Source organism: Cupressus sempervirens, chromosome 8, assembly GCF_028749045.1.
Source record: "Cupressus sempervirens isolate cs-2001-9-10 chromosome 8, ASM2874904v1, whole genome shotgun sequence".
NCBI lineage: Eukaryota > Viridiplantae > Streptophyta > Pinopsida > Cupressales > Cupressaceae > Cupressus > Cupressus sempervirens.
In genome coordinates this window covers 627,882,288-627,954,376 of record NC_143125.1, presented here as the reverse complement: position 1 = coordinate 627,954,376, position 72,089 = coordinate 627,882,288, and positions in this window count along the sequence as shown.

Genomic DNA, 72,089 nt, shown 5'->3' with positions numbered 1-72,089 from the left:
TCTATATTAGACTCCACAAACTTATTAGAAAAACCAACCTCTTCCACCTTGACCTTGCTAAGCCATCTTCTCTCACAAACAAGTCTCTTAATCAGCCAAATAACTCTCTTCTGGATTGGTAGACTCTAGCTCCACAAACATCTACCAAATACCTTCCTCATACTATCCTTCACTTGATCATCCAAACTAGTTTCAAACTATGCAAAAACCTTCTTAGTTTGATCAACCAAGCTAGCTTCAACCTTAGTAGACATCTCAGAAAACTTCCTTTCCAGGACATCATAGAGATTTACAATCATCTTAGGGTCCAATCCTCTCAAAGCCATCTCCCAAGATCTTCACAAAACCTCTACAACAAATCCTTCCCATGCTCCTTGTCACAAAACTAAAAATTTTTGCAAGTTAGATTGCAACCTACCACCTTGGATGACCAATCAAGAACCACATCACAAGTCTATGACCATGGATCTACAATCCAAAAACTCTCTATGATCATCCCTCAAAAAGATTAATCTTCCATCTTCACATCCATCAATCCATAAACAAGCCCTCTATAATTACAAGTTAGAACCACGATCTACCACCTCACAACCAAGAGATTAAGGACTCCAAAAAGAAAATCCACCAATAGATCAAGATCAACTCAAATCTATTTCTCCAACCCAAGTCTTGGTGCAAACTACCTTAGCTTTGGCAATGTGTCTACATGCTCAAGAACAACTAGGCTCTAATACCATCTGATGAAGTGCAAGGCAAGAGTATCCCCAAAGGAGATGTCCTAACCCACAGAAAATAACCACATAGTGGAAACACAATAACAATGCAATATTTGATACCAAATTACAATAATTTATGCATAAAATAATTGTTACATGCAATGTGTTGGACTGTAAGGCCTTCTTGATTATGGCCAAATACAAAGCAAATAATAGTTCTATAAGATCCCTCAAGTTTTGATCCTTACCCTAGTCTAGATCCACACTCTGGTAGAGACATCCAAGGAAGATCTAAACTTGTGCTCACAAGCCCACCAAGAAATCTCCTTTTTTTCTAAGCCCTAGCCCTAGCTATACTCCAAATTTATCAATGATCAAAGTGTAAACTACCTCAAATTTGTTTCTCTATCCACAAACTCACAATTTCATCATAATCCTACTTTAAACTACCTCACATTTGGCACTCTATCCACAAACTCATGAAAACTCTCCCTTTACCTACTCCCACACTCACTCCTCCTCTTCTAATTGAATCCCTCCATCATAAATAATGACTAAAATACTTCACCATGACCCCTAATTATACCAATATATAAGCCACAATCAGCCAAGAATGCCAAAAACTAACATTAAATACTTGAAGAGCCACAAGTTAGCCTCCACCAATAATTAAATGACCAAAATTCATACCCGAGAAAAAATATGATATATCCTAGCCATAATTAAATTAGAACTTGTGTTTCAAAGTAAAGGTATTAATTTAGGTTCTCTACAACCCCTAAAATTCATAAAGGTTGATTCATTAAGGATATTTTCACATCCATCCCCAAGTCATGCATAGAAACCTATCATGCAAACTGCCAAAAATTGATACTCTAGGAGAATCGCCATATCTCCTAACTTCTAATTAATTAGGACTTGTTCCTTTGAAAAAATTAATTAATCTAGGATCCCTTAAATACTTGAAATTCACATCCTCTCATTCATTTCAAAAAGTTAGTTACATAGCCTACACCAAGCACCTAGAAACCAAAAAGCATAGTTCCAACAGCAAGTTACAAACATTTCAAACTTCAACTCAATCCATCCAATCTCTATGATCATGAGGAAAGGTGCTCCAATGTGTCTCCAACACATCCCTAATCATGAAAATCATAACTCTACCAAAATCAAAGCTTGATGCTCCCACATCAGCAATATGCTTTTATAATTCTTGAGATGAATCTTTGATAAAAGGTTAATGTTTCTGTTAAATGTTCCTCACATTTTGGTAATAAGAGTAGTGAGGAAGACTATGGGCTAGGAGTTTTTAGTACTTCAAGATAGACTAAAGTCCAATTCTGAAATAATATTCATCTTCAAATCCACAATCCTACATGCTGATGGAGATAAAAGATCTATCCTAGAATTATGTTGTAGTCTCTTTAAAGCCCTACTAGTGGTTTAACTTGGGGAAATTCTGATAATATAGATGAAAATCTATGTATCCCAAAAATAAGTGATTTTGGGGTCACTAATAGACAAGTGGAAGTGCACCCCATTCTCATTATCAAAAATATTGTATCATTCAATAAGTGGATTCCTTCTATTTGGCTCAATTGGTTGTTCTTACTCCGTCATGCATATTTTTCAACCTACGAAGTGGCATAGCCTAGAATGGTTACTCTCTGAACACCATCTAGGAGAAAGTGGCTATTTTTTCAACTCATTCTTTGAGGAGGACTATTTTTTTAATTTATATAACTCTTAAGACTTTTAGACTCCCCAAAATTTTTGGTTTCTTTGTAGACATTTGGCTAAAGGGTGCTTATATTTTAAACTTTGATCGATAAACTTGGAGATTTATTGTAAGAATTTGGTATAGCTCTAATACCATGTATGAATTTGCCTTAGGGAAAAATAACACCAAGATCAAGAAGCTCAAACACTAGCACAATATGGACCAATAATGGATGATCAAAGTAACAATAATGAGAATATCATATGTGTAATACACACTAGAAGTGCCTATGTATAAAGGCATCTAGAATGACTAGGAGTGAGCAAAGTGATAAGCCTCACAACTAAGTACATCTCCACCAAGAGTGGACTATCCTCCATTCAGTATAGAAGTTAGCGTGATGAAGAGAGGATAACAATACCAAGGTGTATCTCATAAACAGATTTTGTAGACACCATGTGCTTAATTAGAGTGTGAACAACTATGTTGTCTACATGACAACTTAGATGATTATTCAAACTCCTGTGTTGTCAACAAGACAACTCATCTAAATATGTATACTTCTAGGTTTCTATATTATAATTAATAAAATAATTCATTTAACCTAAGTAAAATTAAGTAAAGTGTAATAATAATTAATTATTCACACTAACACCACCCTTAAGTGCAACTTAGGGGAATGCACTTAAGCTAACAAAAGCTATGATCAAATGCATGATGGGTCTTGCCTACTAGGCCATGTTAGGTACCCATGTACAAGTGCAATGCTCTATAATGTGATGCAATGCAATCTACTTGAAAATGGACAAAGAAGGAAAACTACATGGGAAAAACCATCTACCAAAAAAAGAGATAAGTAAAATAAAGAAGATGAGAGAGAAGAAGGCCTTATGTAAGGAAAAAATCCCTCTCATAAGAAAGAAGAGAGAAGTCAAGGGACTCCCCTTTTTGAAATGTCCCACACCCCAAAGAGATCTCATAAATGAAGATACTTGACCTCAGTGAATGGTCTGGTGAAGATATCTGTAACTTGCTCTGCTATAGGACAATACTGCAATGCAATGACTTGCTCACGAATTAGCTCTATGATGTAGTGCATATGAACCTCAATATTTTTGGTCTATTGTTGCTGAAATATATGTTTTGAGATCTCAATAGCACCTTGATTATCACAATAAATGACCATGTGTTTAGGTATGTCAAATCCAAACTCCTTCAAAATAAATTGTAACCAAATAGCTTCTATAGTTTCAATAATAGCTCTTTAATACTCACCCTCAATTGAAGAAAGAGCAATAGTGTTTTTCTTCTTACTCTACCAAAAAATGGGGTCAAAACCAAGATAAAATATTTAACATGAAGTAGACTTGTGAGAATCAAGATCTCCTGCATAGTCTAATTCTATATAACCAACCAACTAAAGTCTAGTACCTACTACACAGTGTATCCCATATGTATGTGTACCCTGTATGTAGTGCAAGATGCGTTTGGTGGCCTTCCAATAAAGCTCATGTGGATCTTGCATGAAGTGGGAAACCATGTCAACTACAAAAGATATTTCAAGGTGTGTATATGTCAAGTAGAAGAGACTCCCAACTAATTATCTATATAATATAGCATCAACAAGTGGAGTGGAACACTTGGCCTCTAACTTAACACCTAAAAAAAGGGAGTAGGAGTAGGCTTACAATCAATCATGCAAAATCAATATCATACTTGGGTTTTGAAAGTGTGATGCCAATTGAAGACTGTGTGATCTCAATACCAAGAAAATAATGAAGTAAACCCAAATCTAGCATAGCAAATTTTTCCTGCAAAGAAGTCTTGAGACTGGCAATGATGGATGAACTACTTCCTGTAATAATCAAGTCATCTACATAAAGCACAAGTATCAACTGTGAGTCATCCCTTTGAATAATGTAGACATTTGAATCTAAATGACACCTGTTGAATCTTGCTAAGAGAAGAAAGGAATCCATCTTGTAATACCAAGCTCGAGGAGCTTGAATAAGGCCATAGATAGACTTTTTCAATTTGCAAACCAAAGTAGAATCCTGTATGAACCACTATGGTTTCTCTATATAAATCTCTTCAAGAAGATCACCATTCAAGAATGCACTCTTGACATCCATGTAATGAACAACCCAACCATAAACTACAGCAATAGCTAGTGTCAAATGAATGGAGTTCATCTTAGCTACTGGTGCAAAGGTCTCAGTATAATAAATACCAAGAACCTATGAGAAACCTTTAGCAACAAGTCTAGCCTTATACTTATCCACACTTCCATCCACTACAAACTTGGTCCAATAGATCCACTTACATCAAACCAACTTTCTTCCCTTAGGAAGAGGAACTAAGTCCCAAGTGTTGTTTTTGATTAAAGATTTATATTCTTCCTCAATGGCCTTCTCCCATGCAGGAACCCCTGATGCTTCCTTAAATGACTATGGATAAAAAACAATGGCAATATATGCATGTAGAAATGATTTGTGTTGTGACATTGTCCTCCTAGTATCTGAAGGATTCCCCACCAATGAACCTATTGAATCAAGTGTTTGTTGTACCCAATGAGGTCTAGTGGAAGAAAAAGAATAAGGAATATCTTCAACTATTTGTGAACCCTATGAAGGTGGTGTCCTACAAGTCAAAGTTGAAGGAATATCATCTTCCAAGTCACTATCATCACTTTCCATGAAGGAGGAAAGAGGAGTTGAAGGAGCCAAACTTGGACAAGTCTCTTCAAACTGAACACTTCTCTCAAAGAAGATTTCATGTGTCTCTAGATCCATGAGTTTGTATGCCTTAATGTGGTCAAGATATCCAACAAATATACAAGGTTTACTTTGAGGTTCCAATGCCTTCCATTTTTGCAGTGGTATCCTTGCCCATGCTAGACAACCAAAAAATTTGAAGTGTTTTATACTTGATTTTCTTCCACACTAAGCCTCAAAAGGTGCAATTCCATCTAAGGCCTTATGGGGACTTCTATTTGGATGTAATTGGCACAACACATGGCTTCTACACAAAAAAATTGATCTAGAGACTTATATTGTAGCATACTAGTGGTAATCTCCTTAAGGGTTCTATTCTTCCATTTAACAACACCATTTTGTTGTGGATTGTATGCAACTGAATGTTGAAGATCAATACCCTCATGAGTAAAAAATTCTATAAGCCTTGAGTTCACATATTCCCTCCCATTGTGTATTCATATAATATTGATGTCTTTCCCTGATTGCTTCTCAACTTGAGCTTTGAAGGTGATAAAATTATCAAAAAATTCACTCTTATGAGAAAGAAAGAAGATCCAAGTGTAGTGTGAAAAGTCATCAATGAAGGTGAGAACATAGCGAACCTTTCCAAATGATGGTACTAGAAATGGGATAGCTACATCACTATGAACCAATTCAAGAACAACTATAGCTCTCCAAGACTTCCTCTTGTCAAACTTCTCTTTGAGATGCTTTCCTACTTTAAAACCTATACATAAAACTTCTGAATACTTGACTTGACTGTCATGTCCCCTTTTCAAATAATTAAAATAAAATAATCTTTGCTAAGGCAGGCAGGCCCAAGAAAGTGAAATTTCGGAAAAAGAGGGTTAATCTTTGGAAACCGTTGGACTAATAAATGAAAATTATTATTAAAATATGTTTCATTAACCTCTCTTGGACGTGAGTTACAGTTATGCCCTCTTTTAAGGGGTTTTGGAGGCATTTTGGGCTCATTCCAGAACTTGATTTTTGCTCATTCTTTGTTATTCTTCAGAGGCTGCCAAACCTGTGGAGAAGGAGACCCAAGAACGGGAGTTTGCAGGTTTCTAGGGAGACCCAAGAATGGGAGTTTGTAGGTTTCTAGGAAGGCTAAGGATGGGATTTTGAAGCCATTCCATGTGCATGCTCATACAGAGTTTGCCTTTGTGCTGAACAGTGCAGATTTGTGAGTTTCCGGGTGTATTTTTGTAAGAGTTTGGTGTTTCCGGTTGAGTATTTCATATCAGTTTTGGTTGCTGCTATATTTTATAATTTAAGCTGTTAAAATAGAGCTGAATATATATATTGGGATGTGATTAAACTTCTGAGATATATTATTAGTGTTCTTGTGGTGTTTTCGGGCATATTTTGTGCTATTTTGGGAGCCCGATGAGCATAGTTTTGGTCCTACATTTTCGAGCTGTTGTGTAAAGGCTATATGGATCTGGAAATGTCAATTTGTAGGCTGTTATGCTGCTGAAAGTTCTGTAAAAATTTCCATTTTCAGATTCATTAATAATTTGTGAAGTTGTGAAGCTTTTAGCACTATTTTCAACATACCCGATTTGGGGTTTCTTGAGGAATTTGGTGGATCTTTGGGATATTAGCTGTTTGATTTTAACGATCTGATTAGAGGTTGGAAATATCATGAAAAATCAGAAAAGGGACATTTCAGTGGTATCAAAGCCATGATCTTGCTAGCTTGAGGGTTTGTAGAAGTTGCAGGTCAGTTTTGACAACTACCCAGATCTTGCATGTTAGTTTTGATAACTACCCAAATCTTGCATGTCAAAATTTATGGTTGCATTCTACTTCTAATCATATGCATGTTAGTTCTTGGTGAATTTTGTGGTTGCATGTTGCTTCTAATCAGTTGCATGTCAAAATTTATGGTTGCATGCAACTAAGTGAAAGAGAAAAAAGATATTTGCAGCGAGAAAAGAATAAAGAAATTTTGATCAAACCTCTAGTTGAAAGTAAAAGTACAAAATCCAAGGAAGGGAAAAGTATGGTTGATCCAGATAAGATGGCAAAGAAATTCTTCCAAGACATCCAAAATACTCAGAAGCAAACAGTGGATAGTTTGGCAAAAACTAGAGAGGCTTTGCGAATATTGACAGAAAAACTACAAGGAGTTGCATCTATTAATGAGAAAGGGAGCACTTCAGAGGAGCCAAGAAATCTGAAATCCACACCATCTAAATCAACCAAAACTATTTTCTTGCCTGCAGATGAGCCACCAGTACCAAATCCAGCCATTAATCCTATGGAAGAGGTTACAGGTAACTTGATTACATTAAGAGCTACTTATAATGGCTTAGATGATGACTTTCGTAGTTCAGTTCCTTTTAGAGAATATGTGGATATGATGAACACTTTGATGCCCAAGAAAGAGTACAGAAGGGAGCATGACATAAGTGGAAGAGAGCTCAAAAATAAAACAAGCAAGTTTATAGCACCTACTTTTGATGGAACAAATAAAATTTCAGCCAGAGCATGGCTACAAAAATTATAGACCTTCTTCACACTTAACCCCATGAAGGAGAGTGATGTTGTTCAAATTGCAAGTCTACACTTGGAAGATGCAGCCTATGATTGGTGGTATCATGGAATGACTACTCAAGGTCATGATCAGGTAACTACATTTGATGATTTTAGTCAAAGAGTGATAGATAGATTTGACCTCAAGGATGATGATTATGAGGATGTTGTTGTGCATGATGGTGAGATACCTAGTGTAGATGAGCAGACATTGAGCATTCATGACTTTTTTGAGAGAGAGTACCAGGCACAGTTAGATGCTTCGTCACATGAGGTTGAGGCTAGTAGTACTTCACATGATTTATCCTGCCAGCTGAAGGTGTGTGAAGATAGTATTGTCACTACATTATCTCATCATGACAGGTATGTGGAGTTAGTTGATATTGGTCATATTACTCAAGTCAAGATTTTGCTTGAGTTACCAGCTAATTCTAGTTTACAGATATGGACTCGAGATTCTTATATTGGCATTTGGGGTTCAGTTGACTGTAAATCATTAACACTTTTTGGTAGCAGTGATTGTTTGGGTGCTACCATGGATTTGATTAGCAGATTGCACGGTGTTGTATTTTCTTGTGCCAGGAGCTTATCCGATGTTTGTATTAGTTTTTATACACCGGTGTTGGGCTTTGTTCATATATCTAGTCGACCATACTTGCTGGAATGTGTTGATGATATTTCATATTTGGCAGTGTGTATAGATGAGTCCCAGGATCATATCGGCACTGATGACATCCAGGAGGATGCAGTGGGCAGTTTTGAAGACTTAGTTTCCTTGGGTACAGAGGAGTTGGACAGCAATGCTAATGTTTTTGATACTCCGTATGTTGTTATGAGCTTTAGATTTGATTCACAGGATATGGATGGTAATACTCTAGAGACTAGTAACTTTGAGGACACTCCTTCAGACAGTGCATCAGAGGGGGTTTGTAGGAGACAGTCAAGCCAGTGCCATCATGTGTCTAATCAGTTGAGAGTTAGTGACCAAGACATTGCTATCACTTGCCAACATTTCGATGCTGCTCGTCAGTTGTTAGCTGTTTATGGATGGGGTTCTCCTACTAGTGATGAGCAGGGAGGAAGTTATCTTTCCTTGATAGAGATCCACTCTTTATGGGAGGCTATTCAGATTTTGAGACAAAATTATATGCAGTTGGTAGCCGACAAAGATTATCTTATGGAGTGGGGCAGTACAGCATATGATGCATTGTTGGCCAAGGAAGATGAGGTGAGTGAGCTTACTGAGCAGCTTGAGGTGACTTCTGAGATTCTTGAGAGTACACAGTTGGCTCTCAAGGAGTCACAGTTTCATTTGGCTAAGGTGACCATGGAGTTAGAGCGACTACAGTCTTTACCTAATTCTATACAGTCACAAGCTGTGGTGTTTGGTGATCCGAGGATGTCCATGGCCGAGATTGTTAGAGACAGTGGAGATGGGGATGCATCCATCCTTGATACTAACATTGGCATATCAGGTTCATTCCCACTAGAGTCAGGTTCAATTGAGTTGGGTGCTGTAGTAGATTTTTGTGGTGTGCCTGACATGGTGGTGACCTCTAGTACTAATGGCACGAAGACTAGAGATGTTGTATCAAAGACCATGTGTAACGTTGGTGAGCTGATAGTTGGCATGGTTCCTACTAGTAATACTACTCCCTTCGCAATGTCTTCAGAGGTAGTAGTCAGTTCCAACTTGGTTAATGATCGATTGCAGTTAGTTACATTTAGATTGCAGTCTGAGTCACTGACTAAGATTGGTGCATTCTATCGGCATTACACTGTGAGGTATGCTCATCTATCTACCTTTGATGACCATGTTGATGAGATAATGATACAGAGATGTACTTTGGTTCCTAGTGCTTATCATTAGTTATGGGGCAAATTGATGCCTCAAGATGAGAGTTGTGATGGGCATGACATGGCGATAGGTTCTATAGTTGAAAGCTTGATAATACATGACTTAGAGTAGGAGTTTCAGAGTGATGCTTCAGTGGGTGTTGTTATTGATTCTACTCCTTTGGCTATGACATCTCCTGACTTAGCTGGTGATCAATCACAATGGGTTGTATCACTTGTTCATGGTGAGTTGTTGACTAAGGTTGGTTTTTTTTATCAACATTATATTGCAAGGTATGTACATCAGTTAGCATTTGATCCTTGTGTTGAGGAGTTGATGGTAGGAAGATTTGGTTTGGGTTCCAATTCTTGCTATTTATCTTGTGATGGCTTTTCACCATCAGGGGTGCATGGTAGTTATGGTTATGAGATAGTGGCCGGTGATTTGCAAAGTTGTGTTGACTACAGGAGTTGTATAGTGTGTGGATTCTCCATACTTGGTATAGTTTCATTCGAGAGCATTCACCATTGTTGCAGAGTTGGATTGTGCATTCTGTATAGGCCAGTGGGATGCGTTGATGGTATTTACTGTGTTGGTAGTTTGATTTGTCCACTTTGCTTGGGTTCTGATGTTCTAAGAGTTTGTGCCTCATGGGTTTTTGACTGTGGTAGTGGTGATTTTGGATTTTGGTTGAGCTATAATTGTCAGTTTGATTATGGATTCCTCTTGGTCATATTGCAGAGGATATTGCAGGAGCCTGTGTTAATTGGTAGTAGTATAGCTCATGACTACATTTGGGATCCAGGTGGATTTATTGGTTTATTGTTCAGCCATTGCTTGAGGACAAGAAATGATTGGGAGGGGAGGACTTGTCATGTCCCCTTTTCAAATAATTAAAATAAAATAATCTTTGCTAAGGCAGGCAGGCCCAAGAAAGTGAAATTTCGAAAAAAGGGGGTTAATCTTTGGAAACCGTTGGACTAATAAATGAAAATTATTATTAAAATATGTTTCATTAACCTCTCTTGGACGTGAGTTACAGTTATGCCCTCTTTTAAGGGGTTTTGGAGGCATTTTGGGCTCATTCCAGAACTTGATTTTCGCTCATTCTTTGTTATTCTTCAGAGGCTGCCAAACCTGTGGAGAAGGAGACCCAAGAACGGGAGTTTGCAGGTTTCCAGGGAGACCCAAGAACGGGAGTTTGCAGGTTTCCAGGAAGGCTAAGGACAGGAGTTTGAAGCCATTCCATGTGCATGCTCATACAGAGTTTTCCTTTGTGCTGAACAGTGCAGATTTGTGAGTTTTCGGGTGTATTTTTGTAAGAGTTTGGTGTTTCCGGTTGAGTATTTCATATCAGTTTTGGTTGCTGCTGTATTTTATACTTTAAGCTGTTAAAATAGAGCTGAATATATATATTGGGATGTGATTAAACTTCTGAGATAGATTATTAGTGTTCTTGTGGTGTTTCCGGGCATATTTTGTGCTATTTCGGGAGCCCGATGAGCATAGTTTTGGTCCTACATTTTCGAGCTGTTGTGTAAAGGCTATACGGATCTGGAAATTTCAATTTGTAGGCTGTTATGCTGCTGAAAGTTCTGTAAAAATTTCCATTTTCAGATTCATTAATAATTTGTGAAGTTGTGAAGCTTTTAGCACTATTTTCAACATACCCGATTTGGGGTTTCTTGAGGAATTTGGTGGATCTTTGGGATATTAGCTGTTTGATTTTAACGATCTAATTAGAGGTTGGAAATATCATGAAAAATCAGAAAAGGGACATTTCATTGACATAGACTTATGACCATATCCTTTGTTGCTAAGTTGTTGAAGGTATCAGTAATTGAGATTTGCAAACCTCTCATGCCATAGTTTACTTTGTGAATTTGAGTGGGTCAACAAGGCATGGGAAGTGGACTTAGGAACAAAATGAGAAAAAGAATAAAGTCTTGTCTCATGATTAGCCTTTCCAATTGCCACCATAGAATTATCCTTTAGATTTTTTACCACAAACAAATTAGGATGAAATTCCACTTTGTTGCCACATCCATAGTGATTTATTTGGTAGATTGAAAGAAGGTTCGTGCTAAGGTTGGGAACATGAAGAACATCCTTGAAGACTCCATTTTCCAACTCAAAATTTCATTTTCCTTCAACTTCCACTTGAGTGTCATTTCCCACATAGATGTAAGGTACATGTGATGGTTTCAAAAAGGAAAATTCTCCCTTGAAGCACCCATATGATGTGTAGCTCTTGAATTAAGAACCCATTCCTTAGAATTGTTTGTACTTGTTACCAAAGTTTTTCCCTTTCATTTTGAAGTGGATGAAGATCCCTTATCCTTATAGGAATTTGGTACATCAATTTTATGTTTGCTCATTAAGTTTAGCAACTCATCAATTTTCTTATCCTTACACTCATGTTCATTATGACCATTCTTCTCACAATAGGCATAAGTTTTCTTCTCCCTTTTGTTGAAGTTGTTCCCCTTCTTATTATTTTTGGAAAAAGACTTTCCTTGTTGTGAAGAAGATTGCTATGTAGAGGAAGATTGATGTGTAGAGGAAGATTTTTGTGTGTCATCTTGTGGCTTAGCCTTCCACTTTGATTCCCTTGATTAGCTACCAAGGCTTTGGTCTTGGAAGACTAGAGAATTCTCATACTCACTAAATTTTCATGTTCTAACACTAGCATTCCTAAAAAAGACTCAAATGAGGTTTAGTGAAAGAACTACCCATTTTTAATTTATGAGTATTATAACTATAAACAAAAGTTACATATTTAGGAGGAAGATGAGTCATCACATGTTTGATCAAATTTTCATCCTTGATGGGTTCACCACAATCCTTAAGCTGTGCCCTATACATATCTACTTGGGTAAGATAATCTTTGATGTTGTTGAAATTCCTAGGATCCAATTTGAGAAGATTGTCCTCAATGGTGTAGGCCATATCTTCATCTACTATCCAATACAATGCTTCAAGTTTATCCCATACTTCTACCAGATTGTTAAGGTTCCTAATATGATATTTGATAAGATCTGAGATTTTCTTTAACAAGGTTCCTAGGGCCATTTCTTCTTTTGATGCCTAGTATTTTTTACAAGACTCATCAACATCATCATCAAGTTTCTTTGTTGCACCAGTTATATAATGTAGTAAATCTTATGCAAAAGAAAGAGCACAATATCAAGGAGACACAAAAACACAAGACACACCCCCCTTTTCACTCAATCAAAGAACCCCCCCAAATGAATGCTTTAGGAACTTTTTATATAGTGCATTTATAATACGCCACTTTTCAAAATGGACAAAAGTGGACTTTTAATTTTTCTATTTACAACCTCCTCTTGGAGTTCAAATCTAGTACTTAGTAATGTAGCTCAGATATACAACAAATTTGAAGTTTAATCAAAGCAATACAATGCAAAAAAGGAACTATTTCTAAAAGTGGTATTTCTATCCATACAAGCCTATAATTTGATTGTAGATTTGGAAAGTAGATGAAAAATTATGCACTTTAAAAAAAAAAATAACTTGAATATGTGTCTAGATGAGCCCAAACTAAGCCTTTGAAGTTGCAAAAAATTAGGATTTATGATTTACAAAAAAATTCAAGAATAGAGATCTCAAACATCCTATACCAATATATAGATCATGAAATTCTACCCCAAAACAAAAAAAAATTGCTCAAAAAAAGGAGTTTGTATGAGGGAGATAACGATGTTTAAAAATCACCTCTGCAATTATTTTTCCTAAATCACCACCATTGCACCTTCAAAAATCAATTGACTTTAGATTTCACCTCAAAATTCTAATTTTAATGAAACAAAAGTTCATTTGGGGGTTTTTTGACCATCTAAATACAATGCCAATATCTAATTTTCACCAAAAAGCTCCAATCTTGTCCTGCTAAAAAAAACTCTCCTAATGGTCTAAAAGGCCAATTTTTTTGTAGAATTTTAGAAATAAAATGCAAATCTGAAAAACAAAAATATAGATCTGAATAAGACAAGTGTGGATAAGCCAATAAAAATGTAGATCTAAAAATTAATTGCACAATTCTGAAGAGATAATATCAATTCTGCAAATCGGGCCTTTGGGTTTCAGTTTGCAAAAAAAAATTGCCTCAAATTTGACTATGGCCTAGGGTAGGAAAATTTATAGTCAAAATTCACTGAATTGATGCTTTGGACACAATGGTGAAGTACTCTTTGACTCTAGATGCTCCCAATGGTTGTAGATACTCTGGATCTGAATCATGGTCCTCTGAGAGGTGAAGCAAAAATGGTCTCCAATGGCTATGTGAAGAGAAGCTCCCTTAGCTTTGATACCATTTACGAATTTTCTTTAGGAAAAAATAACACCAAGATCAAGAAGCTCAAACACTAGCACAATATGGACCAATAATGGATATTAGAATAATGATAATGAGAATATCATATGGGTAATACACACTAGAAGTGCATGTATATAAAGGTATCTAGAAAGACTAGGAGTTAGCAAAGTGATAAGCCACACAACTAAGCACATGTCCACCAAGTGTGGATTATCCTCCATTGAGCACAGAAGTTAGTGCGATGATAAGAGGATAAGAATACTAAGGTTTATGTCATAAAGAGATGTTTTAGACACCATGTGATTAATTAGAGTGTGAACAATTGTGTTGTCTACATGACAACTTAGATGATTATTCAAACTCTTGTGTTGTCTACAAGACAACTCATCTAACTATACATACTTCTAGGTGTCTATATGATAAATAATAAAATAATGCATTTAAACTAAGTAAACTTAAGTAAAGTGTAATAATAATTAATTATTTACACTAACACTTATTATATTTCCATATTTTTATTATCAGTATCAACATCTTGTTATGTAGGATATTTGGAAGAATTGCCTTTTCAAGCTCAAGTATAGTTGTCAAGGGCCAATTTTTCTCCTATGTAGCCTCATTTCATTTTTTATGCTCAGCTAAATTTGGTTTTCTCCATTCATATTTCATTTTTTTTACCTAATCATTATGCTATAGGTTGACTCAATATAAGATTAGGGGCTCCATGTTTGCATATGAATATTCATTATTTATATTGGTTTCTCTATTTAGCAATAAGGATTTATCTACTTGTTGTTTTATGTTTCTCTAGAGTTGTTTAATGTATGTCTATATCTACACACTCTTCTTGTGGGAACCTTTTTAATGAGTGGAAGTTGTAATTACTAGGGCTTTCGTACCCCTTATTCCCTACCCTCTTCCCTATCAAGACTTAGTCCTTTAGTAATGAGACCTTGAACCATGATTTCAATAAATGGTAGGTTTATGGATTGTTCCTTTAGTTTTTATTTCAAGGTTACTTTTAACATCTAGGAATTTTATTATTGTATAGGGAGATTCTCAGCTTGTCTAGGCCCTTTGCAACTAAGAAGATTCCTATGAATAAAATATGTAGTCACTATCCATATGCACTGATTTTGTTATTTATTTCCTAAGGTGAATGAAAATTATTACTACCCATGGTATTCATGCATGATGGTTGTATCTCCATTCCCCATTTACCCTCCCCCTCTTCAAACCCTCATTCTTGAATTTTGGCCCTTGGTGAACTTGCAAAAATCTACTTTAATTGGTAGGATGCAAAATTACTCTCAATTTTTTCTTTTGAAAGTTATCAATAAGTAAATTATTTTGTGATGCATCCTTCTAGCATGGTTAATTTTGGAATTTCACCCATCTTTATGGTTTTTTTAATCATCTACTTGAGGATTTTTTATGTTTGTATAATTATGCATGAAGGCCATCTTGAAAACAATTATTCAATTATATATTGTCATTGATGTTACACAAATGTCACACTCTAACTGAGCACGACTAGTGTTAACCAAGCTCAATCTCGCACTATGTAAGTTTCCAAAATCAACCAAGAAAATTATAATATAAACCAAGTTAGGTTGGTCAATGAAGAAAGTGTAAACTAAGTTAGGTCAGTCAATGAAGGAAGCTAGTATTAAAACCAATTTTGGTCAATTATAAAATAAAGTTTTGTATTAACCAAGTGTTTAGTCTAGTGTTAGCCAACTGAATACATATTAATTTTCCTAATTATTTGATTAGTACAAGCTAACTAAATTGATGTTTTGAAATGGTCTACAAGCTCAATTTTCCTAACTTATGATATATAAGAAAGGTCAACTTGTGAGGATAAAAGAGAGTATGAAGTTGAATAAAAGAGATGGATATGTAAGCCAAGTCAAGGCAAAGAATAAAATGTTAAGGTTAATTTGCAAGGAAATATCTAATCAAAAAGGATCCAAAGGTTAAGCTAGAATAGTGATCTAAATTTGCAAAGCTTTTTACTTCATCAATCAAGTTAGACTATTTTTTCTTTCTAACCATTGTACTAGTAAAGAAATCTCTTATAGAGTTCACTTAACAATCATTTTGTAAATCCTCCAACATGGTAGCATTTCTTGATCAAAGTTTCTAAAGACCTCTAACAAGGCCACTCCTAATAGAGTGATTCAAATCCTCTAACAAGGTTATAGATGAATATGTGTTTTTTAACCTTTAATAGGGTTGGCTCCTAATAGGGCTCATTTCAAAAGAGTAAAAATTTGTAACTAGTTCTATTTGTTGTTTTTCCCAAATTGGGTTTCCACGTTAAATCTTGGTGTCTCATGTTTTCATGTTTTTTTATTAATGTCTTATGTCATTGAAAGTAAGTTACTAAAGGTTAATAACCATTGATATCTTAAGATTTCTTTGTTAATCGAGTTAAATTGTATATCTAGTTCTAACTAAGAAGAGTAAGTATTCAGTTTAAGAAGTAAAAGTTTGTGATGACATCTAAGGGACTTGGATTTATTTTTATGGTAACTGATTCACCTCTCCCCTCTTAGTTACTCATCTTACATTTTCAATAATTGGTATCAGAGTATTGGTGCTTGTAGGAAAAAGGTTTTAAGGACCTAAGCTAAAGATCAAATATCTTACAAGAAGGTAAATTCCTAAACTCAATAGAGAAAAAATTTCAACAATGCAAGAGTTGATGAAGCTTCACATATCAAGGATAAATAACAATGGTGTATTCTATCTAGAGAAACAATATGTGGTACCACCCAAGCCTACGGTTTTGGAGAAAATCAAAGAAGCAAAGGAGCACAACATTATGATGATTGATATTGCATCCTCTTTGAACTTTTCTAAATTTGATGAAGTCAGGGATTGTCCTATTGCATTTGACATATGGGAAATACTAAAGAAAGTCTTTGGAGGTGACAAAAATGTGCAAAGAGCTAAGGTAGAAAGATTAATAGGAAATTTTGATTTATTGAAAATGAAAGAAGGTGAGGACATCATCCAATATAATGAAAGGGTCAAAGAATGTGTTAGTGCAATTAGAGCTTCAGGTGCAAAAATTGATGATGAAATAGTAATCAACAAGGTACTAAGAACTATTTTTCCTATTTATGCAATTAGAGTTTAAACTATTCAAGAGATGACATGTAATCCATCACATGATCTAACCCTAGATACTCTTGTGGGAAGATTGATTACTTTTGAGTTGAACAATTTTGATAATTATACCCCTTCTTCTAACAATATTGAATCTACTTTCAAACCCTTGGTAAAAAAGGAGGTAACTAAAAAGGAAACCAAGTTGATAGTGAAGATGAAGAGGATTTAGATGAGGACCTTGAAGTTATTAAGGCTCTCCTAGAAAAAAAGACAACAAAGGGATAGGGAAAATTAAGAGAAAAGATTCCATTGATTTGTTTCTCATGTGAGGAAGTTGGCCACATTCGAGCTAAATGTCGAAAGAAGGAAGATAAAGAAGAAAAGTAGTTCAAAAAATTCAAAGGCAATAAAGACTTAGGAAGCTACAAGGACTTCAAAGGAAAAGGTAAGAAATCATGTTACATTGCAATAGGTTCTGATAGTGATGATGATGAATATGAAGTAGTTTATATTGTTGTGAAAGATGAATCTGATGATGAGGAAAATGAAAAAATGACACTTATCTCTCCTATTAGAAAAATTGATACATGGATCATAGATAGTGGTTGTTCTCATCACATAACTAATGATAAAACAAAATTTGTACATTTAAGACATTATGATGGTGGAAGTGTTATATTTGGGAACAATGAACCATGTTATGTAAAAGGAAAAGGTATCATTGCATTGATTGATGAAATCAAATTTGAGAATGCCTATTGGGTTGAAAGATTAAGGCATAATCTACTCAATGTAGCTCAAATGAATAATATAGGATACAAAGTTGAATTCATGAATGGGAAAGCCAAACTATTGGATGTTAAGGGGAAACTAGTTATAACTAGAAATCAAACTAAAGGTAATTTGTTTTATCTAGATCTCAATGAAAGCTCTTGTTTACTAGGTTAAGTTGAAGAGAGTTGGCTATGTCATAAAATAATGTGCCATGTTAACTTTGATAATATTTCAACATAAGCAAGAATAACAGAGTAAGAGACATACCTTATCTAAAGAAGCTTGAGATGGGAATGTAAAAGAAATGTCAAATTGGAAAAATGAATAAAAGAAGTTTAAAAAATAAGTCCTATAACTCTCAAGATGTTTTGGAACTAGTTCGAAAAAATCTTTGTGGGCCAATTAGTGTAGAAAGTTATTACGGAGATGTATATTTTATGTTATTTGTTGATGATTACTCTAGAATGATGACTATAATATTTTTAAAAGATAAATTTGAAGCTCTTCAAAGTTCAAATGGTATTTGGATAGAGTTGAGAAAGAAACATGGAAAAATCTGAAATGCCTGAGATTAGATAGAGGAGGAGAATTCATCTAAAATGAATTCAATGAGTTTTGCAATGAAAGAGGAATCAAAAGACAAGTATGGAAAACTAGAACTCTAGAATAAAATGGAATAGAAGAAAGAAGGAACAAATCCATTATGGACTATACAAGAACATTAATGTCAGAAAAAAATGTTGCACCAAAGTAATAGAGAGAAGCAATCAACATAACAGTTCACACACTGAATTGAGTTCAATTAAAGAAAGGTACAAACAAAAAACCTTATGAATTATGGTATGGATATAAGCCTAATATTTGTTATCTTAGAGTATCTAGAAGCCAATGTTATATCTTAAAAGAGGTAAGCAAAGGAAAGCTTGATGCAAATAGTGATGAAGGAATATTCTTAGGGTATTCAAATAAAATCAAGGCACACAAATGTCTAAATCTTTCTACTCACATTGTTATAGAAAGTGAATTTGTGAAAATTGACAAGTTAACTGAAAGAAGTGAAGAACAAAGCAGTAAAGAGCTTGAGGATTTGTTAGTGAACAAATTGTCTTTTCCCACAAAATCAATAATTCAATCTATGCCCAAGGCTAGAAAATTCAATAAAGTTCATAATAGATGTGTAGATGTTTTGTTAATCACTTCCATCTAAATATTTTAGAAGTATAGGTCCCTTTACAAATGATTTACTAATAAATTATAAAGATCAACACAAACTAAATGCACACTTTTGCCAAAAAGTTCTTAAAGGACACTCATTTGCTCTTGGGTATTGAGGTAATGATTTATATATTCAAAAAATCAATGAATAAAAAGCTCATAGTCTTTCCACAAGTAACCAAGATTTACCTATGAATTTAATTTTACAATGACTTAAACCAAATTTGGGAAATGAGAAATAAATACAAACAACAAGAGAAATAGCACTAGATGCCATAAAAAAATTAACCATCATGGCCTACAAAGTAACCATAACTAATTATGCTCAAACTCTAAGTTTTAAAGCACAACAAAATATGATATATATATACAAAAAGACTTCTCGAGTCCTAAGTCATTAAGAGAGCACTTTCATATATATTAATATCCATCTATTACTATTACCACACAACCAACTTAAAATAGGACTAACTTTAACAAAGTATTTTAGGCTACTAAAATCTAACCCCATTCTAGCCAAATGCTCTAGCATTTATAGTATTTTACAAACCCAAAAAGGCCTCCATAAAAACCCATCCTTTTGGTTGAAAATAATTATAATAAAAGAAATAGAACTTTAAATAGTTTTGAAAAATCAAATGTAGAAAGTAAGTGTTTCCAACTAAAAATCCTTGCCAGTCTTTTCTCCATCTACCATGGTCTGCTTGACTAGTTTCTAGCTCCTAAAGGTTCTCACAAATTCTTGCATCGTGCAAGAGTGAGGATTTTTCAGGCTGAGTAGTTTTGATCTATAGGAATCTTTCTACCACTTAAGCTCCCTAATCCTATGGCTTTATCTTGTCATAAGTTACTATTCAGATATAAAATTAACTCAATATTCACTAGGGTGGTGAAGTCTCTAGAAGTAGGTGTGTGATTGTCCTTTATTCCTGATATGGCATCATTGAAGCTATTGGTTAAAACCTTGGAGTCCATGTTGTCATCCTCAATTTGTAGAATACCTATAGGATTAACAATCTGTATATCCTTCAAGAGCTTTTTATGCATCTTAGTGATTTCAATTTCCATTTATCATATTTCTTCAATGACCTTTTTGTAAATTGAATCCTTCCAACCCATATTATTTTTGAGGATGAACAACATGCATGAATCTATGGTTTTCATGGGATTCTCATTCAGAAACTTTAATACACCATATTTTTTGATGTCATGAAATTGAAATACAATGGCTTGGCATCAACTCTGATCAGCTTCCCACATTAGAACAAGGGTTTGGACTTCACCTAACAATGCTTCTCCTTCCACATTCGTGGTAGTGAAATCCAAAATAAATTTACTACCTTATTTTACTATGGATCCCTCCCATTCATGCACTGTGTCTGAGAGTAATTTTCCCCTTTGCATTTTCTTAACCAATTGTTGGCTATTTGATTAATTGGGATCAAAGGATTACAGAGTCTAAACCAAGGGAAGCGCACCCAAATTCATCATGGAATCTATGTATGTAGCCATAGTGATTACCATCCTTTTTAGTTCTTTCTTTCTTTGATATCCCTTTTAGACTAAGTCAACATATGATCTACAAAAAGTTTGAAAAAGTGATTCTTGATATCTCTGGTGATCGCCCCCAATTCCATAGTAGTAACTTTAAAACCTTTTGTGTCAATTTCCCAAGACTCATATTTTTGTTTATAGGTAGCCACCTTTGTAGTCACCTTTCCAATCATTGGGTCCCTGATCAAATGCATGTCACTTTTCATCATTTTGCTTTTAAAACCTATTGTGGTTTTCACAATGCACTCCCCATTTAGGCTAGAAATGGGAACACCCTACTTTATTTTTTAGCTTTTTGGATCCTTAGTCTAGGTTTTGGGTCTTTTTTAGGGTTTTATTTAGTGTTTTGTGACCCAATCTAGGTCCTAATTTAAAAATAAAATTCCAAAAATTATCTAAAAGGCTAAGTACTTCTTTTCCAATAAAAAATGGTACACAGGTGCACCTCCCTAGGTGTGCTAGTGCACCAAAGCACATTGAGAAGGCATCACCATGGTGATGCATAGTAGTGCAATAGTGTAGTTGTGTAGTACCAAGGGGTGTGAGGGTCCCTAGGTCTATAAAACTTGGGGGATCCCCCTCTCCCTCCATCATTTTCATTCTCCAAGCATCTCTGACTACACTTGCACAATTGACCAAGTGCGGTACTTTGCCTCCATCCCTGCTCTTTTCTCCCACCTACACATTCAAAGACACAATGTTAAAACATGTAAAAGGTGTGTAGCAATGCACCTTTTTATATGTTGAAATTTTTTTTAAAACTTGAAAAAATAAAACATATAGAAGCCTAAGGCTTGGTGCACTACTGCACACCCTCTACCCTTCATTCTTCACAAAAAGGTGTGTATTTAGTGCACCTTGTGAGGTGCACTAAATGTACACCTTTTTTGTGCCAAGGTAAAAATAGGGTGCACTACTACACACCCAATCTTAAGAGCTTGTGCAAAGCATAAGGCACACCAAGCGCACCTATCAGATGCACCCTTTTTTTATTATAAGGGTTATAATTAGGTTTTTTAAGTAATTTTGAGAAATTAGGGTTTTTATTCTTTTTCTATGCCTGTACTAGGGTTTGAACTAATCATTTTCTCTTCAACTTTGGACTAATGGACATTATTTTCCTGCAAATTAAATGGCCTCTTCATCATCTTCCCTCGATGCAAAGATGGTTCTAAAACCCATGGTATTCAAGTTTCAAGGTGTTTTGATGAAGTCATATTTCTAGGACAATTATTTAGAGATCTATTACACTGAATTGGGTCATACAGATTTGAGCACATTCCTAGAGTTGTGCAACAAACCAACAGAAAGGTCTCTAGTGATATCCACTTTGATTCACTTAGGACTTATTAACACAACATCACATCCAGTATTAGTACAATCTCTAGAATTGATTATGACACTCACAGAAAACCATGTTCCAAAAGAAAGGGTCATGAAGAGCATAACTAGAGAGATCATCTTGGATCTTCAACCCAATAACATAGAGAAGGTGTTCCACCTTCTAAGGGTAGATCAATTCACCAAATTAACCTATCACCAAGCAAAGAGATGGTACATGGAACATGTTGATGAAGATTTCAAAATCATTTAGTCTTTTTACCTCATTGAGAACACTCCTCTGGACCATAAAGTAGGAAAATTCAACATGACAAGAGGATATATGAAGGAAGATATTGGATAGTCAATCATACTTTTGAGTAGAGTCATGGGGTTTCTAGCATCAGGTTACTTGAACATTTGGATGGTGCATTTCATTAAGACTATCAAGAGGACAAAGATGTTGATTGATTAGGCTTCCATTCTTAGTGAGAACTTGTGTGAGCAACTAGTAGTGATTAAGAATAACTGAAAGTTTTACATGACATCATACTTGGTCTACTTATTAGCTACAAAGGAAAAATATTACATTAGGCTCTACAAAAAGGGTAACATGTAAGATGAAAATGCATGTCTATATACAATATATCCTCAGTTGGTGGAGAAGAAGCTTCTAGAGCATAGTAAGGAATATAGAATAGTGAATGATACATTTATATTTGCAATAATCCAATTCATTAAAGGGGATTATGTGAAGAGGATGCCAAAGGAGGTAGTAGCTAAGATATTAGAGGTTGGATCCTACTACATCTAGTTTCAAACATTCACATATTTGAGGGTACCAAGTACAACTATCAACCCTAAGAATCTCCCTAGGTATCCTAGTGATAGACTCATTCTATTGGAGATCACTTGACAACTCTTGTCTGCATATGACAGAGTCAGGAAGCAACACAAAATATGTTGGGTATGGCCTATTACTATAGGACCTTTTAGTGTGGTTTGAAGACAAGACATTTCATCATGAAGATGTATAGTATTTGGCCTGAATGGGATCAACATCCCTTAAAAGAATATAATTATCCTCAACCCTATTTTGATAACATTGGAAGAGTACAGTATTTGGCTAGCAAGACATTTCAACATGAAGATGTAATCGAGGATGGATTATTATAGAATGACTCTCTATCTAATAGGAAGTTCTTTGAAGATAAAGATTCCTTTCAAGGTAGTGCAATAAGATACAGAGGATCTTTTTAATCCATTGTTCAATAGGGACAAGATCGGTGACCAACCTATCATGAATACCAAGATTAAAAAAGAAGAAAACTTAGACATTAATCGCAGGGCCAGGCATGTCATCAAATTGAAAAAGTATTGGATCAAGAGACCTTTCAAACTTGATCCAATTCCTTAAGAGGTAGTCTTTCACATTTAAGCCTACCTAGAAAAAGGTCAAGGAGCTAAGGTCATAGTACCTACATTTATAGCTCAGTCACTAGTGAGACCAAAAATGGTGCACCAACTTGGTAGACCAGTTGGATGTTATCAAGCTTAGAAGGGTAAAGGTAAGAGGAAGAGAACTTCTCCTCAAAAAATTGAGCTAGAAGAGGAAGTAACTCAAGCACCTCCATAGCCAAGATAAGAAAATGTGTAAGGGTCAAAAGATGTGGAAGCCACACAATCCCAAGACAATCCTCAAGTGCTGCCAATTGAACAAGGCCAAGGAGAAGAAGAAACAAAAGTACAAGAGGTGTTCCTACTTCAACAAGAGGTTCAAAACTCCTATTCCACTCCTAAGAGAAGAAAGATTAAGACTCTAGTCAAGAGGAGGCAAAAGATCATTAGGAGAGTAATTCCCTTCCTAGCAATCCTAGAAGCTATCCTAGAAGATGATGAAGAAGAGGATGATGAGGACAAAGAGGATAACCTTCCATTGAATTGGAGAACTTGTCATGCTAGAGCCATAGAATCAGAATGGAGAAGAAGTTGTACAATCACACCCCCATCCATTCCCAAGCAATCCATTCAATCTACAACCTCCAAGGATAAAATGCAATTATGGATAAATGAGCAAGATGTTGAGGGCACTAATATCTTTCAGATGTTAGATTTTGATTTCATTCTTGTTGATACTGAATTGGTCAAGGATAAAATTAGAGATACTCCAACTAGTCAACCTCAATAGGAGGATTGGATTTTGTTGCCACTCAAGCCACAAGGACCCAAAGTAGCCACACCATCACCTATTCATGTTACATTTTTTGTAGATAATGGATTGGCTACTCCTCTTCCTCCAAACACCAAAGAAGGACAAGTTCAAGTAGAACAAGGGGAAGAGCCACAACAAGCATCCACCAAGGAAGTGTCAGAGGAAAAGAAAAAAAGTGAGAAACCTCAACAAAATTTCCAAGACACAGAGGTGAGAACTGTTGATTTCATAGATACAAAGGCTCCTAGTGTGGATCCTTCATAGAAGGAGAGGACTCTAGAAAGGAGGGATAAAGGGAAGAGCATAGTAGAGAAAACTCATTCGTCCTTGAAAGGTAAATCCCCAATAGTGCATGTACCAAGATGTCTAAGAAAAGATGTAATTAGAAACAAAAGGAAGAAATTCACCACTGGGGAAGAGGATAGGATGGAATTAATTGAAGTTCTAAGGAAACCTGAGTCACCACCGAAGGATGTGTGGACATTGGCCTTCATTATGAGTGATTAAAACTAGGATTTATTTTCTCACATGGCTATCCCTCCTCCAAATATAGATGTTGAAGAATTAATTCCAAGAGACTATCAAATTAGGGAGGTCATGCTTGGGAAACCTATGTTGGACACTACTAAGATGATGGTCACAATGGGAATTAAAGAAGGGTTTAGGCACTTAGAATAGGATGGGGAAAAATTGATAACACTTTGAAGAAAAAATGAGATCATAAAATGATATCTAAGAGAAGTTGTTGGTCCCTTAGATCCTACAAATCCTGAAGAGACTCTGAATACGGTATTGGAAAGAAGAGATAGGGGTAAAGGCCAATTAGATCTATTTTTGAAAGCTTGTAAGGAATAGAAAGAGAGTTTTAAGGAGAAAGGTTTACAAATTATACAAGGAAATCTCAATTTTCTATACCATATGGAGGATAACGCAAATAAGTTGGTGGTCATTTTAAATCAAGATTTTGGTTTGATGGATGAAGTACATTCCTAGGGCAAATACTTACAAGCACTACAAGAAATTAAATGCCAAAGGTATCAGATGTTGATGTAAGTCTATACAATAGAGGAGTTAGATAGAATTAATGATTGGATAGAGAAAACTATGGAAAGTAATGGAAACATTACACATAGAGATTCATAAGCTCAAGGATCAAACCCAAGCAAAAATTTTGGATGTAGAGAGGCATTATATTATGCATGTTTAGACATTTTTGGAGATGATTCTAGAGATATGTTAATATCAGTAGAGGTAGTAGTTGAGAAATTTTGGAAATTTTTTTAGGAAGCTTCTAATGATGATGACATCATCCAAGCATTCAGAATGGAAGAAGCATTATTAGAGTTGGATATGAAACTTAGAGATTTTTTAGACTCACATTGAGGTAGGCAACTATAGGTAGAAAGTCAAGAACAAGTTTGAGGCCTTAGATTTTCTAGATGAAGCTCAAGTCACTGATATCATTGAGAAATTCAAGGGCAAATACCTAAACACAGCTTTGGTATAAAGGAGAAGAAAACCTAGAAGCCAGAATTTCAATTTTGACACTTAATGAAAATTTCCATCTTTTGAACCTACTTCTGAGGTATGCCAAGTGTGCAAGTGTGCTAGGCACATAGGTTCTCTTTTTTATTGGTGTTCTTAACGATTTTGAAGAATTTAGAGGTGCACCAATAATTAACTACTAGTTATAAATTTAGAGCTTTCCATGTATCAAAAATACATTCTCATAGGAGTTTAACTCCTATAGATGCCTAGTGAAGATGGAGCTTCTATTTTTGTCACTTCCAAATACTCTTACATCATCTAATGGCTTTCTCTTTCTTATTTTCTCATGTTTTCTTTGTTTTAAAACATGTAAAGGCTCATGCATTTAATTACTAGTATAAATATGGATGGAGTCCTACTAAGCACCAGTTAGATAGTCAATTTGTACATAAATAGATTTGTTTTATTAGTTTAGAAGCACATGATTGCATAAAGATATCTCTCACTCTCAATGCAAATTGAGGAGAAGATTTCTTATAAATTTAGGAACGTAATATGTATTCCAGGCCACCATTATTTTGATGCAATAATATATGTTGTTGGTTCTCACATTTGGAGCGTAGTGATTCTTGCCCAAGTGTGTTATATTTTGTGAATGTATGTTCATGAAGTGTAATTGTGCCAATAGTTTAATTGCATTATTTTGGTTGTGAGATCTTTTGATTCTAGTGTTTGCTACAAGTTTACAAATTCTACTGACATACTTAGTTTGAGAAGAGATCACCATATTGTTCCTACCTAAGTTTTCATCTTGCATGAGTGCACTTTCTATGGCCTTGCAATTTGATGAAAAGTGAAACATCTTATAGTTACTAAATTCCTATCAATAATTGCATCAGTGGAATTAAGGAATTAGTGGTCCTATTTTCATTGGTTACCCACTGATCTTTTTGAAAGCTTAACTTGTAGATGTGTTTTTTTGTGGTTTATGTCCATTACAATTTTCACTTTCATGTTATTTTCTTAAACTTCTTGTTACCCTATCTTCATTATTTTATTTACCAGCCTCTTGGTTAAATTAAAAATTCATATAGTTGCATTTTTAGATTGCATTCATCATAAAAATTAAAAAATAGAAAAATATATTTATTTTTGTGTGTTTCATTCTTTTGAAATAGCAAGCAGATTTTACATCTTATCTGAATTGTTTCAAACTAGCAAAGGCCTTTTCATGAGCACTCACATTTATCTTCAACTAAGAAGATTCCAGTAGGTCACAAGATCACCCAGAAGCTTGAGTTGATCCAAGATCATCTTTTCAAGAGAGGAGTTTGAAAGGATTCATATCTCTAAGCATCATACAAAATGACAACTCAATAGAATTGCAGGCTACATATTTTGTGATGATATCTTTAAATGATGTAGACATCAATTAAAGGTTGTGTTTCTTGCTGACTAGATTAGATAACCATGATGGAATGGTGAAAGTAGTAGTCGTCCCTTGATTTCCTCTTAAAGGAGTGATGAAACTAGGTTGATCTGACATTGAAGCCTCTATTAACTCTATGTCACCATCTTAATTATCTAAAAGGGTGAGCTCTTCTCCTTGACTTTGTCTTTAGGTCGTCATTTTCTCCTTCTAAACCTTCTATTGTATGAGTGCCTCAAATTTGTTCTTAGATCTAGTTCTAGGAGCCATGATTTGTTTAGGAGATGGTGGTCTTTTCTACTTCTTGGAATTTGAAAAGTTATGTGCAAGATGAGATAAAATTTGGATGTCAAAAGTTAATGTTTCAGTGAAAGAAACCACCTTTGGGGACTTTGCAGTTTATTTTTCATTGATAGCCTTTATGTTTCTTCTCCTTAATTAGTTATCTATATGGGTTAGAACAGATGTGGTTCTCAAGTTTATGTCATCTTCTTCACCCTAGTTCCAATCCACTTATAATTGTTTTTGTTCACTTGCCTCTTCCTAGGACCCATCCAATATCTGAACCATCTTCAATTACTCCCTCCAATTTCAATTTAAATTTCACAAAATTAATTTTTGGGAGTGTTAATCTTGAATGGTCCCTTTTTACCACCTCTTTCTCATCATTGCAATATTGCAACAAATCTTTTAAATGAGGAACTATTGGTGATTGACCCTTCAAATCAAGTACCTTTGCTACAAACCCATCACTATCAAAATTTCTCCTTCCCTTGTAGGATCCAAAGTTGGAATTGAGCAAGTTGCTTCCAATCACAGAGGCATTAATCATAATACTATAGGATAAATAACCAAGCTTGACAAGGAAGACAAACTCCTACTCCTTCTGGGGTAGATTATCCTTAATTACAATAAATAACTTCTTACATATTGCAGTTATAATAAAACAACCCAAAGCATACCAAGGTAGCTTCACTAGTTTTTCTTCAAATCCCCCTATTCATAGGTATGTAAACTTAGGAAATTGAATGAAATAGGTCTTGTACATTTGAATCAGCTTTTGGGCCTCTAGGGATATCCTTGGCGTCAGTGCTTTTCTAAGGTTGAAACACACACTTTATATTAGAACATCATGTATTTCCTAAATTCTTTAAACACTTTATCCTTTTTAAGTAGGGGACAATATTGATAGACAATTACATCTTCATTCCAAGGTTCATGGGGAAGGGAAGTAATATTGCTAACACATGCAATGCAGTGGGTCAAGTAGGAAGACATATGGAAATCTTCTCTGGATATCTTATAATGTTTGAGCTAATTCCTTAATGAACTAGCTATCAATTTTGCCCAATCCAAAATACATTCTCCTTTTAGCATAATCTCTATATAGTGGTACATCCAATCTTCAAGGAGGAAAACATCTATAGACCCTTTAACCTAGTGTAACAAAACCACAAGGTCATGAACATGGGGCTTTATATGATCCTTGGTAATTATTTTGGGTAGTCTTGAGAAACCTTTATAATTAGTCTCTATCCATTTCCTAGCCAACATATTATGGTACTTGTATAGTTTTTCTTGATATTCAGTCAGAGACTAAGTAGGGCTAAAAGAAACAAAGATACACTCCGGTAGATGTAACACTGATGAGATAGTCTCCCTAGAGATAGAAAATATTGGTTCTCCATCCTTGTTCAAAATACTCTTGGTTCTCATGTCATAGTGATCAATATACAACTAAATTAGCTTAGCACTTAAAAGGGTAGGGGGAAAAGAAACAACTTAAATTACATCACTTGTTAGGACCTTTAAAAAACCATAAAATTTATTAGCTCTCTCAAGAAAATTTTCTTTTATCTTTTCAACCTTGACTCCTAAATTAGTGTAAAAAATGATGGGTCTCTTATACTTAAACTAGAAATATTTCTAAACAAATGTAGAATAGACCTCATTCTAAACAAAGAAAATAAAATTCCAACACTATTGTTTTTCTTCAAAGAAACACACAAAAGAAATGATAAGGGATTTCTCATATTCTCACCTATAATTCACTAAAAGAAAACCAAACCTCTTCTCTTTTCTTATGGCTGCTCAATTTTTGATTTGCCTTTGCACATGATAAAATAATTAAGTGGGAAACTTATGCTTTTAAAGGTAAGGGGGCATACTGGTGAACGCACCACTTCATAATGAGGTATTCATGGCACTTTTTTTGCGGCTTGATTTGCACACTTGAAATTGTGACAAGACACCTTCACTAAAAGATCATCCTTTGTGAATGTCTATGCAATAATTATAAATTTCTAACATCTAATCTGACTCCCAAATGAAATATTTTCCTTCTTTAATCATGATGACAATTGATCTTTTGTCTTAAACAAAAATAACTTGGACAAGACCTTTAATCATTACTTCTAACACCTCATTTAATTTCTCAAGAACTTCTTGTTCTTTGGGAATCATTAACATCCATGTGCAAAATTTTCAGCAATAGAACTACTTTGACCTGATTTGAATAGAGATTCAAAGAAGTTTGAAGTGGTTCAAGTAAACATTTTCACTATACTTAGTAGGTCCCACCTATAGAAAAATATTAGTGTCAAAATGTTTTGGTTGAAATTCTTTGAACTACTTTGAGCCAAGTTTCAAAGACATTCAAAGTGGTTCAAAAGAAAGAATTGTGAAAGGCATCATAAGATTGACTTCTATATGCAAAGCATGGTGATCTTTTTGAAAATAAGAAATTGAGAAGGACTTGATTGATGTAGGATTTTGAGTTTCAAAAAGGAACTAGAAATTTTTTTAAATGGTGACTCAAAACTAAGGCTAATAGGATCACAGAAGGTTAGTATACTATGAAGAACCTAAAACCTACTTTAGAAGGTTGAAGCCAACCAAAAACCAAGTACATCTAGCAACACACTGGTAGTTTAGCCCAAGTCACAATTAGTTCAATTAGATTTGCAACCCCATGTAGTGCAACTTGAGTCACAACCAATACTACCCAAGCTAAAACAAGATAAGCTAGAGGAACCTGAGAAAAAAATGAAAACCTTATAGAACCAAGTTCTAAGAAAAGAAAGAAATATCCAAGGCTTGAAAAATATGTCATAAGGCATCACATACCTAACCAAATAATTTGAGAAGAAATAGATGACATAATGAAAAGGAAAAAACTAAAAGGTACATGTTTACTTTATTATGTTGAACCTACATCTGTAAAATATTCTTTAGAAGATGAAAATTGGATAGAAGTAATGAATGAAGAGATTGAGAAAATAGAAAAGAATAAAACCTAGTCTTTTGTTTCTAGATGAAGGATAAAAATATAATTGGTACAAAATGGATATTTAGATATAACATGAATGAAAAAAGTGAAGTAACAAAAAACAAGTCAAGACTTGTCTACAAAGATTATGCTCAAGAAGAAGGTATTGATTATTTGGAAACATTTACCATTGTTGCAAGAATTGATGGAGTAAGAAAACTTCTAGCATATGTACCACAAAAGGGATTCAAAATATATCATATGGATATCAAATAATTTTTCTTGAATGGGGTCATGGAGGAAGAAGTCTACATTGATCATTCTAAATATTTCATAGATCCAAGCCAAAGAGACATGGTATTTAAACTTCATAAAGCCCTATATGGTTTAAATAAATCTCCTAGAGCATGGTATGAAATAATTCATTGATACCTAGTAAAAAATGGTTTTGAAAAGACAAATCATAATAGAAATTTGTATACTAAGGAAGTACATTAGGATATGATATTTCTTTCAAAAATATTTGTAGATGATATCTTATTCTATGAAGAAATAAGGAAACAATTTGAAATGTCTATGTTTGGTTAAATCAAATTATTTGTGGGTCTACAAGTTAATCAGATGAAGGATGGGATATTTATCACTCAATCAAAGTACATTAGGGAAATATTGAAAGTAGTTGGAATGGAAGATGCCAACCTAGTTGGTACACCTATGTCTACTAGACATAAGCTCTCAAAGGATGACGATTCAAAGGAGGTGAACCAAACTTCTTATAGATCAATGATTGAGAAACTTCAATATGTGGTTCACACAAGACCTGATATTGCATTGGTAGGTGGCATAGCTATAAGATTCTCTACTAATCCTAAAGAAAATCACATGATGGCAGTCAAAAGAATCCTTAGATATCTAAAAGGAACTAAGGATTATGGGTTATTGTACAAGAAATGGGGGAATCTCTAATTAAGAGACTTCTCTAATGTAGATTGGGAATGAATAATTGATAATAGAAAAAATATTAGTGGAGAAGCATTCTTTCTTGGAAAGAGACTAGTATCTTGGACATGTAAGAAGTAGAACTATATTTCTCAATCCATAGTAGAAGCATAACATGTTGTTGCAGAAGTCAATTGTTCTAACTTAATGTGGATCAAGTAGTTGATGTCAAGAATGAAGGAAGAAATCAAAGAACTAGTAGTTATCTATTGAGATAACACAAGTGCAATCAATATATAAAAAAATCTAGTGATGCACTCTAAGACAAAATGCATTGCAATCAAATATCATTTCCTAAGGGAACTAGTTCAAGACAAAGAGGTGATATTGGAATATATGAACACTAAGGAGTAGATATATGACATATTCAACAAGTCATTACCTAAGGATGTATTTTTTTATCTAAGAGGTAAGCTAGGGGTCATTACCCTATCTGATGCTCTCTAGAGTATAAATCAGTGATGCATCAACAAAGATGTATTGAAGATTTATCAAGTTGATGCAATATTTTTAGAGTAAATTGCATATAAATCAATACATTAGGTCCATTGCAAATGCATTGAATAAATTCTTTGGAATTTCATGTCAAAGTGATTGAAAAAAGTAGTGATAGGAAGAATACAAATATATCAAATTGGAGATCAAATGAAAGATTTTAAAGAGAAGATTTATTACCAATATTTGAAGCAAAAACTAAAGTATCAGGTATTGATACATTCTAGCAAGTGTTTTGGGGTAAATCTCTTAATAGATTGGTCCTAATAGACCTTTATAAATCTCTTAATAGAGTTCTTACTTAGTTGTAAGTTTTACATACTTTAATTAAGGTAGATTGGATAAGTCTTGTAAGCTCTTAACAAGGTAGACCTCTTATAGGGTAGATCATCAAAAGTGATCAAAATTGCTACCACAAGAGGAAAACTTTATTACTACAATAATGAAAAAATTTGGGCATCATTCCCACCCTAATTGTACCTTCAAGGTTTACTTTAGTGGTGAATATTTTCCAAATGATGAATCTCACTTATAGGGGACCCTAAATTTGGCAAAAGGAATTACACTTTTTAGGTGGCGGCATCATTCGCACTTTATGAAAACTGGGTCCCATGCTCAGACCAATTTCTGGTAATGATACATAGTCATTTTTATTTTGATGATGACATTGCCAATTTAATCTAATCTTTCCATGTGGTAAATTAAATATTTTCACCCATAATTTTTGAGGCTTGTCTTATTTGATGGTTACATTCACCAATTTATGGTAAAACTTTAAGTTAGGTTATATGATAGATACATATAATTAACACGCATCTCTATTCTGGAGACTTTACAAGTAATTTTTTATCCTTTTAAGCTTTTTCCAAAAATGGATTTGACTATGGACAAGTGTCATTATTCCAGAGACTTTTTCTAAAACTTGTTGTCCTTGAACATTTAGGTCTGAAACAGGATTTGTACCATCAATTTATGATCATCTAATGGTTATTAAAATGAGTTATGTACTATGTTTTAGATTATATAAAATATGGTTTCTAGGTATTCATACTTTTGGTCATGATTTTCTTCAATAATTAAAGATTCACCAAGGTTTTATAGAATTTTCAAATGACAAAAAAAAATCACCAATGAAATCAAATATTTTCCAAGTTTGAAAAAGAAATCACTAATAGAAAAATTTCCCCCCTAAAATAATTTTGGATTCACCAAGATTTTATAAAAAAATTTCCAAAGGGGGGTTTCTTAAAGTTATCCATATTTGCCTTCACCTTGGAGGGTTTCTACGTAACTAAAATCTTTGTGTTATGTGTTGATCATTTTCTTAGATATTTCATGGATGTGATTATTTGTTAGATCCAATACATCATTGTGATAAATGTTTATGTGATTTATGATATTTTTGAGATAATGGTTTAAGGTGAAAGATATTAGATTGAAAAATTGTTTGAAAGGGTAAAAGTTTAAAGATCCAGATTCACCCTCCCCCCACCCAACCCTCTCAGTATCTTAGTATCCTACTTTCCTATTAGACTTCCAACACTTGTTAATGCTAGGTAGTATTTAGGAATATTTTTAACTTACACAACATGATTGACCATCAATGACCATGATTTGGTTCAGTGCATGTGTTGTTTTAAAATCATGCATTAAAAAGCATTCTTTTACCTACTACTTATGAATTCCACATCAAATCCAAGGATTTCCCAAATAAAAATTCAAAATAATCACAAGTGATCAAAATTGTATCCCTAAGAGGCAAACTTTATTACTACAGTAGTGAAAATTTATGGGTGTCATCCTAATGTGACTAACCAATCTTTCTCTAAAACCCCAAGCTCTCTCTTAGGGTCTCCTTAGGTCATACACTTGACCAACTAGGGTTTCTATAGACCCTATTCCTCTTAGGATTCTATCCAATAAATTCTACTCCTTCAATTGGTACACATTCAATTAGATAGTACAAGCTTACTCATTAATTCCCATCAACAAACATAACCCCAATGCTCATTGAATCTTCCCACATGATCAAATGGACACCTAGGTAAGCCTCAGGTCTCTATCCAAGATTCCAAACCCAAAAAAATGTCAAAACCTTAATCATGTTGCAATCACAAGTGTAAATGCACTCAAATGCTTGCGAAAATGCTACAAGGCTTAGCCCTCCCAATGCACAAGAACTAGGATATCTTACAAAAAATTTTAACAAGTACCCAAAAAAATTACCATTCCTAATACCATTTTCAAATTTCTTCAATATTTAGAAGGTATGGGTTTTCCAAACTATGTATATTGTATGGGCACAATTTTAGCCTAGAAATAAGGGTTTCAAGGGTTTACATGTTATTTGATACATAAACTTGTAGTGCATTCCTTAGGGTACACACCAAGGCTTCTCCTCATGATTGGGGCTAGTCCACAACACCTACTAACTCTCCACATACTTGGATTGAACTATCAACATGTTCAATCATGTCCATAACTCTTTCTCTACTATGTGATTCCTAACCAAGTTGGAATGACTTGCCTAGGGCATCAACTTAAAAACTAGATATGTGTTTTTCATGGTCCCATCTCTACTATACATGGATTACATGGAGTCTACTTCCAAATACAAAGAAATCATACAATGCCAAGAATCAAAAGTGGCCCTAAGACTCCATCTTGCACTCACACCTCTAGGCAGACTAGCAAACTAGTAAAAACCAAAATAATTATCCTAAGCACTCCAAACTCTATAAAATAACAAACAAACTATGTATAGAACTATAAAAAAATTACTACTAACAATTGAAAATAGATTAATACAAGTATAAAATATGTTTCAATCATTTTTTTGTCATTGATGTCAAATCTGCCACTAGCTAGTAAGGCAATTGCTTATATGATTTGAGTACTATCATTTGTTTAATTAATGAAGAGGATTTTATCAAATGAGGTAACAATAGCACTAGAGGAAAGGTTGAGTTATGATATGGAAAAGGAGTACAAAGATCAGTTAATACAATGATATTATAGTGCATTAATAATCTACTTAAGGTTGCAAGGAATGGATACACTGATTAAGTTCAAAAGAATAAGTTAAATGAATTGTGTCTACCAAGCTTAACAATCTGCCCAGTAGGTGGCAAGAAAAGTTAGTGTAAGTAAAGAAAAAAATTAGTTGGAGCTGAGAAAAGTCAATTTTAGTATAAACCAAGTGATATAGTATAAGCCAAGTAAATTTTAGTTGATGCCAAGCACCAGTAAACTTTAGTTTGTGTTGAGTGTTTTGATAGTGGATATCGAGCAATGTAGTATGTGCTCAGCATCATAAGCAAGTTAATGTTGAGTGTAACCATTATGAGAAAGATAGTGAATTTAATGAATCTAAGATGATAATCTTCATATCTAGGATTGTGTGAACTATATGGAAGATATGTTTCATGAGCTAGTGGCACATAATTCATGGTGAACCATTTTGAGGTGAATTCAAAGAAGATTGAAGGAGAAGTTTCTAGAAGGAAATGAAATGAAATGATGAGTAGATTCATTGAATCCTACCTAATCTAACCTAACCCTAAAATAAAAGGAAAAGGAGGATGAATGAAAGATCTTAATTTTCTATTTATAGAGATGGCTAGTCAAAAGAAAAGGTTGTCATGTGTGAGAACCTAAGACAAGGAGTCTAGGGTATTGCTTCATTCAATGACCTAAGAGAAGAGATTGCATTTGCAATTAGAGCAAGAAGGATTAAGGGTATGGATACTTTATGGGTGAACAAGATGTCAAAGCTAAAGTGTGTGAAAGCCAAGTAGAATGGAGGACTGAAATAGAGATCTATAATCTATAAAATAGAGTTATAAGTTATTATCAGATCAAGCCTTACTATTGCTTTCTAATCATTGTATTAGCCTAGGGTAAATCCTTTCGATTAAGGTTGACCCAAAATTCATTTGTAAATTCTTTAACCAAGTGACATTCCAAGTGAATGATCTAAAGTCCTCTAACATGCTACACTCCTAATAGGGTGATTGAAATACTTTAACCAGGTCACATTTAACAATGTGCATTGTAACCTTTAATAGGGTTGGCCTTTCTAGGGCATCACTTTAGAAGAGTGAGAATGAGTAGCATGTCACTGTTGGTTTTTCCCAAATTGGGTTTCTGATGTAGGGGACTCCCCTTAATACCATAAACTCATAACAGAAACAAAGAAACAATAGCAAATGCAAGAACAAAATATGGACTTCTTATTATCGTCACAAATATAGAATTATAGAATTCTCAATTAAAATATGCTAACTCAAATGTGCACCTTCATTATAGTAATCTACAAAATAGTGCTGTGAACTATCACTGAGAGCTGTCCTAGACAATCTTTGGGCCTTTTTTAAATAGGCAATTTTATGCCACCTGGGAAGGTTCTAGATGCTTAAACTTAATACCTAGGGCTGACAGACCCTAAAAATACACATAGAGTTGGCCAAATACATCTTTGACAAATTATTTTAGAAATTTTGGTAGCCCAACTTTTGAAGGCCATAACTCACAAACTGTTGCTCCAATTGGCTATTATAACCACTTTGAAATGCTAGATTCTGATCTACAGGCTCAAAACTATGCTAGTGCCCTTCTGTCAAGTTTTTGGACCTCATTTGAGCTCTCTAAAGTCTCCAATAGTGAGCCTAAAGATTTTTCTACAAATTTTTCCATCAAAAATCTATAATAACTTCTCTAATAATAATGCTTTAGAAATGAGATTTTTATGGTAGGCTTACAACTCTAAAATGAACTTTCTTGTAGAAAATGAGAACATTCTGAGCTTGTATGATAAACTTACTAAAAATAGTAAGTTCCCATAAATAGTAACCACCCTATCTACTAGTCCTTATTAAAATAGAAAAGGCTGAAAATACAATAATTTTTGGTGATGCAAGATTTCCCTTACACCCAAGATGCTCCTACATTAGACACCCAAGGTAAGTTTAGAAGTGACCTTGTTAGTCTCAAGTGTTTAGAGGAAAACCAAGATGGTTAACCTCCTCCTTTGCTAGCCATGATGAATCCTCAATTGGTCTCCCTTTTCCATTTGACCAGATATTCTTCATAAGTTCTATTTTTGGTACTTTTTTCAACATGACTGTCTAGTATCTCCTCAATCTCCTTTGTACCTAAACTAGCTATTGGGATGCTCTACTACGCTTCAAGAACTTCATCTCCATCACCTCCTTCATAATACTCTATCAAATCTAAAATATTAAATAATTGTGAAATATTCAATTCAGCAAGCAACTTCACTTCATACACATTTCTAGAATCATGCCTCTTCACTATCTTGCACGGTCTAAACTTCTTCATCTTCAGCTTATTATATTTACCTACTAGAAAACACATCTTTCTCAAATGAACCATGAATTCATCTCCAATCTAAAATTCCTTATATCTCCTTTTCACATTTTCCTTAGCCTTATACTATATATTCATCTTTATGATGTGCTTCCTCACCTGCTCATGTATGTTCTTCAAATGTTTAGCAAAATCTTCTACTTCAGCACTACTTATCTCTCCCTTATCCAACTTCCTCAATACAAAAATATTTCTAGGACTACTTCCATATACAATCTAGAATGGTGATTTACCAGTACTCCTATTGACAAAATTATTATATGCAAATTCTACCTATGGTAAAATCATATCCCATCCTTTTGGTTTATCTCCAACCAAGCATCTTAGCAAGTTTCCCAAAGTATGATTCACAGCTTCTATCTATCCATTAGTCTATGGATGATGTGATGAACTAAACTTCAAATTTTTATTCAACTTCTTCCATAATGTACACCAGAAATACCCAACAAATTTGGTATCTCTGTCTGAAACTATACTCTTTGGAAAACCATGCAATCTCACCACTTCTCGAAAAAATAACTCTACTACATGAACAACATCACTAGTCTTCTTGCAAGGAATAAAATGTTCCATCTTTGAAAACCTGTCAACCACCACAAAAATAGAATAATGCCCATGTTGTATCCTTAGTAATCCAAGAACAAAATCCATGCTAACATCCTCCCATGGCTTCTCTAGTATAGGTAATGGCTGATACAACCTTGTATTCTGCTTCACTCCTCTCTCCATCTAACATACTCAGAAACTTTGTAAAAACTTTGTCACATCTTGTTGTAACTATGGCCAATAATAATTTTCAACAACCAAAGCTATATTTGTATCTTTACTAAAATGTCTAGCCAATCCTCCACTATGCTTCTCCTTAATGAGATTCTCTCTCATTAAACTTTTGGGAATGCACAATTTGCTTCCTTTGAACAACATATTATCCTAGATCATGAAATCCAATGCTTTGTCCTATCAAGTGTAATACATTGTATACAAGCCTTCCATGCTTCAACAAAATCAAGATCATCTGTTAGAATCTGAAAAGATTAACAACCCAAAAAACTAGTGCAAAGAGTAAATATCTAAACTCTGAATGCAAATGATACAAAATCAAAATAGCAACACAAAGTTAGTCTCCAAGAGAGTAATACAAATGCTAGAAGCAAAATAGCATTACGAGGATGCAAAAACAAGAGATGCAAAGACAAGCCAGGTAGCATGCTTATATAGGCTAGGAAGAGGGAGGTGGTGGCAACACCAACCAATGAGGAGCAACCATCTATCGGACTAAAGATAGCAAAGTATCTTCCAAGATAGCTAATGGATGCTCACATGTAGGAAGGTGACACCTTGCAACCATTCACCTAATAAGACATGCTTTATTAACCTAAGCGAGATTATTAAAAGTGTAGGAAAAACCTAGCAAAATAGGAAAAATAAAAAACTACACTAACACCCCTCCATAAGCAAAGCTTAGGTGGATGTAGAAATGGGTCCTAGAAATTCAAGCCTGATGAGGTACCCATGTACATAAAATTTCCCAAAAAGAGAGAGAAAAGAGATGCCTCCACACAAAAAAAGTTAGGACTCTGAGTGAGAGGAAGAGGCCCCCCCAAAAGATGAAGCATCACGCACCCCCAGCAAAGCTCGCAAATGAAGGAACTTGCTTGTAGTGAAGGGTTTGGTGAAGATATCAGCAACTTGCTCAAAAGTCAGACAATAGCAAAGGTCAATGACATGACCATGGATGAGCTCTCAGATGTAGTGCATGTGGACCTCTATGTGTTTGGTCCACTGATGATGAACTGGATTTTGTGAGATCTGAATGGCACTCTGGTTATCACAAAATATGACTGATGGCCATCTAATTTGGATACCAAACTTAGTGAGAAGATGTTGAAGCCAAATGGCTTCAGTGGCAGCATTTACAGCCCCCTGATACTTAGCCTTAGTAGAAGACAAAGCAATAGCAGACTGCTTTTTGCTCGACCAACAAATAGGACCTAACCCAAGTGAGAAGCTATACCCTGAAGTAGACTTGTGATCCTCAGAATCACTTGCCCAATCTGAATATATGTAGCCCACCAAATCAAGCTCAATACCTACTGTGTAGTGAATCCCACAACTATGAGAACCCTAAATGTAGTGAAGGACCCGCCTTGCTGCTTTCTAGTGTAACTCATGGGGCTCCTGCATGAATTGAGAGACCATGCCTATAGCATAGGAGATGTCAGGTCTCGTATGAGTCAGATAAATGATACTCCCAACAAGTTGGTGGTACAAAGTTCCATCAACAAGTGGAGAAGAACATTGAGCCTCAAGTTTGACTCTAGAAAGGAAGGGAGTCAGAGCAAGCTTATAGTCAGCCATTTGAAACCTCAAGAGTAAATCTAGAGCATACTTGGATTGTGTGATGGTGATCCTAGAAGGAGACTGAAGGATCTCAATCCCAAGAAAGTAATGCAACAAGCCCAAGTTAGTCATCAAAAAAATGTCTTGAAGGGCCACTTTGACAACCTTAATGGTGGGTGAAGAACTTCCTGTGATCAGCAAGTCATCAACATACAAAACCAAAAATAGAAGTGAATCACCCTGTTGCAAAATGTAGACATTAGGATCAGAATGGCACCGAGTGAACCCAACTGATAGAAGGAAGGAGTCCATCTTGGCATACCAGGCCTGAGGAGCTTGTTTGAGGCCATAGAGATACTTTCGAAGATGACACACAAGTGAAGAATCTTGAAGGAAGCCCTGTGGTTTCTCCATGTAGATCTCCTCATGAAGGTCACCATGAAGAAAAGCACTCTTCACATCCATCTAATGTACTTCCCAACGATTAGCTGCAGCAATGGCAAGAACAATTTGAATGGAATTCATTCAAGCAACTAGCGCAAAAGTCTCAGAGTAGTCAATCCCAAGAACCTAGGAGAATCCTTTGGCGACCAAGCGAGCCTTGTTTTTGTCAACTGACCCATCTGCTACAAATTTTGTTTGATAGATCCACTTACATCAAACAATTTTTCTTCCTTTAGGAAGAGGGACAAGATCCCAAGTGTGGTTCCTCATCAAGGAACTATACTCTTCCTGCATAGTTGTATCCCACTCAAAAATACCAGAAGCCTCATGAAAGGATTGTGGATCTGAGGCAGTAGCAATGAAGACATGTGGAGCATCTTGGAATTGTGAACGAGTTCACCTGGTGTCTAATGGATCCCCAACCCAATCACCTGCAAATTGCAAGGTTTGTCTAGCCCAAAGTGGGCAAGAAGATGGAGAATCTAGGGGGGAATCATTAACCTCTGAATGATGACTATTAGAGGAAGGAGGTGAGTTCTTTGAATCACTTTCTGCATCAGAAGTAGAGGTAGAAGACTGTTCAGGTGAATTTGACTCATCAGAAGATCTGTCATGTATTCCAAGTGACTCTAATGTCAAGGTAGAAGGAGTTGGAGAAGTGATAGAAAGTGAGCTTGAAGATCCCTCCTCAAACTAAACACTCCTCTCAATGAATAACTCATGTGTAGTAGGGTGGAGCAACCGATAACCCTTCACACCATCAGGATAACCTAAAAATATGCAAGGTCTACTTTGCGGATCCAAGGCCTTACATTTCTCTGTAAGAATGTGGGCCCATCCAGGGGAGCCAAAAACTTGAAAGTGCTTAACTGATGGTTTTCAACCGCTCCAAGCTTCAAAAGGAGTAACTCCCTTCAAGGCTTGATGAGGAACACGGTTCTAGATATAACAAGCACAGTTAATGGCCTCTTCCCAATACTATGGTGCAAGAGATCTAGAGTGAATCATACAGTTTTCCATTTCCTTCAAGGATCTATTCTTCCATTCTGCAACACCATTTTGCTGAGGATTGTATGGAACTGAATGCTGTAAATCAATCCCCTCTGAAGTGCAAAATCTTTCAAACCAATGGTTGACATACTCACCACCATTGTCTATGTGCAAAACCTTCATGGCTTTCCTAGATTGCTTTTCTACAAAAATTTTGAAGTCTTGAAAATGATCAAATACCTATGACTTCTATTTGAGAAAGTACACCCATGTATATCGAGAAAGGTCATCAATGAATGTGAGGACATACCGGGCCCTGCTAAAAGAAGGATGTTGAAATGGACCAGCCTAATCACTGTGAACTAACTCTAGTATCTATGAAGCTCTCCATGCCTTACTTTTGTCAAACTTTTCCTTAGGATGCTTACCAAGAATGCAACCTTGGTAAACAGCTCCTGAGAATTGAACCAAAGGCAACCTTGTGACCATGCTTTGCTGGTTGAGCTGATGCAAATAGCAGAAGTTAAGATGGCCAAACCGCTCGTGCCATAATTTACTCACATCATTAGACTGAGTGAGAAAAATAGATGAAGGGGGATCAGGAACAAAGTGAGAAAATAGATAGAGCCGTGACGAATGATCTGCTCTCCCAACTGCAACTACAGAATCACTATGCAACTCACGTATCTCCATTGAATCAGGAGTGAACTCAACCCGCTTGCCTAAACCTGTGTGAGTGATCTGGTATATTGATAGGAGATTAGTTGATAATGAGGGCACACAAAGAACATCATGAAATTTTCCATCCCCGACATCAATAGACCCTCTCCCACACACCTCAATAGGAGTGTCATCACCCATCGAAATAGAAGGCATAGTACATGGCTCCAAGGATGCAAGTTCTTCCTTAGATGAAGCCATGTGGTGCGAAGCACCCGAATCAAGAACCCAAGTGGATGGTGAGGAAGCAACTGCAACAAGAGCTTTGCCCTTTCCTTTCCCCTTGTTGTTTTCTTTTTCCTTGTTAGACTCTTCATTAGAACTTTGTTTGATAGACTCAAGAACACTAATATTATTCTTCTCAAGAATGTATGTCAAGTGATCAATTTGTTTCTTCAAACATTTATGTTCATCATGACGAGTCTTTTACAATAGGCACATTTAACCTTTTCTTTCTTAGGCTTATCGCCCTTAGAGGATGAGGTATGAATAGTTGCTTTTGAAGCAATTGGTATCTGATCCTTCTTTTCCTCACTATTATTTTGTTTCTCATCCTTACTATTTTTATTACTACTTTGTCCTTTTTGTTCTTTTGTGCCTTGGTTGGTTGCTAAGGCATGTGACTTAGAGGACTTAAGAGTGCCCATCTGGATTAGCTTGTCCTGTTCTTGAGTGAGATTGACAGCAAAATCATCTAGAGATGGCATGGTGAATTGAGTACCAAGTGCACCCTTAGTAGCATAGAAGGTAGAGACAAACACAGAATATTCTGAACTTAGCTTAGAGAGAATACCGAGAATCAGTTGTTCATCTTTCTTTTCAATTCCACATTGTTTTAACTGTAGCCTTAGTGATTTCAATTTGGTGAAAAAATCTTGGATTGTGTTGAAATTGCCTGGACTCAAACTAATTAATTCATTTTCCAACATATGACCCCTCATTGAATCTTGTTTGCCAAATAATTTTTCTAGCTTTGTCCATATTTCATTTTGTGTATCCAAAGACTCAATGTGAAATAGCAAGTCAGGAGAAACAGAAAAACACAATGTTCCATATGCCTCATCACATTTGTTAAACCACTTAGGCTTGTCTTCATCTTTAGCAGGTTCAGTTTCAAGTCCCATAGTTATCCTATTTAATCCAACTTTCCTTAAGTGAATTGGCATGCTTGATTTCTACTCAAAGTAATTGTATGGAGTTAGGATGGGCATATTTGTTTGATCCATGATGAAGAAATGCAAAGAAATGCTAAAAAGAAGAGAACCCAGCCACGCCAATGCCCCCCCCCAAATAAATATGATTTGACACTTTATTTTAGTGCATTTACAACTACCACTAGAAAGAAACATTTAGTGGTCTTGATTTCAATGCATTACAAACCCTAATGAAGAGCATATTCTAAAAGTGAAACTTGGGCACAATAATCAAGGAAACAAATAGCACCACTACGATCTACTCAAAAAATCATGCACTTTCAAAAAAAGAATCGCCTCAATATGAGGTCGTATGAGAAAGTTATGATCCTCTGAAGTTTTCAAAATGAGAACTGTGCACAGTCACGACTGAGAATCTACAATTTTTGAAGAATTCATGCATGAAAATAAAAAAACAACTCCACTAGTGGATAGAGCACAAAAAAATAGCCAAGTTCATAACAAGAATAATCAAAATCAGAGTCTGTATGAGCAAGAATGAGACATTTGAAAACTGCATTCAAATCTGCGACTACCAACAGAGAGGGGTATGGTTGTAGCCTCTCATGCTCGATTTTGCAAAATATACAGCTTACATGTAAAATATAAAAGATACCCAGATGGTTTTCTGGGGCTGCGAACAAAACCCAAAAAGTGTTTTCCTTGCTGATGTATAGAAGATGTTGCTGTAGTGTAAATCAAATGCCTTTAACAGTAAAAAATAGCTCCAAAAATCAAGAAACGACCCCAGCAACCAAAATATGACATGCAAATGCTGAATCAGCTTCTTAAGTCCATTAATGGCATGCTGGAATCTGCAATACTGATTGAAAACTCCAAATATGCAAGTTGGTTGTCAGATTTGAGATTGAAACCCCATAGAAAAATCATTTTTTTCAAAACTTTTCTGATTCTCAAGATCATCCAAAGATGCAAGAGAAGAGCATACTTCATTTTTCAAAAACTACAATAAAATTTATTAGCCCCCCCCCCCCCGAATCTCTAAAAAAAAGAAACTAAAATCTACTCTTGCACATAGAAAAGCTCTGATACCATGGTAGAATCTGAAAAGATTAACAATCCAGAAAACTAGTGCAAAGAGTAAATATCTAAACTATGAATGCAAATGATACAAAATCAAAATAGCAACACAGAGTTAGTCTCCAAGAGAGTAATGCAAATGCTAGAAGCAAAATAGCATTACAAGGATGCAAAAACAAGAGATGCAAATACAAGCTAGGTAGCATGCTTATATAGGCTAGGAAGAGGGAGGAGGTGGCAACACCAACCTATAAGGAGCAACATCTATCGGACTAAAGATAGCAAAGTATCTTCCCAAGATAGCTAATGGATGCTCACATGTAGGAAGGTGACACCTCACAACCATTCACCTAATAAGACATGCTTTATTAACCTAAGTGAGATTATTAAAAGTGTAGGAAAAACCTAGCAAAATAGGAAAAATAAAAAACTACACTAACATCATCTAGATAAAAAGTACTAAGTTCCTTGAACCCAACCACCACTATTTGCATTTTTGTTAGAAAAAGTTGTCTTCTACTAAGAGCATCTACAAATTTGTTAGACTTCCCACTCTTGTGTTTCAAAAAAAATGTATAACTCTGTAAAAACTCAACCCACTTTAAATGCCTTTGGTTCAATTTTTCTTGACTATTCAAATATTGCAAATCTTGATGATCAATAAACAAAATAAACTCCTTAGGAAGAAGATAGTGTCTCCACTTCTTCAATGCTTGAACTATAGCATAAATTCTTGATCATAAATAGAATATTTTCTATTTGCATCATTTAAATTCTCACTAAAATAAGCAACAGATCTACCTTCCTGGCTCAAAACAGCTCCTATTGCAATACCACTAGCATTATAGTCTACTTGGAATACCTTGTTAAATTTAGGAAGTGCTAAAATAGGTTGCTCAGTAACTTTCTATTTCAATAGATTGAAACTCATATCTGCTCCTATAGTCCACTTAAACTCTTTCCTATCTCCTCTCATTGTTTCAATCAAGGGTCCACACATACTACTAAAACTTTTTATGAACTTTTTGTAAAATGTAGCCAATCCATGAAAAGATCTTACCTCTATCATACTCCTTGGAGTAGTCCATTCAAGGATAGCCTTCACTTTCTTTGGGTCCATTTTTAGACCTTCTCCTAAGATTACAAATCCCAAGTACACCAACTCTTTCTTTGTAGAACTGCACTTCTTTAGGTTTATCAACAACTTTTCTTCCCTCAACTTTTCAAACACCTTGTGAATATGAATCAAATGCTCCTCCAATGTCTTATTAAAGATCAATATATCATCTAGATAAACAATGACAAACTTACCTAGAAACTCCTTCAATACCTTATTCATGAGCCTCATGAAAGTGCTTGGTACATTGGTTAGTCCAAAAGGAATGACTAACCACTCATACAATCCTTCCCTTGTCTTGAAAGTAGTCTTCCACTCATCACCTTCTCTGATATGAATTTGATGGTACCCACTCTTTAGATCTATCTTTGTGAAATACTGAGCTCCACTCAAACATTCCATAATATCATCCATCCTCAACAAAGGACATGTATACTTGATGGTGATCTTGTTGATAGCACAAGAATCTATTCACATCCTCCATTCTCCATTATTCTTTAGTGCTAACACTACTAGTACAACATAGACTCAGACTCTCTCGAATCAACCCCTTTTGCAACAACTCATGAACTTGTTTGTTCAACTCTTCACTTTTTTCTAGTTTCATTCTATGTGTTTCCTTCTTTGGCAAACTGGCTCCTGGAACCAAATCCATCAGGTACATTATCTAATACAATATCAAAAAACTCTTCCAACATATATGCAACTTCTATAGGAACTTCCTTTAGTTATTCTTTACTATCTTTAGGAATTATAGAAAAACACATATGCTCATGTTTCATACCTTTAAGAAACTATTTTCCATCAATAAAACATATTTTGGCAGCACTACATACCTTTTCTTATCTATCCTTCAATGGCTTCAACTTACGTGTCACTCCATCCTTACTTAGAGTGTAAGTATTTTCTCACCCATCATGTCCAGCATATCTGTCAAACTGCCATGGCCTACCCAACAACATATGACATATGTCCATAGATATGATATCACATAGTACCTCATCCTAGTAGCTCCCAATCTTGAACTTCAATGACCACTACTCATTGACCATAACCTTGTTGTCATCTTGCACCCAAGAAATACAATATGGATGCAGGTGTTTCTATCTCTTCAGCTTCAACTTGGTGACCATCACTTCTAACACCAGATTTTCAGTACTTCCACCATCAATGATCCAATCACAACACTTATCTTCACATCGGCACCTTGTTCGAAACAAACTCCTTCTTTGACCACGATCATTCTCACCACTTAGTAAGACTCTTTTGTTAACTAGGACTTGTCCTCTTTTAGCATCTTCAAAATGTGAGGATCTGGCAACTTCATCAACATGTGCATCTCTCACTTGACCTTTTGTTCTTTGATCTATCCTTCCTTGGTGTTGGGTATATTAAAATGCTCTATGCCTTTCTTCCCCATAGTGAAAAATTTTTCCATGGAAGCCTCCTCTTCTAGATCCTTGTCCTCTACCTCTTCCTCTTTGATTTCTATTGTTCTGATCATGGAAATGATTTAAATTGTTTCCCCTCTGGCTCTGACTACTACTTCCAACATCATCCTTTTTCTTTTGATCATCATTATGACCTCTATAGGATCTTCCACTAGATCTTCCACCACAACCTCTTCCACTATTCTTATTCTCAAACATATTGATCAATTTCTCCTCAACTCTTAGGCAAAACTAGTATGCCTCTTCAATACTGTTCATCCAAACCAAACTTAGCTCATCCTAAATATTGGGCCTTAACCCATTAAGATAATAGGAAACTTTCTCCTTATCAACTTCTACATGGTTGGTTCTAATGAGAACTCGATAGAACTCTTTGATATACTCTTGAATAGATTTTCTCGCCTGCTTCATACCTTACATATTCTTCAATAGATTAAGCTCATAATCCATAGGAATGGATTGTTGCTTCATTTTAGCTATCATCCGATCCCATCTGGTGATTTTTTCCTTTCTCTTTCTATTTCATTCCAACTGAACCTCTTGCCAGCAGATCTTTGCATGTCCCTTCAATTTTTCCTTTGCAAACTTGACCCTATCTAAATCCTCAATATCTTCATATTCAAAGAACTCCTCTAGTTCATTGATCCAATCAATCAGCTCTTCTGGGTTAAGATTTCCTAAAAATGTGGGAACCTCAAACTTAGATCTTTTTCCAATGTTGGAGATGGATCTAAAAAGCCTCTCTTCCTCTAGATTTAGAACTACCTCTGCTTCAGCATTTTCTTCTACTTCGTCCTCATCCTTGCTTTCATCTCTTATAGGAAGATTTATTGCTCTTCACATTTGTTCTTCCAACACTTGCATTTGCCTTTGGAGGGCTCAAAAACCCTTAGGTGTAACACCTATAGCTCTTTTGTCATGCTTGCTTTGTGGAGGCAATTTGTAGTTCCACTAAAACCCTATTGCAAACTACCTCATGACCAGTTATTTGTCTACATGCTTAGCCCAAACTATAGTCCTAGTGCAAACTGTCTCACAATTGGTGATGTGTCCACACACTCAAGAACTCTCGCTCTAACACCACTTGATGTAGGGGACTCCCCTTAATACCATAAACTCATAATAGAAACAAAGAAATAATAGAAAATGTGAGAATAAAATATGGACTTCTTATTATCATCACAAATGCATAATTATAGAGTTCTCAATTACAATATGCTAACCCAAATGAGCACCTTCATTACAATAATCTGCAAGACAATGCTGTGAACTATCACCTAGAGTTATCCTAGACAATCTTCCGGCTTTTTTTAAATAGGTAGTTTTATGCCATTTGGGAAGGTTCTAGATGCTTAAACTTAATACCTAGGGCCGATAGACCCTAACAATACACATAGAGTTGGCCAAATACATCTTTGACGAATTATTTTAGAAATTTTGGTATCCCAACTTCCAAAGGCCATAATTCACAAGCCATTTCTCTGATTGGCTATTATAAACACTTTTCAAAAACACCAAATCCTAATCTATAGGCTTGGAACTATGCTAGTGCCCTTTCATCAAGTTTTTGGACCTCATTTGAGCACTCTAAGGCCTCCAACAGTGAGCTTGAATATTTTTCTACAAATTCTTCCACTAAAAATCTGCAATAACTTCTTTGATACTAATGCTTGAGCAATGCGATTTTTTATGGTAGGCTTACAACTCTAAAATGAATCTTCTTGTAGAAAATGAGAATAGTCTGAGCTTGTATAAAAAACTTACTAAAAATAGTAAGTTCCCATAAATAGTAACCACCCTATCTACTAGTCCTTACTAAAATAGAAAAGGCTAAAAATAAAATATTCTTAGGTGATGCAAGATTTCCCTTACACCCATGATGCTCCTACATCAATTTCCATGTTAAATTGTTGTGTCAAATGTGTTATTGAATTTAGTATGTTTCATGTTTACATTTCTACAAAATTGATTTGACATAACCTACAAGTTTAAGTGATTGTATGACCTAATGGATGCATGCATGATGAAACGTTTTATGGATATGGGTTCACTAAATTGTGAAAAGCTTTATTTGTATGTCTTAACCTTGGATAACTAATCCACCCACCCCAACACCCACCCCCACCCCCCCCTCCCCCTCCCCCCCCCCCCTGCCCCCCAATTATTCTAAATAATTCCAATACTAACACTTCCAACACAAAAGATACTAAATCCAATATGTACACATGCCAAGAACACTAAAAAACAAGAAACTATTTTTCATATCCTATTGTCTAGGCCATATAGTATAATAACTATATTCTCCAACCTCATTCTTAGGTTGATAATTTCCTTATGAAGGTTTCCCATGAGTGCTCCTAACTACTTCAAATAGTTGAAAATCTTTTAACTGAAAAGTTGCTTGCATTACAAGAAATTGTCAAAAAGTTTTCAATGATAACTATTGCAATTTTGCTCCTCAAACTTGCTCTAATTGATACCAAACTATGAATAATTCCTTTGATGGTTACTAAACACCTAATAAGGTCTTTAAACCCTTACTTGACCTTTTTGACTACCAAAACCCAAAAATGTTCTATTAAGGCCAGTGAGCAATTTTTGAGCAACTAGGAGCAACATTACCATTTTGGGCTCTTCCAACCTACCTACCCACAACTTAGGACCAAGTTAGTCCTCTTATTGATCTAGTGATGCATTTAGCATCACTACAAACCTAAAACACCTAAGAAGCCCTAGTTCTTCCACTATCCTACCTAGGTGCTTTGGCACCATACTCCTATTACAAATATTATGACAAGCTAAGTTATTGAGAGGGAGGGGTGAACCAGTAACTTCTAAAACTTTTATTCCAATCAAAAATTAATCCTTTACATGAATTATGATCTAAATGCATGAATGAGAAACTAAAAAATATGAAAGCATACACAACACTTTAACACAACATTTGGTGTTAAAGTGAAAAACATGAAAGCATACTCCCCCAAGAGTACAAATTTTTTTGGTTCCCCGAACCTTGGTGAGGAATTATGAAGTATGTATAGTACTTCCCTCATCAATCACCACAATCTAACAATCTCCCATTTTGGGACTGATTAGGTGAGGAATTATGAAGTATGTATAGTACTTCCCTCATCAATCACCACAATCTAACAATCTCCCATTTGGGGACTGATTAGGCTCCACACTAAACAACATCCTAGTGAATGCTACAATGAGGATGCCTTGGTAGGTTTAGTAATGATTACCTTGCTCTTTTTCTTTAGTGGTTCCTCTTCCTTTAATTCTTCATCCTCTACTTCTTCATCTTCACCTTTCCCCTTAGTTAACAAAAGAGTAGAACTTTTTTTTAACTTGGCAATCCTTTTCTTGCCTTTGCTAATAGCCTGAGCAAGCTTGATTTCTAGTTCTATCCAGGCCTTAGCCTAATCACATGTTCCAAAATATGCAACCTTGGGGTCAACTGGTTCATTAATTACTACATTAATTATATATTTGGTTTCATCAATATTTACCTCATATCCTAGAGGTTTCACCCATGCAATTCTAGGCCTAACTACCTAAATATATACCTTATCACTATCCCACATAAAACATGCATCATCATTATAATCCTCAACTAGTTTCTTGGGGATTCAAAATCTATTATTCATTTTCTCCTTGAATGTACCAAAATAGTTATCCATAATACTAGTGTAATTTTCTCCCATCTCAATGATGTATTCATTAATTTGATAAAGTACTAGCACACCTTTCCTCCAAACAATAGTACCCTTTGATGGAAAGAATTTCTAAACATAAAATAATAAACATGTCAATAGAGAGCTAAAATTACATGGATTATTCTTTTATTTCCTAATGCTCGCCATGTTCTTGTTCAATTGATTCAACAATAGCTCGGCAAGGTCAAGAGAAAGGTTGTTCTTGACTACTTTGTATGCCAGGTCAACTACTTTACATGACACACTATTCAACTTGCTTGAACTATAGATCTTGTGTGCAATGACATGAATGTCAAACTTCAACTCCATGTTAGTAACACTGCTAATCTTTATTCCCCTACCATCCCACTTGGCTAGGGTTTTCTTCTCCTGTTCAACTTGACCTAGGGTTTTTGTCATTTTCACTTTGGCCAACATAGGGAGATTAGTGATCTTATGGATCATTTTCTGGGTAATCAAAATAGGTTGCTCCCACAACTAACCATTGTTCACATGACTGAGAATATATCTAATCCATTTGACTTGGAAATCATGGGGTATCTCAAGAATATGGGTTAATCCTTTGGCTTTGAGATGTTGATGCTTAGGTTTCAAAATGCCATCAACACAAAACTCCTTTAAAAATTCATCCATTTCTAGGGTACCAATATCTTGAATCACACATATAAAATGAGAATAGATGTCATCGATTAAAAGTACCTTAGGAGGGATTTGCAATTACACTTCACTCAAATCTAGGGTTTCAGTGACTGTAGGAGTGAGCTTGAAGTCTGGTGCCTTTCATTCTACACCATGAAATAACATGTCTAACCCTCACTTCACCATGCTACTAGTAGCTGCCATCTTCACTCAGTAGGGTTTAAGAGAATTTGAAAATTTTGACAACAATTTGCTCAAATCACTTGAATTCTTTTGAAGATCACTTTGCACAATTTTCTCTCTAAAATTCATGATAAAAATGACTTCAATTTCATTACTTTTATCAAATTTTTCCATCAATACCTGGTACAAAAGTTAGATGAATTTGATAGACTGCCATCCACTTTACTTGCATTGATTACTCAATAAAGTCTTTCATCATTTGGTAGTCATCTAAGATTCAGTTACTCCTGACCTTGCTTGGTAGAGTCTATGACTTGACCTCACTTGGTAAGGAAGGTAACTTAGTAGTAACTAGTACCTTTTAATTAGTGATCCCTTTGCATCTTGAATGCTGATATGGATCTTTTGTCCTGTCAACTAGAACTTATTTAGATGTCTTCTTTGGTAGCCTAATTCTAGTTCTCCATTGAGAAATCAGGTTGAAACAATAGAGTCACCCAATTCTTTAGTGACTTGATTATCATTTCTAGGGCTTGCATTATTGGTATTTTTTCTAATCTTATCAGCCTTTGCCTTTTTTTCATCTTCTATTCTTCCAGTATTCATATAGTTCTTGGCAAGGTAACCAAGTTCTAAATAGATAAAACATCTCTTGGTAGTATCATTTTTCCTAATATGATGCTTTACACAGTTCATTCCAATGTGTCCAAATTCTCCATAGTATTGATATCTACACTAAGTGTTATAGTCTCAACCAAATATAGCTTTTACAATTTTTTCTACTATATTTAATATCTTGGTTTTTCATTCTAATGATATGTGCGCATGCTTCTTATATTTGTGACATTTTCCTTCAAATCTTGGTTTCTCTTAGCATTCATTTGCTCTATGACAATGTTGATTACAATTGTATCATTTTCCATTGAATTTTTCTTTCCCATTGCTCCAACATTTTTTTGAAGTATGACATATCTTACCACAATGACAGCAAGTAGGTTTTTGGTTTCTTTGAGCTCCTTGCTTGGATGATTCTCCTTCTTCTGTATATTCAATTCATGCTTTTCCTTTTTTTATAAAGTGAATTTGTTTATTCAATTAATTCATGTCTACTTGGGATTTTAACATTCTTTCATTGATTTTCCTTTCAATTTTTAGATCATTCTATAATCTTTCATTCTTTGCTCTCAGGATCATGATTTCTTCATTTGCATTGGTGAGCTGATTAATGAAGTCTACTTGTTGAAGGGATAGGTGTTGAATTTCTTAATTCTTTCCTTCTATCTCCTCTTATCTTTTTTTCTCTTCCATGACTTCACACAATCTCACTGACTAAATTTCTTACTCTCTTCTTATTTTTCTTACTTCTTCTTGAAGAGTACTATTCTTTTCAAATAGTTCTTTGATTTCTTCATCAGCTTCATCTAAATTACCCGGAATGATGTCTTCAATTCTTTCTTCAATGTAGAGTAAATCATTCATCTAGATTGCAAGATCTTTTCTTCTTTTTGGGGATTGGGAGAGTTTCTCTTTTACTTTCTTGAGTTGTCCAATGGCCAATTCAAAATCTAGCTTCTCATTGTCAATAGATTTGTCAAGTATGAATACCTCCATTGCCTTTGATCTTTACTCAAGCTATTAAACTTTTCACTAAGAACCAAAAAGATCTAATACCAATTTTTGGAAATATTATGACAAGTTAAGTTACTAAGAGGGGAGGGGTGAATCAATAACTTCTAAAACTATTATCCCAATTAGCAATTAATCCTTTACTTGAATTCTAATCTAACTACACATGAGAAATTGAAAAAACATGAAAGCATACACAACACTTTAACACAAGATTTGGTGACCTAGAAACCTTCCAAATAGAAAGTAAAACTAGGGTGGGGTTGATACCCACAAGCTTTAGTACTGTAGTATAAAGTTGGCTTGTTAAGGCTTACAATGATCACTTTTGATGACCTACCCTATCAAGAGCAATAAGGACTGCTAGGTCCACCTTGTGAAAGGATTTACAAACATACAATGAAGTATGCACTCGGTAAAGAGATTTACATAAGACTATTAGGTCTACCTTGTTAAAGGATTTAACTGATCCACTTTTTAGGATGAAATAGTAGTTGATCTTTGATCTACAACTTGGTTTGCTAAATGAGATTCGTCTAAGAGTACAAATCACCTTGCTATGATAGATGAATCTATGTTGCTTCATATACTATTGTAGCCATTTTAATTCACTCTTATGCTCTTTTTTGATGATTAAATTACTTCCTTATCAATTCCATACATACTTTGGATGTGATACAATACATTACATATATTTCAATCTAGTTACACAATTATAAATTTGGCCACAATACAAGTTTACACAAATGTTACAAAGTTAGCCAAAGTGTAGAAACTCGAGCTCTAAAGAATGACTCGATGAGTTTCTGATACTCAGCATCCACTGTCAATGCTCAGCATCATCATGCACTTGGTAAACATAGAAGTTCAATCCATACTAATCACTTCCAAGTAGGCTTGAACTTGGTCTGTACTGTGACTTGGTGAATAATATGAAACTTGGCATATAAATTGAATCACTTGATTTATTGCCTCAATCTTAGTATAAAATAAGTCTCTTTGTTAACACTAAGTAGCTCGATCAACACTAGAATCACATCACATCAACTAAAAACTCAGTAAATACTACACAACTTGGCATACAATGAAATGGTTGATTTACACTACTGATCTTTAACTTTGTAGTAACTACTTCATTCAAACTAAAATCTATCCATGGGACTCAGTAGTAATTGAAATGCTTGGTTAAAACTATTAACTATACAATATGCTCGATATGAACTCACAATCTGAATAAGTGTATGTCACTAATAACAAACATGACTGGAATGTCAACAACTCCCCCATCAAAAAAACTAAGTTGTACCTAATGGAAACATGTCCAAGGGAATGCCAACCTTCTTAAACTTTGTCTTGGCAACCCAAGTAGCATCTAAATTTGGCTTTCCCTCCCATTAGATGAGGTGCTCTATATATACCTTATGCCTTGTAGACTTCTTCACTCTAGAATCTAACACCTTCTCTGCCTCTAACTTTCTAACACTAGGTGTTGTAGTAGGTTCAATATCATCTTGAACACCTAGACTAGCTTGAGATACTATGCCTTTGAATGCCACCAAGTCTTGTACACTAAAAATAGGGGATATGCCTAGATCTAATGGTAAATCTACCTTATAGGCATTTGCTCCATACATTTTCAAGATTTGGCAAGGCCCTACCCTCTTCATTTGTAGCTTGGTAGGCACACCTTTTTGAAGCCTTTATTTATTCAGATGGATCATAATGTAGTCATCAATAGTAAATTGATCATCTTTTCTCTTTTCATCCACTTTGGCTTTTAGTTTTTTAGTATTAGCTTGGATGGTTTGCTTGACCCACTCCTAAATCTCCTTCATCTTGACCACTTATCTAAACCATGTCTCCAAGATACCTCAATTCACATACACCCCTTGGATGCATTCCATAAACAATTTCAAATGGACTCTTTCTAGTAGTCCTATTCCTGGTATCATTATAAGCATATTCTACTTGTGAGATGATAAAATCCCAAATTTGACCATATTCTTTAGTTAGGCACCTTAGAAGGTTATCTAAGGTCCTATTAACCACTTCAATTTGACCATCAATTTGGGGATGTTAAGTTGAACTAAAAGACATAATTGTGCCAAGCTTTCTCCACAAAGTTTTCCATAAATGGCTCATAAATTTGACATCCCTATCTAACGCTATGCTTAATGGAATTCCATGAATCCTCACAACCTCTTTGAAAAATAGATGGGCAATATGACTTGCATGATTAGTTATCTTAAATGGGATGAAATTCCCCATTTTATTGAATCAATCAACAACCAAATAAATATTTTCATACCCTTGCTTGGTCTTGGGAGAACCTATGATAAAATCCATAATTAAATAATCCCATGGCCTATTTGGAATTGGTAAAGGCTGATAAAGACCTGCATTGCTCATTCCTCCTTTGGCTTTCATGTCTACCATACACTACTCCACATACTTAGTTACATCCTTGACTAGTTTGGGCCAATAATAGAACCTTACTCACACCAAAGTGTCCACTTAGGTTGCCATTTTGTTTCTCCTATATTAGGTTCTCTCTCATTGAACCCTTTGGCACACACAACTAGTTACCCTCAAATAGCACCCCATTTTGAAAGGTATATTCTAAAAAATATCTATGAAAATGATTCTCAAAACCATTGCATACATTGTAGGCTTTAGCAAAGTCCTCATCTTCCTTGTAGAGGTTACTAAGACACTCTATTCCAATGCTTTGGAGCTAAATCTCTTGAACTATCATGATCCTTCTACTTAGTGCATTTGCTGCTTTGTTCAACTACCCCTTCTTGTCCTTGATAGTAAAGGTGAAGGCCTACAAGTACTCCATCCACTTCAAATTTTTGGTGCTCAACTTCTCTTGAGTGTTTTTGTAGCTAAAAGCTCGATTATCTATAAACACAACAAATTATTTGGGCAACAAATTGTGTCTCCACTTCCTAAGACATTGAACTAAGGCATAAGATGAATACTTCTTCTTAGCCTCATTAATGTTCTCACTATAGAAGGAAATTTTTGGATAGGTTGAGTAGCTACTTGTTTCTTCAACATGTCAAATGACTTCTTAGCTTCTAAAGTCCACTTAAACTTAGGCTTGACTCTAACCTTTATAGTATCAAGAAAAGGTGCACAAAGACCATTGAAATTCCTACTAAATTTCCTATAGAACTAGGATAATCCATGAAAACTTCTTACCTCAGTAGATGTGGTTGGTGTTGGCCAATCTAGTATAGTAGAAATCTTCTCCTTGTCCATGTTAAAAGATCCCTTGGATACCACATAGCCCAAATACACCAATTCTTTCTTGAAAAATCACACTTTTCAAGGTTAATGGTTGGCTTCTCTTCAAAACTTCCTCTACATGCTTGATATGGTCCACCTTAGTCTTTTTGTAGATGAGTATGTCATCTAAGTACACCACCAAAAATCTACCTATGAATTCCTTAAGCACTTCATTCATGAGCCTCATGAATGTGTTAGGATCATTGGGATGACCAAATGGAATCACAAGACATTCATAAAGACCATCAGTAGTCTTAAATGTTGTCTTCCATTCATCTCCCTCCTTTATCTTAATTTGGTGGTAACCCCTCTTCAAGTCCAACTTGATGAAATACATGGCACCTCCAAAATAATTCATAAGGTCTTCAATTCTTGGTATGGGAAACTTATACCTAATTGTAATTATATTAATAACCCTTGAAATAGTGCACAACCTCAATTTCCATCCCTTTTTGGATGCCAATACCATAGGGACTACACATGGGCTTATTCTATTTTGGATCAGACCTTGGTCTAACAATTCTTGGACCTATCTCACCACTTCCAAGTTCTGGTCAAAAGTGAGCTTGTAAGTTGCTTTATTTATCAAGAAGGCACTTAGAACAAAGTCATTTTGATGTCTTATAACTCTCCTAGGAGGTGGGATAGTTGGAGTACCATCACTCACTATGTCCTTTTACTTTTCAAGAAAATTTTGTACTTCAAATGGTAAGGGTTCCTTGACTGATTTTTCTTCATCTGTGGACTCCAATATCACTGCATATCCTTGGCTTTCCTTATGTCTAAGGTCCTTCACAAACTCTTTTCCACTATATAAGAGCACACTAGGTACTTTAAATGTGATTTCTCCCCTTCCAACAAATATTGAATTTTAAAGGTCTTATCCCCCTTTTTGAAGGTTATGGCATTAGCCCTATCATTGTACACAACCTTCCTCTCAAAATTCTAAGGCCTACCTAGAAAAATATGGAAAGCATCCATGGGAAAAATATCACACAACAATTTGTCCTTATATTTTTTAATAGAAAAATCCACCCAAGCTTGCTCATTAACCAAGATTTTCTACCCTTTGTTAAGCCAAGTGACCTTGTAGGGGTTATCATGGGGAATATTTTACAATTTCAACTTATTAATAACCTCCTTTGATATCACATTATCAATGGACCATGAATCCATCATCACTTTGCACACTTTCCCTAAAATCCTCCTAAACATGAGATTCTCACCTTTTTTAGATTTAATGCGGTCTACATCTATATCCATACAACTTGAATTGTCTTCTTGACCATATTTGACCCTTTTGTCTTGGTTTGAGGAAGAAGGCTTCTTTGGGCATCTATAGGCTGGATGGCCCAACCGACCACAATTATATTCATACTTGCAAAGTATGATTTGGATCTACTTAATCCTCTTCCCTTATTTGATACTCTTTGATTGCCTCTCCCTCTATTATAACCACTTATTGAGGAGTTGTCACTAGTTTTCTCTATGAGCTTTCTCTCACCTTGCACCTTGATTCTTTTTCTCATTCCTCTTCCCTGGTAGCCCCCTCTTTGTCCTCTTTGATTTCTACCCTTGCCTCTATCTTTGAAGTTTGAATCCCCTTTCCTTTTGTTCTTTTCCTCCACCTTTAGAGATAGCTGATGGAACCTTTGGATAGTGGTAGGTGCCCAAAAACTAAGCTCCTCTTGTATATTCCACTTCAAACCACTTAAATATCTATCCACCTTGATTGGCTCCTCTTCTTGCTTTTGGATCTCAAACATAGCCTCTGGAATTCCTTAGTACAAGAGGTTACATCTAAGACCTTTTGCTTCAGTCCTTGTCTTCTTTTGTGGAGTTGGATGTCAAAGTCTTCTAGTAGAAAGTTATCCTTCACTTTGGTAATCATAGCATTCCAATTATCTATAGGATTCTTGTCCATGCTAACTATTTCATCTTGTAGGTATTTCCACCAAGTCAATGTTGAACCTCTAAGCCTTAACTTAGCCACCTTAACCTTTTTTTTCCTCTAATACCCTCTCAAACTCAAAATGGTTCTACATGTCATCTATCTGATCCATGACTACATCTATGTCCATCTTCCCACTGAAAAGGGGCACACTTTCCAAATTTTTTCCTCCTAGGTATTTGATAGCCTTCAAGAAGGGCTCTTGATTCAAGATAGGGTTAGGTTCAGGTACAACATCCTCCTATACTACCTCCTTACCCATTTTATGGTCTTCTTCTTCCTTTGTTTTTGCTACATCAACAAATTCCTCTAATTTTTTCTTAACCTCTTCAAAGGCTACTTCAAGGAGCCTATTCTTCTTCCTCTTCTCATCAGCTTCCTTTTCTAGTTTTTTATTAGTCACCATACTAGTTTCATCTACTAATTCCCCAGTAGCTGCAGACATCCACCACTTTTCCCAAGTCTTTAACTTTCTCTATACCACTCTAATGTTACTAACTAATATTGATTTAAAATCCCAAGCTCTCTCTTAGGGTATCCTTAGGTCATACACTTGACCAATTAGGGTTTCTATGCACAAGATGCCTCAAAGGATTCTATCCAATAAATTCTAATCCTTCAATTGGTGTACAACAATTAGATAGTACAAGCTACAAGGATTAGCCCTCCCAATGCACAAAAAATAGGATATCTTTCAAAACTCTTTAACAAGAACCCAAAAAAATTCCAATTTCCAATACCCTTTTTAGAGTTCTTAAAGATTTTGAGGGTCTAGGTTTTCTAGACTGTTTATACTATAGGCACAATTTTAGCCTAGAAATTGAGGTTTTAAGGGTTTACATGTTGTTTGATACAAAAAATTGTTTTACATTCCTTCGGTACACACCAAGGCTTCTCTTCAAGATTGTGGTTAGTCCACAACACCTTCTAACTCTCCACATGCTTGGATTAAAGTATCAGCATGTTCAATCCTCTCCATAGCTCTTTCTCTACACTATGATCTCTAACCAACTTGGACTGACTTGCCTAGGGAATCAACTTAAAAACCATTGTTGTGCTTTCTATGGGCCCATCTCTACTCTACATGGAGTACATGGACTCTAGTTCCAAATCCCAAAAAACCATACAATTTCAATAGTGTGAAGTGGCCTTAAGACTCCTTGCAGTCACACCTCTGGGCAAACCAACAAACTAGTAAAAACCAAAATAGTCATCCTAAGCACTCCAAATTCTAATAACAAAAAAAATATGTATATAATTGAAAATTAATAACTACTAACACTTCCAAAACAAAAAATACTAAATATAATCCATACACATGCCAAGAACACTCAAAAATAAGAGACTACTATTCATCCTATTGTCTAGGTTGTATAGTGTAATAACTCAATTCTCCAACCACATTCTTAGGTTGAGAATGGACTTTTGAAGGCTTCCCATGAGTGCTCCAAACTACTTTAGATAGTTGAAAATATTTTAACTAAAAATTTTCTTGCATTGCAAGAAATTATCAACAAGTTATCAATGACAACTTTTGCAAGTTTGAGCATTTTTTGCAATTTTCCTCCTCAAACTTGCTCCAATTGATACCAAACTATGAAAAAGGCCTTGGATGGTTAATAAACACCTAATAAGGTCCTTAAACTCTTAATTTACCTTTTTAGCCACCAAAACCCAAAAATGCTCTATAAAGGCAAATGAGCAATTTTTGAGCAACTAGGAGCAACATTACCATTTTGGGCTCTTCCAACCTACCTATCCACACCTTATGACCAATTTATTCCTCTTATTGATTTAGTGATGTGGATAGCATCACTACAAGAAAAAAACACATAAGAATCCCTAGGTTACCACTAACCTACCTAGGTGCACCTGCACCACATCCCCACCCCAATTTTACCTTCACCTTGGAGGGTTTCCGGGTAACCAAAATCTTTGTGTTATGTGTTGATCATTTGCTTACATGTTTCATGGATATTATTAGTTGTTAGATCCAATACATTACTGTAGTAAATTTTTATGTGACTTATGATATTGTTAAGGTAAGGGTTTAAGGTAAAAGATATCAAATTGAATAATTGTTTGAAAAGGTAAAAGTTTAAAGATCTTGATTCACACCCCACTCACATTATCTTACTTTACCATTAGTCTTCCAAAACTTCTTAATGATAGGTTTAATTGGGCATGATTTTAACTTGCATAAAGTGATTGATTATCTATCACATCTCATTTATCAACATGCTTATTTGGATGCTTATGTGGTGATCGAGTCAAAGTTAGACTAGTCAATATTTTTGTTTGACAACAATTAAGGAATATTTAAGCTAATTTCCTATTATTTGAACTTAATTTAATTTATGCAAATGAATTAATGATTAAATTGAAGCATAGATGAATATATGTTATGAGATGATTCATTACATTCCTTAAATGATTTCATTATATGATTGATGTTATGTCATTCATAAGTTTATTTTATATCTTATATCTGAGCATATTATCTTGATCATTGACTTGTTTCTTGTTGCGAGTGTTTGAGTGGTTGTAGAATTGATGGGATGAGAGTGTGGTTGAGGTGGAGAGGGTTAGCCTCTTGGAAGAGGATAGACAGATCATCCAAGTAGCCCACATAGACATCACACAGATGTTTGTGTGAAAAGAAAGAATGTCATTGGTTAAATATTCAAGTAGCTCATGTTGTTAGTCAAATAAAATGGAGGCGTTGATCTAACTTAGTTATATTACAAGTTCTACTTTACACTCCTAATGATAGGCTGACATAGAAAAAAATATAATGGTGCATTAGCTAGTATTGGCATTTAAATTTTAGCTAAATTCTTTAAATAAAAATCCTATGTGCATGATAGCTTCAAATTTCATATTTCATTTTGGAATTTCTTAGTTTCCTAATGCTTATTTTTATTAAAATTAGACCTAATGATTAGGAGGAAACAAGATGTAAACTTGTAGAAAAGAACACCTTTTTCATTTTTTGTCCCTAGATAATGATATATGAAAGACATGTTTTATTTTGAGGAAGTCAAGTAAATTTAGGCATAAAATAAAAATTAAAAACTCTCAAATTGGGTTAGTTATAGAAACAAGAGGAATAAAATGAGAGTTTGGCTAGAGAAAAGGTAGCAGTGGCTAGAAGGAGTGGACAATGGAGTGTGTAGAAGTAGGGAAGGGTTCTTGGTGGAAGAAATATACAACAATTGTCAAAAACTTCAAGAGGCAAGGGAGGGGAAATTTGGAGGTAGTTGGAGCATAGTCGATCTGGAGAAAGATTGAATAAACACAATATCTAGGTTCCTTATAAATTTCTCTTTTAATTCTAAATGTGGTTGGAATGTTGGTTTCTATTGGTATTTCAGTTCCTTGTGATTCTAGTTTGATTAGTAAGGGTAATTTTAAACCTATAGAACCTATTACTATCATTAACAGTGGTGATCACATCCAGACTTCTCCTTTTCCTTTATCTATCTACTAGAGGATTGTGTTGCCCATTTATTGCCTTGTAATTGCTTGGGTCTCTTTTAATTCCAATAATATTGCTCTTAATAGAAAAGTATGGCTATAATACTGCATAGGGTGTCAAATGCCACATTATCTTGGCATCTTATTCCTTTGCTTTGTACAACAAAAGCATTGTGGTATTGGAAACCTACTCGCACCTTAGTACATCCAAAAGAAAAACATAGGTGGAGCACAATGTTTTAACTATGGGTAAATTATAACTCTTTCCAAAATGATGTCTTCATAGATTGACATACAATTTATTTTTCTATCATATTTCTTTTACATGTAAACCAATTGTGAACCAATGGAATAGGTAATAATGTGTTGCTTGAAAGCTGAAATGCCAAATATAGTTAAGGGTTAGAATAAAAAATAGTTAGAGTTAAAATTTATTACAATACTCTATTTTGTCTCATAATCATAGGATAATTTACCTATCAGTTAATTAAGAGGAAACTATTTTTCCCTAAACTATAACAGAATTGAACCATGTCATAGAGCTGATAGATGAAAGTAAGGTTGATGTAGGACTATTTGTTTTAATTTGTTTATTTAATGTTGAATGACTTCATGCATTTGTAGATGTTATTTTTAAATCATGTAAAAAATAGATTAATGATGAATGAGTTCATGCATATGTAGAACATTCTGTATACAAATAACTATAGGATAACATAGTCATTCCAAACCTTGGTGTGTGCTTTAAGCTTGATTGAGATATATATAAATTAGTAACCTATAGTGGCACATGGTAAATAGAGAATTTTCCTAAGATGTAGACATTTGGATTGATACTAAAATAGAATTAGGACACCCAAATCACTCCAATTATATTTGGAGTGAACTATCTCCTCAACGAGATTGAGGGCCTTAAAGCTCCTTGTATTATTTTCAAGAGTATCTATTGTATCAATTAATTTCTCTGTAATGATGATGTTGAACTATATTTTTTTAAAGAAAATGTTACTACCTTATTGTTAGTTGGAAAAATATTACAAAAATTATGAATTAAAGAAGTTGTGGCATATATACCTTCTTGATATTATTGATGCTAATCTGTTAAGTAGGAGTTATGTATTAATAGAATCGGGTATTCTTCTTGAATGCTGACTTGATTACGTTTTTTTTGAGTTTAATCCATTCCTACTATATAGGAAATTCAAGTTCATAAATTTCTTTATGTTGATTATGAACTTGTAGCTTTAGAGTTAGATGGTTATTAATTATTGAAGGTCAGAGTTTTGATGTTAAATTCCTTATGGAAGGGTGTATTGTGGCATTAGGGAGGGTGGGAATGGATGCATTATGTTTTGCTTCTCTTAGCCTATCAAAATGTTGAGAATAGGATTCATTACATTTTGTCTCTATCTCAATATTATTGATGAATTTAGTGCTTGGCCAGACCATTTTTATATTGCATTTAAGTATGATGCTTTCTGACATTAAACATATGTGTGTGATTATGTTTACTTTCATTTTGCATATGTGTAGATATGCTTAGATAAAAAAATGTACATGTGGATAGATATGATATGGTTTTTCTCTCACTGCATATGGGTAGATGTGTAGTGTTCTTTTCTTTTCCTAGCCCATTCCATGATTAGGTTTCTAGGCACATGGATGCATGTAGTATGTTTCATGGCTACGTCGAATCCATTTGATCCATCTTGTTCTAGAAAGATAGGCTTCTTATGCCAAGGTCAGGGCATTCTTCATGTTAGGAAGAATCCCTAGGGAGTGAACACTCTATGGTTGGTGAGCTAAAAGTGCCTAGGTCACACTCCCGTCTTAGATAGAATATGGACAATGTCTGATGGGTTTGGAGACTGGATACACTTTTAGGATACCTATCAAGTTTCAGAATCTATCTTATGGTCTTTTATCTTCATCTTGGCAATGATTTATGGTATCATTCAATTGATGTAATCTTGAATATTGGATGATGTAAACTTAAAGTTGGAAATTTACTTTGGTTAATGTATATGATGGGCATGAGATGTATTTACATTATAATTTAGCACTATAGTTCATATGATGTAAGTTCATGCGATGAAATCAATACCTTAGTATTATGTTGAATTTTTTGATAAACTAACTATATCAATTATTTAGTTAATGGATATTGAACAAGATTGACTTTTCTACATTGATTGTGATTGGTTTTCTTTCCACATTTTTTGTTCTCATGTGACATGGCATCTTTGATTAGGACATAGTTCTTACACCATCAATGACCATGATTTGGTTCAGTACATGTGTTCTTTTAAAATCATGCATTAAAAGTATTATTATCCCTCCTCCTTATGAATTCCACATCAAATCCAAGGTTTTTCCAAATCAAAATTCCGAATAATAACAGATAAATTCATGAAGAATTGCATTCTCATATCAAATTCACAAGCATAATGAATTAATAAAATCAAAAAAAGGGAGGGGAACTGTAGACACCTAAATCTTATTACACAAATAGGTAATCGTATTTAGCCATCTCCTAGCACATTATTGATTGAATATTTTCTATTTAATTAATTAATCATCATCCCCTAGTTAATTAATTTATTTAATTAGCTATAGTCCAATTGATATAATCAAATGATAACCCAAAATCAATTTATCAATTAAATCTCTATTCCTCTATTAAATTAAATAAATTCTCAAATCTATTTTATTTAATCCCATATCCCTATTTTATTAAATAAATCATTTAATAAAATATTGAAAACCCTTAAAGCACCCCTAAACCCTATCATAACCCCTAATCCAACCCATTCACCCATACTAACCTTACTTGGCCATCTAACTAACCCATCCCATCAAAGCTAAATCACTTACCCCCAACCCCCTTTCTAAAGCTAATCCTAATCCCCCTCCTAAACATGTGCACAACCTTAAGCAATTTTTAAGACTTGCTAACCCAAGCTAAAGTCAAAATATCTCCTCCCCTCACCCTCCAACATTTATGGCTCTTACATCCCCCTTTATGACTCTTACATGCCTCTTACATACTCAACCTCCCTCTTTACTCCCTTGACCAACCCTTATCATATTCTCTCACACTCATCCTCCCTGTGACAAGTGTCACTTTCTATTGGCCCTAAACAATCATAATCCATGTGCTCCCTTTTGAGTGCATCTTGACCCTCCCTCACTACTTTTTCATCCTTGCATCTTGACCATCCATCTCTCTACCCCTTGGACTATAAATGCAACCCTCTCCCTTCACAAAGATCATCCACCTTTTCATGCAATTTATAATGCTATTTTGAGAGCTTGAACACTACCAAAATACCATTATAATGTTGAAATCCCCCTATACCTCCATTGTTGAAACCATCCTCCATTCACACCATCCATCCACTTGAAGCTTGAGCACAATTGTGAGCACACATCTCTACTTATCAGGGACAAATCCACTTCATCATGGGTTATACCATAAGGAGCCTACCATTCTTAGTTTTCTTCCTTTTGTGGTGATAACTATTGAGTCCTATCTTGAGTGTTAGCTTTGTTTAGTTTTGTTAATACTCTTGTTAGTATTAGTATTCATGTTACATTACTAGATATTAGGTGATACATTTTGGCACGCCCGATGGGACCTTACATTTGGGTCAATCTAATCATGTTTGTGGGTTTTTTGTGATAAAATAACCAAAATAACATTTTATGCTTGTGGGTTTTTGCAGGTGGTTTGCTAACATTTCTGCAGGTACACAAGTCACTCTTTCAAAAATGCACTCCCAGACATCTAATCTTTTATGACTTTTTAATACTTCAAATACCTTTTTGTTCATGATCCCACAACCACAAGAATGTGAACCCACGATTGCAAGATTGTAGATACACATTAGTAGGAATGTAAACCTGTGAAAGTTAGTTCACTATTTGTTACTAACCATCCTCTTCACATATCCTAAAATAGCCCACGCATCCCCACCATTCTTTTTCCTATAGGAATGCCAGTGATAGGCTACGGGATTGCTTTAGTAAACCTATGGGAATGCATCCTACATTTAGTCAAAAATTCAAAATACACTTTTTCTATTGTCAATCAAACCCATCAAAGAACCTATCCACGAGAATGTCGCTAAAACCATCTACAATATTGCCCTCTCACAGGATTGCTCTGTGACTTTTCATCCCACAACCAAAATTTTTGCATTTCTTCACTAGTCCTATGCAGTACTCCCATGACCTTTGACCACATTCTTGTACCTATGGGATTGCTAGCTATTCCTGCTGGTTTGCAGCATTGACTGCTCTATTGTAATTTCTGATATTTTATGTTGCAGGTTTTTAAGCTAACTCATTTTCTATGGGTTTTATCATCATAATTTTTCTTTTAACTGTTTAAAATTGAATAAATCTTGCATTTTTCATGGAATGAATGATTAAGGCTTAAAATTGAACCAATGCAATGAACATTTCATTTTAAGTGCTAATGAACATTAAGTATGAACACTTTAAATTTGGTGCTTAAAATAAACTTCATTTGATCTTGAATGCCCTAAAGTCAAGAACATTCTTATTCCCTCCTCTTTAAAGCTTCCATGCTCAATTTCCCTTTTGTTGACTCAATTTACTTTGTTAGCAATGGTGTTAAGTTGGAAAGAATCTTTGAATGTTAATCATGTGTGTCTTCAAATCATAAAATAGAGCACTAAAGTGTCCAAATAGCAATGAATCCAATGTCTTGCGTGTCTTGAGATTGTTCCCTTTAGCACATCTTTGACTTCTCTATTTCTTGCAAAGTAAGACCATTTAAATACATGACACATGTACTAAAGTTGTAAGCAAGATCATTTGCAACAACCTAGGAGTGCTTCTGGCAAGCTCATCCACCTTTGGGAAGTGCTTCCCCTTTGGTGAGAAGCTCAAACTGATAAAAAGTTTTGCCGGTATATAAATGAGGAGAAAGGTAAACTTTCTCGCTCTATCACCCAAGTTTAAGCAATGTGTTTCTGGGCATAGCCTAAGGTGGAAAAACTTTTCCACAATTTTAGCATGTCTAGAATAGATTCTTAAGTGGATCACATATGTAACAACCGTTTGGTGAGATGCCACAGACCCATTTACAACCCTTTTAATCAAAAGTATCTCCCTTTTTTTCCATGGTATGTTCATTCACAATGCAAGGGAAACAACATCCCTCAAGATTACTCACCATTGTGCTCTCCTAATAGAGGCATAAGGCCACTTGGGTTTCATCTCCAAGGGTCATTGTTCCCATAGAAGGGGAACTTCTATTTGCCATGCCTTGAAGATTCTTTGATGTGTATCATTTGTTGATTGACTCTTATATTAACTCACCTCTTCAATGAGAGGGACATCTTGCACTAGAATTAAGAGACATCAAGTTGTGGGCCATTGAATAGCATATTGCAACCAAAAAAATTGACCTTAGGGATAAAGCATGTGTTTGAATTGTCTTACTTGTGCTCAAGACCCATGAAAAATATTTGTAAAACATACACAATTTTATGGTTACTATCAAATCCTTTTGCCAAAGAGATCATTTGTTTGTCTTTCTCAAAGTTGCTTTGTCCTTTGAGAATTTTTTTTCTCATAAATCCCTCATATCAGAAGAATCCCATCTTTGTTATTACAAAAAGTAGTTGTTAGCAAGTCCATTTGCAATAACTTTTGTCTTGTTGGTTCAACTTCCCCTTTTTGTCTGAAGTTACACTTGTTCCCTCAAAACAAACAAACCACAAAACAAGTCCTAGTTATAAACCCTTTGTCCTTAAACCAAAAAGTTTTTCCTTTTTCAAAATATTCTCATTACCCATCCTACTTAACTGAAAATAACACATATTGCCTTTGAAAGACCCCATCTTTGCATATACAAAATAGTTGTTGGCAAGTCCATTCAAAAAAATGTTTGTCTCCTTGGTTTATCCTTACCTTGTTCCAAACTATACTTATTGCCTCAAAACCACACTATCCAATAAAATTCAATTGCAAACAAACCCTTTTTCCATTTATCCAAAAGTTGTCCTTTTTCAAAAATATCCTTGTTACCTATCCTACTTGAACAAAAATAACACATTTTTCTTCAAAATAGGTACTCCTTACTCCTTGACCAAAGGATTGTTAGTAAGTTCATTCACAACAAAACCTAAAAGTCTAAATTTGCCTCACTTCACTACTTTACTATTTCTATAACCTTAGCTATCCCTCAATTTATTTATGATCCCAACCCAAGGTCAAAAGGTACACTTAGCATAGTCACTACCTATAAAATCCCACAGTTGTGATCAAATCTTTTAGGGTTATCTCATGTCAGGCCAACCCAAGGCTAAGTTCAAAAATGCTAAACTTCTACAAATACCAATTTACAAGGAAATAGACATAGAACGCAAAAAAAATACCCCCAACCCAAGGATTGCCTAGTTAGACCAAATTGAGAAAGATGGTGTACACGTTGCAGTACAAACTGAGTGGAATTACAAAATTTAGAACCTAACTCTTTGATGAGGTGTCAACCATAGCCTTATCAATGACTCTAGTGTTACTCACTCTGATTAGGTCTTTCTTTTTCCACACACACTTGTGCACTTGTTTCCTCATAGGTTTAGTTTCTCACATAAGAGCCACTCCCCCATACAAGCATTTAAAATAGGATCACCTCCTCCCATTTTTGCATCAACCTTAGGTTTAAAAAAAAAAAAATCTTCCACATGCATCATTAAGCCCTAGTACCTTCCATCATTTATGCACATTTAGCAACATTTCTTGAAAAAACTTTGTTTCCCTAAAAATAGTTTCCATCCATCTCACTATCATAGTTATCCTTGAAACTAAGCATTTTCTCATAGAAGCTCTCACTTGTGTCTCATATCACCTTAAGCCAAAGGTTGGGTTACATACTTGATCCTCTTTTATCTCTCAGAAAAATAAACATTTGGCTACCTTAGGATTTGATAATACCGCCATATTTAGGATCACATTTAAGGGAAACATGGTCTCCTCCCTTTAGCACCATATCATTTGGGTTTTGCTCACATCTCAAGAAACTAGTCCACTCTAGTCACACTTAGGAAAACCCCCTTCATCATATACATTTAGCATCATTCTTCTTGCATTCCATCCTTAGGAAAATCAGCATTTCATGCCACCCACCACACATTTTGGTAAGAACACACAGAAAAAGAAGGACATAGATCCTAGTCATAGTAGTAACACATCTCGATCTTAGTCATACCCCATAGTTTCCATGATGCCACCAGATCCACCCCTACAAATCTTAGAAGAGTCAAGTTCCTCCATAGATATTGATGCTTTCATGAACCAACCTGGTCACACCACCATTGTTAATGCCATCATAGATCAAAATAAGGAAACCATCATGGCAAATTTCTTAAGGGACAATGTTGGTGCTTTTGAGTTTGGATGCCCACCACCTCCCCACATTACAGATCCCACACACCAACTATCTGTAGGGTCATCAGACCCTTTTGATCCCTTCTCTTCACCCAAAAATGGATACCAACCACCACAGATAGAGCCTATAGACTTGAATATACCTTCAACACAGGTGATTGCACCCATTCCACAAAACACCCATCCCATCCTCACTCAACCCCTAGTACATACTACATCTCAAACAACCCTAAGTGTATCATCTACATCTGCTTCCACCACTCATCTCTCTACTTCACAAAATCATCCTTTTGCATCTAGCAACACTAGATTTTCCCATCTGCCTCACAACACACCTAGTCCATTTACTACTCAAATGCCACCACTAGGTTCAAATACCTTATTTTCTATCCCACCCAACATCACTATCAACCCCTTTGTAGCTAGCCAAAGATCTTTAGCCTCATTTCCTTTGGGACCTTGGAACGTTGCTATGGCATAAGGGCCTACCACTAGCCTTCCCTCTAGCACTACATCCATGTCCACACCTCAGGTACTTTCATCCATCACTTCACAAAGCTATCCACTACCACCCCTTACCAACTAATTTTCTATGCCACCTTTAGGCAATAGCCAAAACACCTTGCCACTGTAATTCCCTATTGTGAATGCTCTATCTTAGATTAATTACCTTGTACCTATTCATAATCAATCATTTTCTCAAGTAGGAGTACAACCCACATATATTGGGCAAGGTATTTATTCCCAAAGCATGGCTCAAACATTACCAACATTGCCACCCTTTTAGCTATAATCATCATGCCAACAATATGCTCAAGTATCCACACAGAATTATCTCATAGGAAACAACCTAATACTTACCCTCCTTGCCAACCATCTTCTCAGCAGATGCAACAGTATGCAGAAACTACATTCCAACAACCAATAGCATCCATTCCACCAGTTGAACAACCTATTTTTCCATAGATATCATATGGCAATCAGGGTTTTCCACATCAATCTTTAGAATTTATCATATATCCTACACTAGGCGCACCTAGATTGGGGGCATTCACTCCCCCACCTATAAACTCTGAATGGGAGGAAATGAAAAATTCTGTCAAGGCCCTCAAAGATGGGATGGACTCCAAAACTTTTAAGTTTGAAAATTATTGTCCATATCCATTTGACAAAACCATCACAATGACACCATTTCCTAAACATTTTGAGATCCCCAAGTTTGATAAATTTAGGGGGAAAAGTGATCTAGTCATACATGTCAAGGAGTTCTATATGCATTGTCAAGAAGTGGCCTATAATGATGTATTCCTCATGTGACTTTTTCCAAAAATCTTAGGAGGACTAGCCTTGGAATGGTTCTGTCATATCCCTCAAGGTAATATTAAAACCTTTGCTGATCTTTCTAAAGCATTTGTGGCTCAATATGCCCATCTTGTCAAAACTAAATTATTTTTAGTAGGCCTATTTCATACCAAGCAAAAAGGGGGAGAAATCCTTGTAGAATACTTACAACATTGGCAAATCCTCACAACTAGGGTTTCATGTACCATCCCAGAATGTCACCTTATCAAAATTTTCATAAATAATGCACATCCTAGTCTTGCCCATCACATGGTTATGAACTATCTACAACCAGAAAAAGACATTAAGGAAAAGGGGATGGGACTTGAAGAAGGGCTCATCAAGGATGGTGTCATCAGACTTTATAAAGAAAACACCCAAGACCAAGGCCCAAGCAATGACAAAACTTGGTATTGGAATTAAAAAAAACATACGGTGATAGATGGCATCACCAACACGCAAAATATTCATATCATTAGGGCAGCTACCAATATTCTTGCCACATTTTGTCAACAAAAACCTTATCAGTAACAACCCCCTATATATCAACAACCACCCATGCAAAACAATCAGAAAGTACCTACCCATCACAATCAAACTAATGCCATTACACTTTTAGTAGGACCAAAACCACATGTTCAGAGACAACCATGCATATAGACTCTATTGGGGGAACCCCTTGATACAATATTTGAAAAACTAACCAAGGATAATCTTGTTCAATATCCACAAACACAACTCTTGAAACCTAATCAATCTAAAGCATCCTATATAAAGATAATGAGTTTTGCAAATGTCATCGCATCGAAGGACATACTATCCTTAAATGCATGCAACTCAAAGATTATGTCCAAGACCTTATTAACTAGAAAGAGATCACAGTAGGGGCTCAAGCTTCACCTAATGCAGGGTTAATGATGTATCAAAATTCTTTCCCTCCTCATAACACAAACCTAGGAAAAGCACCTACAAACCCTCCTATCAACAAACCAAATAATGCTCCAAATCAACAAGGTGATAACTGAGATAAGTCTCAAAACTATACCTCAACATTTTTGGGCTATGGGAGCATCATCGGCTACATATCACAAGTTGAACCATCTATCAATGTTATAAACATCAAAGGCCTAGATGCCTAATGTGCAGTGACTACTCATCGAGCTCAACTCAATATAGCTGGCCCACCTATGTCTACACCATCAAGACCACCACCATCTAGAACACCTTCATCAAGATCAGCCTCATTAGGACCATAGTACAATATCTTGGCACACCTTGGAAACATGGTAGCTCAAATATCTATTCTTGATCTCTTACGCACAAGCCCACTTTATCAAGAGATCCATGACAGTGCTCTCCATGAGTCATGTATCCCCACTAACATAAATTCCATTGAGTTCTGCAACTTGATTGGCCATCTCTTCACATCATGTGCTTTATCCTTCAAAACCACTAACATCTGAGCAGTTGAACCTGATCATATCCTTCCACTCTGCATAGCTATCATGGTTTCTAACTTTGCAGTCAAAAGAGTCATGATAGACAATCAATCAGCTTTAAATCTATGTACTATAAAATTTATCAAACATGTTGGATACATTGAGGAAAATATCATTAATGAAGTAATCACTATCAAAGCATATGACAACTTGGAGCTCACCACTGAAGGAACCCTCTTGCTCCCTCTTAGAGTTAGCCCAACCACTCAAGAAATAGTTTGTGATGTAGTTGATCTTAACCTTCCATACAACATCCTCCTTGACTACCCATGGATTCATGCCATGAAGGCCATTCCATCAACATATCATTAGTGCATCAAATTTTCACATAATGGCACTAAAATAACCATCCATGCAGAGCATGAACCCTTTACTTATTGCAATGTGATCAAAGCTTCATACACCAATCATTGTCTTAGAATCGACATTAGCCACACCACAGCTAGTTCCTTTGGCACCTACCATGATCCAGAT